The following is a 72089-nucleotide window of genomic DNA, read 5'->3' on the forward strand; positions in this document are numbered from 1 at the left end:
TGCATAAAACAAAACAAAAAAAAACAATAAGTATTTTGTTGTAAGTAGAAACAAAATAAAATAAATAAAGCAAGAAAGAAAACAAAAAAACAAAAAAAGTGTTTTCAAATTTGAAAAGTAATGGCACTAACAGAAAGTTTATAATTTTCCTAAAACTAAAAGCAAAAAGAATCAAAAAATAAAGCAAAAAACAAAAGAAAATAAATAATGCAGAAAACAAAACAAAAAACCGGAAAAAAATAAAAATAGCAACAATAAGTAAGGAAAACAAGAAAACAAAAAAAATGCCTCCTACTGGGCCCCCACGGCCTGAATACGACTTGAAACCCTACTATGGGCCAGGATTCAGGCCCGCAGTAGGCCCACAAGGCCCATCAGGCAAAGCAGTAGCAAGTAGGCCCGTAAGCCTGCAGTGGAGAGGAGGTCAAGAGGGGTGCGGCAGTGGGGCTTATAAACCACTGCGCGCCCCTCTCAACTAGCGAGGTGGGACTAAACTTTAGCCGCGACGCGGGCAGCACAGTGGCCTTTGGTCCTGGTTGGTGGCTCCAACCGGGACTAAAGAGGGTGCATTGGTACCGGTTCGTGCCCCAACCGGTACCAATGTCCACCCTTTAGTCCTGGTTGGTGCCTCCAACCGGAATTAAAGGCCGCCGCTTCCCGCCCTTTGGGCTGCTGAAAAGAGGCCTTTGGTCCCGGTTGGTGGCACCAACCGGGACTAAAGGGGGCATTAGTGCCGGTTGGAGCCACCAACCGAAACCAATGCTCTTGCTATATATACAGGACTTAGCAGTTTTCGCCAAAACTCATCTCTTTCTTCTGGCCCCGACGCCTCTGCTCCTCGTCGCCGTCGCCGCCGAGCCCTGCCCCGACGCCGTCAGGCTGGTCCAGCTCGCCATCGCCGCCGCCGAGCCACTGCCCCGACACCGTCGCCGCGCCCGCCGCCCCTGCCGGCCCCGACACCATCGTCGTCGCCGCGCGCGCCACCGGCCGTTCCCCGACCCCGTCGCCGTCGCCGCGCGCCACCGGCCGTTCCCCGACCCCGTCGTCGTCGCCGCGCGCACCGCCCCTTCCCCGACCCCGTCGCCGTCGCCGCGCGCGCCGCCCGTTTCCCAACCCCGTCGCCGTCGCCCCGACCACACGCCACCGCCTTCGGTCCGGCCACCGGCGCCCTTTCCTCTTTTTTTATATATGCAGAAGTTTATATATGCAAAAAATTATAGATATATGCAAGTATATATGTATTTTTTTTGCATTTTTTTGTGTATATGTGTTTTTATGTGTATATATGTGTACATGTTCATAGTATTTTTTTTCATAAGTGTATTTTTTTTGTTCATTGCATTTTTTTCATATATATAATGTATATATGTATGCGGTAGCTATATATATGATGAATGAATGTGGCTATATATGTATGTATGAATATAATGTTCATAGCATTTTTTTGTTTATATATGTTTTTTCATATATGTATTAATTTTATATTTAGGTTGTTAGTAGATATCGATTTTAGGTTAGTGCATTTTAGGTTAGTGTAGAGGAGAAAGTAAAATAAGGAAAAGGAAGAAAAGAGGAAGAAGGAAGGAAGAAGGAAGCAGGAAGAAGAAGAAGAAAAAGAATGAGAGGAAAAAGGAAAATAAGAAGAGGAAGAAAGGAGAAAAAGAAGAGAGGAAGAAGAGGAGAAATAAATAAGAAGAGAAAAAAAGAAAAAAAAGAAGAGGAGAAGAAGAAAAAATAGAAGAAAAAAATTCTATTTTTTCTTTTTCTCCTCTATTCCTTTCTTCTTCTCCTCTTTTTTTTCTTCTTTTTTTTCTTCTTCTTCTTCCTTCTTCCTTCTTCCTCTTTTCTTCCTTTTCCTTAATTATTTTCCTTTCTCGAGGGAGAAGAAGAAAAAGAAGAGTAGTAGAAGAAAGAAAGGAATAGAGGAGAAAGAAGAAACTTCAACACGAGGGGGTGGTACCGATACCCCCTCCCCAATAACATTATTTTCCCATGTATATGTATGTCGCGTCGTTGTCGATATAACTGAAGGAAATATTCCCTAGAGGCAATAATAAAGTTATTATTTATTTCCTCATATCATGATAAATGTTTATTATTCATGCTAGAATTGTATTAACCGGAAACATGATACACGTGTGAATACATAGACAAACATAAAGTCACTAGTATGCCTCTACTTGACTAGCTCATTAATCAAAGATGGTTATGTTTCCTAACCATAGAAATGTGTTGTCATTTGATTAATGGGATCACATCATTAGGAGAATGATGTGATTGACATGACCCATTCCGTTAGCCTAGCACTTGATCGTTTAGTATGTTGCTATTGCTTTCTTCATGACTTATACAAAGTTCCTGCAACTATGAGATTGTGCAACTCACGTTTACCGGAAGAAGACTTTGTGTGCTACCAAACGTCACAACGTAACTGGGTGATTATAAAGGTGCTCTACAGGTGTTTCCGAAGGTACATGTTGGGTTGGCATAATTCGAGATTAGGTTTTGTCACTCCGATTGTCGGAGAGGTATCTCTGGGCCCTCTCGGTAATACTCATCACCTAAGCCTTGCAAGCATTGTAACTAATGAGTTAGTTATAAGATGATGTGTTACAGAACGAGTAAAGAGACTTGCCGATAACGAGATTGAACTAGGTATTGGATAACGATGATCAAATCTCGGGCAAGTAACATACCGATGACAAAGGGAACAACGTATGTTGTTATGCGGTTTGACCGATAAAGATCTTCGTAGAATATGTAGGAATCAATATGGGCATCCAGGTTCCGCTATTGGTTATTGACCGAGAATAGTTCTATGTCATGTCTACATAGTTCTCGAACCCGTAGGGTCCGCACGCTTAACGTTACAATGACAGTTTTATTATGAGTTTACAAGTTTTGATGTACCGAAGTTTGTTCGGAGTCCCGGATGTGATCACGGACATGACGAGGAGTCTCGAAATGGTCGAGAAATAAAGATTGATATATTGGACGACTATATTCGGACACCGGAAGTGTTCCGGGTGATTTCGGAGAAAACCAGAGTGCCAGAGGGTTACCGGAACCCCCCCGGAGAGTTAATGGGCCACATGGGCCTTGGTGGGAAGAGAGAGGGGCGGCCAAGAAGGGCCGCACGCCCCCTCTCCTTCTGGTCCGAATTGGACTAGGAGGGGGGCGGCGCCCCCCTCTTTCCTTCCCCTCCTCTCCCCCTTCCTTTCCCCTCCTAGTAGGAGTAGGAAAGGGGGAGTCCTGCTCCTACTAGGAGGAGGACTCTTCCTCCTTGGTGCGCCCACAAGGGCCGGCCTGCCTCCCCCCTCCCTCCATTATATACGGGGGTAGGGGGGAACCCCAGGACACACAAGTTGATCTACGGATCGTTTCTTAGGCGTGTGCGGTGCCCCCCTCCACCATATTCCACCTCGGTCATATCGTCGCGGAGTTTAGGCGAAGCCCTGCGCCGGTAGAGCATCATCATCGTCACCACGCCGTCGTGCTGACGGAACTCATCCCCAAAGCTTTGCTGGATCGGAGCCCGGGGATCGTCATCGAGCTGAACGTGTGCTGAACTCGGAGGTGTCGTACGTTCGGTACTTGGATCGGTCGGATCGTGAAGACGTACGACTACATCAACCACGTTGTCATAACGCTTCCGCTTTCGGTCTACGAGGGTACGTAGACAACACTCTCCCCTCTCATTGCTATGCCATCACCATGATCTTGCGTGTGCGTAGGAATTTTTTTGAAATTACTACGTACCCCAACAGTGGTATCAGAGCCTGGTTTTATGCGTTGATGTTATATGCACGAGTAGAACACAAGTGAGTTGTGGGCGATACAAGTCATACTGCTTACCAGCATGTCATACTTTGGTTCGGCGGTATTGTGAGATGAAGCGGCCCGGACTGACATTACGCGTACGCTTACGCGGGACTGGTTTCACCGTTGCGAGCATTCGTGCTTAAAGGTGGCTGGCGGGTGCCTGTCTCTCTCACTTTAGCTGAATCGAGTGTGGCTACACCCGGTCCTTGCGAAGGTTAAAACAGCACCAACTTGACAAACTATTGTTGTGGTTTTTATGCGTAGGTAAGAACGGTTAATGCTAAAAGCCCGTAGCAGCCACGTAAAATTTGCAACAACAAAGTAGAGGACGTCTAACTTGTTTTTGCAGGACATGTTGTGATGTGATATGGTCAAGACGTGATGCTATATTTTATTGTATGAGATGATCATGTTTTGTAACCGAAGTTATCGGCAACTGGCAGGAGCCATATGGTTGTCGCTTTAATGTATGAAATGCAAACGCCCTGTAATTGCTTTACTTTATCACTAAGCGGTAGCGATAGTCGTAGAAGCAATAGTTGGCGAGACGACAACGATGCTATGATGAAGATCAAGGTGTCGCGCCGGTAATAATGGTGATCATGACGGTGCTTCGGAGATGGAGATCACAAGCACAAGATGATGATGGCCATATCATATCACTTATATTGATTGCATGTGATGTTTATCATTTATGCATCTTATCTTGCTTTGATTGATGGTAGCATTTTAAGATGATCTCTCACTAAAATTATCAAGAAGTGTTCTCCCTGAGTATGCACCATTGCCAAAGTTCGTCGTGCCCAGACACCACGTGATGATCGGGTGTGATAAGCTCTACGTCCATCTACAACGGGTGCAAGCAAGTTTTGCACACGCAGAATACTCAGGTTAAACTTGACGAGCCTAGCATATGCAGATATGGCCTTGGAATACGGAGACCGAAAGGTCGAGCGTGAATCATATAGTAGATATGATCAACATAGTGATGTTCACCATTGAAAACTACTCATCTCACGTGATGATCGGTTATGGTTTAGTTGATTTGGATCACGTGATCACTTAGATGACTAGAGAGATGTCTGTCTAAGTGGGAGTTCTTAAGTAATATGATTAATTGAACTTAAATTTATCATGAACTTAGTACCTGATAGTATTTTTCTTGTCTATGTTTGTTTGTAGAAGATGGCTCGTGCTGTTGTTCCGTTGAATTTTAATGCGTTCCTTGAGAAAGCAAAGTTGAAAGATGATGGTAGCAATTACACGGACTGGTTCCGTAACCTGAGGATTATCCTCATTGCTGCACAGAAAAGTTACGTCCTGGAAGCACCACTGGGTGCCAGGCCTGCTGCTGATGCAACTGACGACGTTAAGAATGTCTGGCAGAGCAAAGCTGATGACTACTCTATAGTTCAGTGTGCCATGCTTTACGGCTTAGAACCGGGTCTTCAACGACGTTTTGAACGTCATGGAGCATATGAGATGTTCCAAGAGTTGAAGTTAATATTTCAAGCAAATGCCCGGATTGAGAGATATGAAGTCTCCAATAAGTTCTACAGCTGCAAGATGGAGGAGAATAGTTCTGTCAGTGAACATATACTCAAAATGTCTGGGTATAATAATCACTTGATTCAACTGGGAGTTAATCTTCCGGATGATAGCGTCATTGACAGAATTCTCCAATCACTGCCACCAAGCTACAAGAGCTTTGTGATGAACTACAATATGCAAGGGATGAACAAGACTATTCCCGAGCTCTTCGCAATGCTAAAAGCTGCGGAGGTAGAAATCAAGAAGGAGCATCAAGTGTTGATAGTCAACAAGACCACTAGTTTCAAGAAAAAGGGCAAAGGGAAGAAGAAGGGGAACTTCAAGAAGAACAGCAAGCAAGTTGCTGCTCAAGAGAAGAAACCCAAGTCTGGACCTAAGCCTGAAACTGAGTGCTTCTACTGCAAGCAGACTGGTCACTGGAAGCGGAACTGCCCCAAGTATTTGGCGGATAAGAAGGATGGCAAAGTGAACAAAGGTATATGTGATATACATGTTATTGATGTGTACCTAACTAGAGCTCGTAGTAGCACCTGGGTATTTGATACTGGTTCTGTTGCTAATATTTGCAACTCGAAACAGGGACTACGGAATAAGCGAGCACTGGTCAAGGACGAGGTGACGATGCGCGTGGGAAACGGTTCCAAAGTCGATGTGATCGCAGTCGGCACGCTACCTCTACATCTACCTTCGGGATTAGTTTTAGACCTAAATAATTGTTATTTGGTGCCAGCGTTGAGCATGAACATTATATTTGGATCTTGTTTGATGCGAGACGGTTATTCATTTAAATCAGAGAATAATGGTTGTTCTATTTATATGAGTAATATCTTTTATGGTCATGCACCCTTGAAGAGTGGTCTATTTTTATTAAATCTCGATAGTAGTGATACACATATTCATAGTGTTGAAACCAAAATATGCAGAGTTAATAATGATAGTGCAACTTATCTGTGGCACCGCCGTTTGGGTCATATCGGTGTAAAGCGCACGAAGAAACTCCATACTGATGGACTTTTGGAATCACTTGATTATGAATCACTTGGTACTTGCGAACCGTGCCTTATGGGCAAGATGACTAAAACGCCGTTCTCCGGAACTATGGAGCGAGCAACTGATTTGTTGGAAATCATACATACTGATGTTTGTGGCCCAATGAATGTTGAGGCTCGCGGCGGGTATCGTTATTTTCTCACCTTCACAGATGATTTGAGCAGATATGGGTATATCTACTTGATGAAACACAAGTCTGAAACATTTGAAAAGTTCAAAGAATTTCAGAGTGAAGTGGAAAATCATCGTAACAAGAAAATAAAGTTTCTACGATCTGATCGTGGAGGAGAATATTTGAGTTATGAGTTTGGCCTACACTTGAAACAATGTGGAATAGTTTCGCAACTCACGCCACCTGGAACACCACAACGAAATGGTGTGTCCGAACGTCGTAATCGTACTTTACTTGATATGGTGCGATCTATGATGTCTCTTACTGATTTACCGCTATCATTTTGGGGTTATGCTTTAGAGACGGCCGCATTCACGTTAAATAGGGCACCATCAAAATCCGTTGAAATGACGCCTTATGAACTGTGGTTTGGCAAGAAACCAAAGTTGTCGTTTCTTAAAGTTTGGGGCTGCGATGCTTATGTGAAGAAACTTCAACCAGATAAGCTCGAACCTAATTCGGAGAAATGTGTCTTCATAGGATACCCAAAAGAGACTATTGGGTACACCTTCTATCACAGATCCGAAGGCAAGACATTCGTTTCTAAGAATGGATCCTTTCTAGAGAAGGAGTTTCTCTCGAAAGAAGTGAGTGGGAGGAAAGTAGAACTTGATGAGATAACTGTATCTACTCCCTTATTGGAAAGTAGTTCATCACGAGAACCAGTTCCTGTGACAACTACACCAATTAGTGAGGAAGCTAATGATAATGATCATGAAACTTCAGATCAAGTTTCTACTGAACCTCGTAGGTCTACCAGAGTAAGATCCGCACTAGAGTGGTACAGTAATCCTATTCTGGAAGTCATGTTACTTGACCATGATGAACCTACGAACTATGAGAAAGCGATGATGAGCCCGGATTCCGCAAAATGGCTAGAAGCCATGAAATCTGAGATGGGATCCATGTATGAAAACAAAGTATGGACTTTGGTTGACTTGCCCGATGATCGGCAAGCCATTGAGAATAAATGGATCTTTAAGAAGAAGACTGACGCTGATGGTAATATAACTGTCTATAAAGCTCGACTTGTTGCAAAAGGTTTTCGACAAGTTCAAGGGGTTGACTACGATGAGACTTTCTCACCTGTAGCGATGCTTAAGTCCGTCCAAATCATGTTAGCTATTGCTGCATTTCATGATTATGAAATTTGGCAAATGGATGTCAAGACTGCATTCTTGAATGGATTTCTAGAAGAAGAGTTGTATATGATGCAGCCGGAAGGTTTTGTTGATCCAAAAGGTGCTGACAAAGTGTGCAAGCTCCAGCGTTCCATTTATGGACTGGTGCAAGCATCTCGGAGTTGGAATAAACACTTTGATAGTGTGATCAAAGCATATGGTTTTATACAGACTTTTGGAGAAGCCTGTATTTACAAGAAAGTGAGTGGGAGCCCTGTAGCATTTCTAATTTTATATGTAGATGACATATTATTAATTGGAAATGATATAGAATTTCTGGATAGCATAAAAGGATACTTGAATAAAAGTTTTTCAATGAAAGACCTCGGTGAAGCTACTTACATATTGGGCATCAAGATCTATAGAGATAGATCAAGACGCTTAATAGGACTTTCACAAAGCACATACCTTGACAAAATTTTGAAAAAGTTCAAAATGGATCAGGCAAAGAAAGGATTCTTGCCCGTGCTACAAGTTGTGAAGTTGAGTCAAACTCAATGCCCGACCACAGCAGAAGATAGAGAGAAAATGAAAAATGTTCCCTATGCTTCAGCCATAGGCTCTATCATGTATGCAATGCTGTGTACCAGACCTGACGTATGCTTAGCAATAAGCTTGGCAGGAAGGTACCAAAGTAATCCAGGAGTGGATCACTGGACAGCGGTCAAGAACATCCTGAAATACCTGAAAAGGACTAAGGATATGTTTCTCGTATATGGAGGTGACAAAGAGCTAGTCGTAAACGGTTACGTCGATGCAAGCTTTGACACTGATCCGGACGATTCTAAATCGCAAACCGGATACGTGTTTTTATTAAACGGTGGAGCTGTAAGTTGGTGTAGTTCTAAACAAAGCGTCGTAGTGGGATCTACATGTGAAGCAGAGTACATAGCTGCTTCGGAAGCAGCAAATGAAGGAGTCTAGATGAAGGAGTTCATTTCCGATCTAGGTGTCATACCTAGTGCATCGGGACCAATGAAGATCTTCTGTGGCAATACTGGTGCAATTGCCTTGGCAAAGGAATCCAGATTTCACAAGAGGACCAAGCACATCAAGAGACGCTTCAATTCCATTCGGGACCAAGTCCAAGTGGAAGACATAGAGATTTGCAAGATACATACGGATCTGAATGTTGCAGACCCGTTGACTAAGCCTCTCTCACGAGCAAAACATGATCAGCACCAAGACTCCATGGGTGTTAGAATCATTACTATGTAATCTAGATTATTGACTCTAGTGCAAGTGGGAGACTGAAGGAAATATGCCCTAGAGGCAATAATAAAGTTATTATTTATTTCCTCATATCATGATAAATGTTTATTATTCATGCTAGAATTGTATTAACCGGAAACATGATACACGTGTGAATAAATAGACAAACATAAAGTCACTAGTATGCCTCTACTTGACTAGCTCATTAATCAAAGATGGTTATGTTTCCTAACCATAGACATGTGTTGTCATTTGATTAATGGGATCACATCATTAGGAGAATGATGTGATTGACATGACCCATTCCGTTAGCCTAGCACTTGATCGTTTAGTATGTTGCTATTGCTTTCTTCATGACTTATACAAAGTTCCTGCAACTATGAGATTGTGCAACTCACGTTTACCGGAAGAACACTTTGTGTGCTACCAAATGTCACAATGTAACTGGGTGATTATAAAGGTGCTCTACAGGTGTTTCCGAAGGTACATGTTGGGTTGGCATAATTCGAGATTAGGTTTTGTCACTCCGATTGTCGGAGAGGTATCTCTGGGCCCTCTCGGTAATACTCATCACCTAAGCCTTGCAATCATTGTAACTAATGAGTTAGTTATAAGATCATGTGTTACAGAACGAGTAAAGAGACTTGCCGATAACGAGATTGAACTAGGTATTGGATACCGACGATCAAATCTCGGGCAAGTAACATATCGATGACAAAGGGAACAACGTATGTTGTTATGCGGTTTGACCGATAAAGATCTTCGTAGAATATGTAGGAATCAATATGGGCATCCAGGTTCCGCTATTGGTTATTGACCGAGAATAGTTCTAGGTCATGTCTACATAGTTCTCGAACCCGTAGGGTCCGCAGGCTTAACGTTACGATGACAGTTTTATTATGAGTTTACAAGTTTTGATGTACCGAAGTTTGTTCGGAGTCCCGGATGTGATCACGGACATGACGAGGAGTCTCGAAATGGTCGAGACATAAAGATTGATATAGTGGACGACTATATTCGGACACCGGAAGTGTTCCGGGTGATTTCGGAGAAAACCAGAGTGCCGGAGGGTTACCGGAACCCCCCCCCCCCCCCAAAAAGAGTTAATGGGCCACATGGGCCTTGGTGGGAAGAGAGAGGGGCGGCCAGGAAGGGCCGCACGCCCCCTCTCCCTCTGGTCCGAATTAGACTAGGAGGGGGGGCGGCGCCCCCCTCTTTCCTTCCCCTCCTCTCCCCCTTCCTTTCCCCTCCTAGTAGGAGTAGGAAAGGGGGAGTCCTACTCCTACTAGGAGGAGGACTCTTCCTCCTTGGCGCGCCCACAAGGGCCGGCCGGCCTCCCCCCTCCCTCCTTTATATACGAGGGCAGGGGGGCACCCCAGGACACACAAGTTGATCTACGGATCGTTCCTTAGCCGTGTGCGGTGCCCCCCTCCACCATATCCCACCTCGGTCATATTGTCGCGGAGTTTAGGCGAAGCCCTGCGCCGGTAGAGCATCATCATCGTCACCACGCCGTCGTGCTGACGGAACTCATCCCCGAAGCTTTGCTGGATCGGAGCCCGGGGATCGTCATCGAGCTGAACGTGTGCTGAACTCGGTGGTGCCGTACGTTCGGTACTTGGATCGGTCGGATCGTGAAGACGTACGACTACATCAACCGCGTTGTCATAACGCTTCCGCTTTCGGTCTACGAGGGTACGTAGACAACACTCTCCCCTCTCGTTGCTATGCCATCACCATGATCTTGCGTGTGCGTAGGAATTTTTTTGAAATTACTACGTTCCCCAACAATAACCCCCTCTAGATAACTTCGACATGAGGGGCGGTCGATATATATACCCCCTCTCGACCGTGATAACTTATACAACGGCAGCACCCCCCGGCCCTCGTCCCTCTCGCTCGACCAAAACTCTCGAGGACACCCAAACCCTAGAGAGAAAACGATGTTGGTCTCCTACCCCCTCCCGTCACGCCCCTACCCGACAAATTGACTCTCTCGAGGCCACCCAAATTTACCAAGTTAAAAGAGCGTTGTCGTCAAGGCCACCCCAAACCCTTGAAGCATTGTGTCGAGGCGAACCCAAACCCTAGAGAAGCAGCGTCGAGGCCACTAACATGATTCCTTATTGTGATTAGCTAGCTAGTTCTACGTTTGCCACTAATATATATATATATATATATATATATATATATATATATATATATATCCATCTGTACCATGTTTGAATAATAATTGACATGTTGTAAATATTTGCAGAAACTATGGAACACTCCCGAGACGAAGAAACAGAAGCGATGTTGGGGGACATAATCGCAAATGGAAGTGATGATGTTGCGTCATTTCTCCTCGACACCGATGATCAGCTGGAAGGACTGGATGAAGAAGAGGGCTATGTTCATGATGGCTTCGGCCCATTAATGCCGGTACAAGAAGAGGACTATGTTCATGATGGCCCCGGTGACACAATGGAGGTACAAGAAGGAGACCGTGCTGACTGCTCCGGTGACCGAACCGAGTCCGTCCAGGTATATATATATTAGTTAAGTCCGTGCTGACTAGTTAATTGATGCTTCCATTGTTTTGGTATATGTTCACATATTAATAACTCTCGTCTTTCTTCCTTATAATTTCTAGCCCTCCGGATCGAGCAAAACTTCGGTAAGGAGACGAGGCCCGAAGAAAAAGTTGAGCTCGGATGAAAAGTTTGAGATCATAGAAATCGCGCCCGACGGCGAACCGATTGAACCCATCCAGACAAGGAAGGCATTTTCTGCTCAGTGCGGAGTTCTTGTTAGGGACAAGATCCCGATCAGCATCCAGCAATGGTATAAGCCTAAGGAGGAAGACCCTGAGGTGTCTTATGTCAATGATATGCAGAAAGAAGATCTTTGGACTGAGCTGAAGGGAAATTTCACCCTACCGCCAGAGGAGGATCCGGAGAATCTAGTTAAAGAGCAATTAATCAAGTCTTGTGCTCTTAAGAAGATGGCAACCCTAATGAGGAGGTGGAGGAAAGAGCTGAACCAGTTTGTCGAAAAAAAAGATACCAGAATTCATCGGCAAATATGAGAAGATCAAAGATCACTGGCCCGCATTTGTTGCCCACAAGACATCGGAAAAGAGTAAGAAGATGTCGGCGAGAAACAAGGAAAATGCTGCGAAGAAGAAGCTTCACCATTGCATGGGGTCAGGTGGCTACCTCAAAGCCCGACCTAAGTGGTCCAAGGCTGAGCATGATCTGCTTGAAAAAGGGATCGAACCAGAGACAATGTACTGGCCAGACCGTTGCCGGACTTGGTTCTTCGGGGCTGGTGGAACCTTGGACCCTGTAACAGGGAAGTGCCAGTGGACGGACGAGCAACTGGAAATACCAGTCAAGAACCTTCGACACTATATCGCTGCAGCACAGCGAGGGACGTTCCTTCCAAACAGGGAGAAGGACAAGCTCACAATGGCCCTTGGGAATCCTGAGCACCCTGGACGGACACGAGGCACGCCAGGCTCCATTCCGTGGAAGGTTGATTTTCCGGACGCAGGGGGTTACAAAACCCACGAGAGGAGGAAGAAACTGGAGCAGGACCAACTGCAGGCGCTGCTTGGAAGGGTAATGGGGCTAGAGGATCGAGAAGAGGAACAAGAAGCAGCAGATCGCAACAAACGACCTATCGAAGCTTCCCCCGAAGCTACCCCGCCATCTCAGCGGAGAAGCAGCATGGCTTCCACCGAGCTGCTTCAGCTGGAGCATGTCTTGACGGCTCCTGCCAGCTATCCCGTGGATGGTATCACGGAGTCTCAAAGTTGCCACATTATGGCGCGATGGATGAATTTGAAGGTCAAGGCGGCTGTTGGCCAAGTTTATCCTAGTGGACCCGGCACAACTTATCACTGCCAGCCGATTTCAGAAGGATATGCTAAGGTAATGGTGGATGAAATAACGGAGGGATTTGAGGACCTCCCGCTTGACAACCCTACCGGTGAAGGGGAGACTAGGCTGGGTTCTGCTCTGAAGACTCCATGCCTATGGCGGAAGGAGATCATCAACCTTCCAAACTGGACGCCTCCGCCTCCTCCTCCTCCTCCGGCGAGTCAGGGCACTCCACCTCCTCCACCGCCTCCTCCTCCGGCGAGTGACGATCAGGGCACGCGTGGCGGCACTCCGCCTCCTTCTCCGGCACATGGCGGCACTCCGCCTCCTTCTCCGCCTGCGCTGGCGCTCCCGAGCAGCCAGCAGCCTCCTCCTTCTCCGCCTCGCCAGCAAGGGCAGAAGAGACCCGCCGCCGCCCCGGCTGCTCCGGCGCGTCGTACTCCTTCTCCTTCGCCTCGTAAGCAAGCACGAAAGAAGACAGACGCCGCACCCGCTCCGTCTGCTCTGGCGTCTAACAGCACAACCAGAGGCGGGAGGCAATACAAATACGGTTCATCATCTCTCAAGCCTCTAGAGAAGTTACCGTACGAGAGGTCCGAGGAGGAAAACAATACGATTGTGCGGACCCACATGAAGGAGTTCTTTGAAGGGGTGAAAGCAAAGAGACATCCACCTCCGGAGGAGAAGGTAGATCCGGTGAAAGCAAAGCACACTATCGATGCCCTGAGGAAACCACCAAAGTCTCCGCCGAGAACCAACTATGAGCGCATTACTGAACAGACATATCTCCAAGCCAAGCGGTCGGGAACTACTGTCAGTGATAAAAGGTTAAAAGAACGAGCAAAGGGGAAAAAAATTGCCCAGCTCGGCGAACAAGCACAGCAATCGTGCCCCCCACTCAATGTGCCCAATGCTCCGGGGACGGTGCCCGGTTATGGCAATCTTGAAGATTACCTGCCTGACGATGCACTTCCTGATTTCATGGAGGTGGATGAACACAGATACGAGTACGGGAAGCCTCTCGTCAAAGATGAAAAATCTCTGACAACAATGATGCGAAGATTCCATAGTTGGTACATGAAAACTTGCAGAGAGTCTGAGGGGACGAACAATTTGTATCTGAACATTAAAGAGGAGCACGACCTCGTTTCAAATGATCTGTTGTGTGTTCCATTTGAGGAGTTCTTCGAGTTCTTCAATCAAAAGGCCCTCGATAAATTAATGTTCTTTTTCTACTGCCTGTAAGTACTATTTCTGTCATTAAGTCTCTATATATAGCTCGGCTCTTTCATTGCATGTATTTATAATTAATTATCCTCAATATATTATGCAGATTGAAGATCGTCGAGTGCAAAAAACAAGAAATTTATGATATTGGGTTCATTAACACAAATATCATAGATGTATTTCTGGTTGAAAACAACGTCAAAGAGGCCGAGGACAACTTGCTACAATCGTTGATCAAAAATCAAAACAAAGATACCATACTCTTTCCTTACAACGGCAAGTGAGTGTTACTGTCGTGTGCATATTCAGTTTCCCTTATTACTCGAGCGAGGTTATAGTAATGTAATTGATGAGTTATGCATGCGTGCGTAGGTATCACTATATTCTTCTGGAGATTAAGCTTGAGCGTGGACTAGTAACCGTCTTAGACTCGAGACGGAAAGATCCCGAAATCTATGCGGACATCACTGAAATGCTCAGCAAGTAAGTTCAATCGATCATTATCGCACCATATCGGCAACGTTTTGTTCATTTCTTGATATCTCAAGTAATAATAATTATTTTCTTTGTCTTGCAGGGTTTGGAAATAGTTCACCGCAGAAGCTCCGGGACTGCCGAAGGAGCTGCGATATACATACCCGAAAGCAAGTACTACTGGCTAGCTAGTTGCGCGCATCTCCCGTTGATTCTATAGCTATACTTTCATCAATGCCATTTATAATGCTTCATTATCAGTTTGATTGACCTCTATTTCTCGTAAAGTGCTTGTGGCAGGAGGAAGAGAATGATTTCTGTGGATACTACGTGTGCGAGTTCATCCACACCGCGACTTTGAAAAACAAGCGGGGCTATTCTAGAAGACAATATGAAGTGCGTAAGCAATAATATTCACAATTTCATTTTATTACACCATCATTTCTGTTGAGTTTTATTCATATATATGTATTAATTAACCCCCTTCTTCAAATTAGACGTGGCAAATGCGAGATGAACTCCTAGAACCAGACCGCATGAAAGCAATTCAAGAGGAATTGGCGGGATTCTTTCTTGAACACGTCATCAGTAAAGCCGGAGAATACCATGTGGAAATTGATTTCAAATGCTAGGGGTTTGTAATTAAGAGATCTTATACATATTGTACATGTATGTAGCCAGTAGCGTCGGATACATGATACGAAAACTTGTTGTTCGACCAATCTCTCGGAGAAGGAGAGGTCGATCGATCACTTCTCTCGGTATGCATGACGAACTTCTGTACTGAATGGTTCTCTCGATCACTTATGTATATATAGTACGTAGCGTCGACCAAGCACGACCATAAGAGAGGACACTTCTCTCTATTAATTAGCTAGCTAACACAATATATGAAACACCTAAATTAACCCCCCAAAACCCCCAACCCCCCTCCTTTCAAAAAAACAAAAACCCCAGCCGCTGGAATGCAGACGCGTGGATGCATTTTGGTCCCGGTTTGAGCCACCAACCGGGACCAAAGGCCTCCTGACTGGGCTCGGCGCACAGGGCCACGTGGAGGCACATTGGTCCCGGTTTGTGTTTGAACCGGGACTAATGGGTGGAGGTATTAGTAACGACCCATTAGTCCCGGTTCATGAACCGGGACTAAAGGCCCTTACGAACCGGGACTAATAGGTGTTTTTCTACTAGTGCCCATTCAAAAGAAAATGTGGGTCCGCCCTTAGCAGTTGTTTGGATAAAAAGTAATAGCAATGGGTTAAAGTAAAACTTGTTTTAAGTTGGTTTTTGGGATACCCAGCGTCTAAAAACTTGCACATGTGTTTTTAGTTGGTTTTTGGATAAAAAGGAGATAACTTAAACTCATTTTTCCAAAAACTAGTTTTTTGGGTTTTACAGAAATTAATTCTGGATATCCTCAAGATAGTTAGATAAAACAACAAAAATTAGTAGTTTGTTACGGTGCTAAACAAGATCAAGGAAAACTAGTTTCCGAAGTACTCTTCATCCAAACAACCCCTTAGGGTGAAGGTAGTGCATTGACGGTTTAAGGAGTATTGTTCTTTGAACTTTCATGTGAGAAGTGATGAAACAGGGTCGGAGTAGTATACATGCAATCAAATATTTTTAGTTTTTGAGAGATATTAATGAGAATGGAGAAAAACAAGCGGGAAATCAGCATGGACGTCTCCCCACAACAACGCCCGGCGACCAATCATGGGCGGCTGCAGTGGTAGCAACCCACCAATTCGTGGAGCTTTGGTTTCTGGCTAGGCATGCATGTTCTAAGTTCATATCACCGGAAAAGATAAAAGGAGTCACAAAGTTCATAGGAAAGAAAACGAAGAAATGAAAGCAGCTTTCTTAGCACAAACCCATAAACTAGAGCAGATTCGAAAGCACTGACCTGGAGGGAGCGGTCTTCTGGCCTGGATCGAGCGTAGACCTCTTCATTACCGGCTAGAGATGCATCCCGAGCAGGTATGTTTGGCCTGGAGTATATAGTTGTAATTAGTAGTACATTATTAGTACTCCCTCTATTCCAAAATATAAGTATATTTTTGACACTAATAGTGTCAAAATGTTCTTATATTATGGGACGAAGGGAGTAGGTAACTAAGTACTCCCTCCGTCTAGATGTGTAAGTCATCTTACGAAAATCAAATAATCCTCACCTGCAAAAAAAACCAAATAATCCCAAAACACGTAGGCGCGGTGCATTAACTTCTACCTCGTTTCTTGTTTCTTGTCATATCAACCAATAAGAGATGAGGGTGTGCATGCTTTTAATGACCTGAGACTATCAAACATGACATGCAGTGGTTAGTTCATTGCATGTAATACTATTAATTAGCAAATAAATATTAATGTCTCTCGTTTTTCCTTTTTCCTTGGTCACGGTGCACAGCCTAAGATGACTTACTCACCTAGACAGAGGGAGTAGCGAATATTCCACCTGGCAAAGCTTGGCTCCCTCCAGGGTTGGTACTCGATGGAGAAAATAGCCACTTGCTTAGGAGATAAGCATGTGATGCATTCAAGATTCAAACAATCAAAGACAACCACTCTTTTGGTCTCCCTCGGCGGCAGGTACTCGAGATATATATATTTTGTTGTTTGCGCGGTAGGAGCGCTTTCACATGTGTGTCCAGTCAATGGACGTGATTGTTTAGTTTGCATCACTGTCCAACAATATTATTTCTCGCTCCAATCCAGGATTGGATATTGACTTGCGACCTGTTCGAACAGAACTCAAACTGTACTACAACCGTTGCATTATTGGTCACAGTAAATAAGATCTTCTGAAGTTTTCACCAAAAGCACTGTCTCATGAAGGCGTGTACCTTGGCTGGGGCAGGTATTATTTGGTACTAACAGCTTAATTCGTTCAAGGTAGACGGTGTGGATTTCTTCATGGACTTGCCTGTAATTTTTTATTCGTATAAGAAAGTTTTGTAAGAGTTGGTTTTATTTAATATTCCCTCTGTTCCTAAATATAAACATTTTTAGGGATTTCAATATGGACTTTTGTGCATCAAAAAAAAGAGAAAGAACAAAGAGAGACAAAACACCTAACACGAGGCAATATATGCAGAAATTAAAGGCTTTTGGTTTCCTTTCGGCTTCCCTACTGAACAACACCTAGGGCGTGTTTGGTTGGGCCCAACTAGGCCGGCGCGGGAAGGAAACGAGCTGTTCGGTTGGCTGCATACACTGTTGGGTCTGCATAGCACGGAACTTAAAGCACCTCTGAGCCTGGCTCGCTGGAAACGCTTAGATTGGTAGTTTCTTGCGAGTCAGGTCGGAGCAAGCGAACGGGCCCTTGCACAAGTGGAGACGGGAGGGATGTGAGATGATTACGTGAGGTCTTCTTCAACCTACAGTAAGCTTCTCTCTAATCTACTCTCTTCCTTGTCCCTCTGATCTACATAATGGTGCTTCGATTCAAGGTAAGCTCTACAGGAAAAAGATGCACCTTGATGCTACGGTTCCATTCAAGCGGTCGGTTCGTAGTTTCGTCGGCCAGAAGTTCTTTATTTCGTGTTCCCGTTTGGAGCTATTCTGGACGAATTTTGTCAGATTCGTTGCGCACGATCGATCGTTTGAAATTTCATTTGACTAGCAGCCTAATCTCGCAGTTCCGCACAACATTATCTTGTAAGTTTTTGGTTTCGACGATCATAACTTCATCTCTCCTTGAACAGCAGTCTAGTGCACTCACGCCGCCATGTCGAGCTCCTCTGTCCTCTGTTCAGAGCCCTCCTATTCGTCCCTCTCGACGCCAACGCCCTTCCCCTTGATCTCCTTGCCCACGTCCTACTACACTAGAGTCATTTCCAACGTCGCTCATCTCGGCCTACCCTCTGTCGTCCTCCTGCTGCACTGACGCTGCAATGGTGCGCACACTGCTTTCTTGTGTCCTCTGCCTTCGTGCACACTGCAGATCGTTGCGCCGTCGACGGGGTCGATCTTCTTGGCCTCCTCTCGGCCTCCTCTCTCGTCCCACTACACTGGAGTCATTTTCGGCGTCGATCATCTCGGCCTCCTCTCTCGTCCTACTGCACGGACGATACCATGGCGCGAGCACTGCATTCTCCTCCTCTGTCCCCATTCTTTGCGCGAGCACCGCAACTAGTTTGCCGATGGTGTTACTCGTCGTGCCGCTGACGGGGTCGCTCGCCCACGACTCCATGCTCATCATGTCGTACACGGCGCCACGGCCACTATCCACCGCAGTCGCCATGGTCCGGCGCACACTGCATTTCTTATCTCCCTTCCTCTGCTAGCTCTTAACCTTGTGTGCTAAATCCAAGTGCTAGCTCTTAATCATACCCCATGCGGGCAACCAGACAGCGTGTAGTTGTATGCACCGAGACAATGCAGGCAACCAAACAACGTGCCAAAGTTGATCCCCTAATGCAGGAAGTCCATATGTAGGCAACCAAACAACTTGCACATGTCACATATGAGGCTGTTTTTTCAGAGCCAGGTTAAGTGGAGAAGGGTATGCAACGCAGGTACTGGAGCCGATGACAACCAAACACGCCCCTATTGGTTGATGCCGGCCAGGATCCATTCATAGACAATAAGACATCCCTTCCTAGCCCTGTTGCTTTTAGCATTTTATTCTGAAATATAACAACAAAAAAGCAGACTAAGATACACAAAAAGAAACAAAAAAGGAATTTAGTAATGCAAAACACATTAAAAGAGTTGTCACATAGAGATTCAAGAACCTCGACTTTCATATTAGCACTCTGGCAAAAATTTGAGAAATCCCTCTTGAGTGATTTTAGAGCCTATTGGGTAAGATGAAAACCAAAAAATAGAAACCATCATCCGGAAGATAAAAAATACTAAAAATAAACTGAAAACAAGATAAAGACATACATCCTTTAAAAAACCGACCAAAGCATCCTCTAATATCTTCCTCCTAGATACAGATTCCTTTTAGAGCGAAGAAACAGGAAAAGAGAAAGAAAAAAGGGTCTGTCTAAGGCACATCTAGATGTGACATATGTCCATTATGTTTGTGGTCTACTCCCTCCTTCCCAAAATATAAGGCGCGATTGACTTTTTACGGTCTTTGATGCACAACTTTGACCACAAATATATATCAAAGTATATGGATTGAACATGTATAAATGACATCGCTGTATTTGTCTTGCAAAGCAATTTTATTTCATATGTATGTATAATAATTTTATAGACATATAATACATAAAAAATATAGTCAAAGTTGTGCAACGAAGACCAGAAAAGTCAAATCGTGCCTTATATTTTGGGAAGGAGGGAGTATTTTTTTTGACCCAGTTTTTTTTTGTTGCTTGTTGCTGCCTTATTTGTGGGAGCTTAGATGTGACATCCTTAGAAAACATCTAGACGTGAATTCGACAAACTGAAAAAAATGAAAACAAATTAAATCGAGCATACATCATCGCTGGATGTGCTGCTCTCCTCCAGACTATCGCTGTTTGATAAATCATTGTCAGGATCGTAGTTGGCATCATAGCCAACACTGGAAGATCTATGACCTGCATGATCTGCACCCCTACATGTCTGGGGGAGGTGTAAAAACCGAAAAAAATATAGCCTTGAGATGTCCAGAATACACCCCCCCCCTCATATGACTTGTTAATTTGATCCCCTAGTGGGGATTATTCAAACTATAAAAAAAGAAAACACGAAAATACACACTAAGAAAAAATGTGAACAGAACCTACTACAGCCTGATAAAGTTATCTAATCTCCCAGACTGGATAATGTAATAATCAGGCGCTATATTTACACAGCAAACAAAAAGTTAAAACAGGAAACATAGTTAAACTGAACTTTTACAAAACACAGTTAACTTCAGTTTAACAATGATGTAGCCGACTAGCCGTTGACCGAAAAACTAAACAAAGGAGGCCCTTCGTCTTGGATAGGAGTTGATATTTCACAACTGGAGCACAACCTAATCGCCCATCTCATTGTACATGTCGAGTTCTTCACTTATGTGCAGGGACAAAAACAAAAAAAGGCCATACAAAAAAATAAATTCAGAGAAATTAGATCATGCGGCTCTAACTTTTTACTGTTCAATTGACCCTGAATGCAAAACATAGCGACACTAAACATCTGTTTAAACAAAATGTGAGAAAACAAAAGGATTTACTGAAAACCATCAAGCCTCCCCTAAACCATTTCCAGAACAAAAAAGATTTACTAAACCTGAATAATCTATGGGACATGCTTGAAAACTGAAATAATCTAGTATAACATCACACTTGGCTTAGAAATGACTACAAAAAACATGAGTTGAGGGTTACATGCCCTAGAGAGTCTTTTTTCCGAGCGGCGGTGGCGGCCTGACGGCGGCGGCGGCAGCTAGGTTAGGAGTGCGACGGCGGTGCTCGAAGTAGGCGAAGAACCCTGACAGCGTGACAAAGACTGGCGCGGACGGTGGCGTTCCCGCGCCAAGGGAGACGGCGGCGGTGGACCGTGGGCCGCGGCACTACGGCCTGAAGGGGCGACGCAATGGCGGCAGGAGGGTCGGGGCGACGGCGGGAAGACCTCGGGGCGGCGGCGGGAACCGCGGGCCGCAACGCTGCGGCCCGAAGGGGCGACGCAATGGTGGTTCGCGAGTCGGTGCAGCCGTTGGGATGGCCTCGGGGCGGCGGCGGGGACCGCGTATCGTGACACTACGGCCCAAAGGGGCGACGCAACGGCGACGCACTGGTCGATGCAGCCACGAGGAGAACCACAGGGCGGCGGCGCTGCGGCCCGACGGGGCGATGCAGCGGCAACCCAATGCCCGATCGGTGAAGAGGCGCGCTGAACTCGGGGACGATCTTCACGGGACCTGCGGAGGCGCGCGTAACCGACGGCCCAGGTCGGTCGCGCGGTATAGATGAGGCGGATCGCCGCGGCGAGCGGGTGATCAAGCCGATCGCGCGCGAGGTCGGGGACTCCGCTCGGTGGAGGCGTGGTGGTGGCGGAGTCCGAGATGAAGCCGGCGACGACGGACGGCGTGAGAAGTCGTGCGCCCGGCAGTGAGGCCCGAGCGACCAACGAAGCAACGGCGCCCGAGTTGAGGCAGCCGACAAGCCTAACGCAGTCGTCCCGACGCAGCCGAGGACGAGGCCGGCGAGGTAGACCATCGGGCCGCCGTGCAGACGCGGCGGAGGCGGGTGATGTGGATCGATGGGCGGGCCGGCGCGCGAGCGGCGACTATGATTGGCCGTCGCATGGCGCATGGCCGCCTGGTCGGGGAGATGCAGGTGTCCCGGTCAGAGCAGGGCGTTGACGGTCGGAGCAGGGCGACGGGCGGACCGACGAGTGGACGACGGCTGGCCCTGGCTGGCCGCCTCGGCGCGCGTGGCTGCCGGGTCGAAGGAGAGGCCGGCTGGTCGCACCAGGGTCTAAGTAGAGGCGCTCGGTGTCGACGGCGGCGGCGGGCGACGCAAACCGATCAAGCATAGATCGGAAAACAAAAAAGAAAACGCCGATCGAAACGGCCGGCGAGAGAGCGAAAAAATCCGGAGCAAGGGCTCGGAAAAAAGACTCTCTAGGGCAGCCGGTCAACGCGACCGGCGGACGAACCCTAGATACGGGCGGCGCGGCCCCCGGCGGCGGTCATGGAGGCCGACATCCCCGGGGGCGGCGCGCAGGTGCGGAAGCGGCGGCGGCTAGGGTTTAGGATCGACTTGCGATAGATACCATGTTAGAAAGGAGAGAGAGATTTGATGGAATAGTTTGTTGTATTGCTTGAGCCTCTCGTGGGCATATATATATAGGAGTACATGATCTAGTTGGAGTACAAGGCAAGCCAGAATATTTCCTACTCTAACCTATGTTTCCTAATACAATCACGTTACTCAACAGGTTACATGCCGCCCCCCTGCTTGTATAAACACATAGATTAGACGCACGTTGGATACAAAAAAGTGCTGACTAAATGGACTCAAAAAATGAAAGTACAGAGTAACAAGGGTTAGATCCCATTGCATATAACTAGTTTCAGACCATCTACTGCCTTGTCAATTAGTGCATATCAACTACTTTCAGATGATCCACTAAACATTCTGCAGGAAAGCACTCAACTCTCAGGAATATCACGACCATTACTAATTCAAACTAAGCCAGCAAAATCAAGCTGACAAATGATACTCTACAGTTTCTTCACTGTTGGATATTTGCCCTCAGGATTGGTCACATCAAATCACATTGATTCAGTTACCTCCCCCCTGGTGGCGAGCGCGACGGGGCAGCTCCACCGAGCTCCTCTCCAGGCGAGCACCTCTCCCTACAAGCTGTCCTTCCCTGGGGGGGACACACCGCGCGCCATCTCCGCTGCTAATCACCGGTGAGGAGCCCCCCGTTTTCCCTCCGCCGTCTCCGCCCCGCCTCGACCAAACCACACCGATCTACACCTCAGATAGAACAAAAAGCGGCCGTCCCGCAAAACTAAGTAGAAAAATTCAAAAACACATTTTTTTCACATGATAATACATGTGTCATTCATATCATAAATATCAAAGTACCAAATCATGATAAAGTCCGACATGACAAAACCAAATAGAAGCTGAACATCTCATCTATGAGCTTGACACCAACTTTCGTCACCTGCCTCCGGCACCACCATAGCAGCTACCGACGAAAAAAATGACGGATCACTTCCTCACCCGAGCTCGACGCACCTTCATCGCTGATATGCAGCTTTGTGGACCTCCAGTGTGGCTCATCAAAAGTAAAGGCCATTGCCGTTGAACGAGTCAGACCGGGGCAACACCTACCATCCATCAACCACGAACTCAGCACACATTCCGTCTTCCAAATGTCATCAATGCAGACCACAATGTACATCTGCTTCTGGACTATCTCCCAAGCTCCGTGCCGACAAGGACACATGTCCACCACAAAGATGTCGTCGCCATGATATCACTTCTTGAACCGGCTGGTTTCCAAATCCATTGCTGACCATAGATACGATCGTCTCACCAGAAAAGAATCTGGAGCTTCTTTATTCAGCATTGCCGTCGCCGCCACCAAAGGCAAGACATCGAACAATCCAAAAAATCTAAGCTACTAGGACCTACTCCCTCTGTTCCAAAATAGATGACCCAACTTTGTACTAAAGTTAGTACAAAGTTGGGTCATCTATTTTGAAACGGAGGGAGTAGAACCTAAAGCTAAAACGATCCGTACGCGCGGGAAAACCCATGACGCGTCATGGAGCTATACCCGTCGCGGAACCGTAACCAAGGAGGACAAACGAGGCGCTAAGATTCGTGTGGATCGAACGGACTGAAAAACAGCCTGAGACGAATTCATTTTCAGACGACTGAAAAAATAGTAAAACTGAATACTCATACTAACTGAATTTTACATGAAAAATGTTGGTACTGCTGAAAGCAAGAATATCAGCATTTATTCCTGCAAACAAATTGTGTAACTTCCGATAAAACTGAGCACAAGGCACGAATTCGGTATGGACCCTGGAGTTAAAGGAAAAAGTCATGAGGCAAGACATTCCTCGTTCCTTTGAAGCGTCACCACTCTCTCATCAGACAAACAAGCAGCGGGCAGAAGTGCTTGTACATTAGCCAAGCCTTCTGATCTTCATCGCAGTTGAGCTTAACAGATGTGACATTTCAATTTCATTCCAAGAGGAACAACAGACCTCTCAAGACCATCATGCTAGCATCTCAAGGCACTGATCATACATGACTTGCAAAAGCATTGTTAATTAAACACTCATAGATAAAAGATGCATTCTATCATTGTTCATCTGCACAAGGCTTTCTTCCTTGTGACCCTCCACAAAGCACATTATGGCATCGTCACCAAAGGCATATATTTACACATAACATTAGCCTCTGCTTAATTAACCCTCGGGCGAGCCGAGGGCTTCCACAGAGATACTGTACAGCCAGCCATGGCACACAAGGCAGACAAATAGGAGTAGTTGCTGCTTTATTATTTTGTTACTACGGTTGATCTGATGGTTTTAGGAAATTAATTGGGGCACTCCAGCTGCTTCATTTTCCCCTCCGTCGACTGGGTCGAACTGGCACCGGTAGAAGCTGCAAGCGAAGAATCTGAAGCAACCAAACTGACTAACCAAAATATGTTATTATCCTCCAAAAGCACGGGAGTACAAAACTTCTAGTGCAATGAAAACAATTAACACCCCAACAAAGCAAGTTCACAACAATAACATCACGAGCGTTGTGCTACAAAAGCCACAAAATCCTGCTCCAGCCGGATGCAATAGACCCATGGCACACGCACAACCATGCCATATATGAGAATGTACTAGTACAAGCATACAACAGATAATAGAGTTTCACAAAGGAAGTACAACACACAATAATCGCAGTCTTACACCAGATTAACAAGCGCAGAGTCATCACAAACGCAACGTCTTGATTACATAAATCGTAGAGGACATGCGTCGACCGAGTGTAGCTCCTACCTCGATCACCTTTAGGCCATCTTGCTCTCCTTCATCTAGGGTATTGCAGTAGCAGCAGGCCGCTCCAGGATGCCAGCATGCATAAGCAGCACCCAGACGTGCGTCACAAACTCGCCACCTTCAGCAAGAAGTTCAATGTGACCAGCCACATTATCAGATGGGGCGATATACACCAGCATCTCTGCCCAGAAATCCGCCAATAGATCCCAACGGACCACCTGATCCTCCATGTCCTCCAACAACTTTCCTAGCCTGACACCCTTGCTCAATAGTTGTGCGGATGTTGCCTCTGTTGCAGTTGCATCAGCTACATTTGATGGAACTTCATCAACGACATTTGGCAGTCCTCTAAGCTTTTCATACGTCTTGAGGGAGTCCTGGATTAGGGGGTGTCCGGATGGCCGGACTATGACCTTTGGCCGGACTCCCGGACTATGAAGATACAAGATTGAAGACTTCGTCCCGTGTCCGGATAGGGACTTTCCTTGTCGTGGAAGGCAAACTTGGCGATACGATATGAAGATCTCCTCCCATTGTAACCGACTCTGTGTAACCCTAGCCCTCTCCGGTGTCTATATAAACCGGAGAGTTTTAGTCCATAGGACAAACAACAATCATACCATAGGCTAGCTTCTAGGGTTTAGCCTCTCCGATCTCGTGGTAGATCAACTCTTGTACTACCCATATCATCAATATTAATCAAGCAGGAGTAGGGTTTTACCTCCACCGAGAGGGCTCGAGCCTGGGTAAAAACATCGTGTCCCTTGTCTCCTGTTACCATCCGCCTAGACGCACAGTTCGGGACCCCCTACCCGAGATCCGCCGGTTTTTACACCGACATTGGTGCTTTCATTGAGAGTTCCTCTGTGTCGTCACCGTTAGGCCCGATGGCTTCTTCAATCGTCAACCACGACGCAGTCCAGGGTGAGACTTTTCTCCCCGGACAGATCTTCGTATTCGGCGGCTTCGCACTGCGGGCCAACTCGCTTGGCCATCTGGAGCAGATCGGAAGCTACGCCCCTGGCCATCAGTTCAGGTTTGGAAGCTTAAACTACACGGCCGACATCCGCGGGGACTTGATCTTCGATGGATTCGAGCCACGGCCGAGCGTGCCGCACTGTCTCGATGGGCATGATCTAGCTCTGCCGCCGGACAGCGCCCAGAGCGCCGCTCAGGTGTCCGCTCCGACCATTAACTCGGAGCCGACTGCGCTAGTCAGGGACGGACGGTTGGACGCTGCCCCAGGAGCCGCAATCTCTACGGAGATAAAGCCGAATATCAGCCTAGTCCTTTGCAAGGCCCGTGACTCCAACGTGCCGGACTCCATTCCGGACTCCGAATATTCTGCACCTCTCATGATCGAACCCGATTGGGCTCCGATCATGGAGTTCACAGCCGCAGACGTCTTTCAGCACTCGCCCTTTGGCGATATCCTAGACTCACTAAAGTCTCTCTCTTTGTCAGGAGAGCCCTGGCCGGACTATGGTCAGCAGGGATGGGATGCGGATGACGAAGAAATTCGAAACCCACCCACCACCCACTTTATAGCCACTGTCGATGATATAACCGACATGCTCGACCTCGACTCCGAAGACATTGACGGTATGGACGCCGATGGAGGAGATGACCAAGAACCAGCACCTATAGGGCACTGGAAAGCCACCTCATCATACGATGTATACATGGTGGACACACCTAAAAGAAATGATAACGAGGATCAAAAGGGCGCAACCAGGGATCGCTCCCTCGAAAAACAATCAAAGCGGCGACGTAAGCGCCACGCCAAGCCCCACCTCGACAAAGACCCAGCCACAGAGCAGGACGAATCAACGGAAGACGAACATGCCATCGAGCAACCGTCCAAACAGGGCGGACAATCCGAACAACCAATCTTCGGAAAAGATAATAGTCCGGACGACCTCACGCCGGACAAATTGCTGGAACATCAGAACTTCCACCAAAGGCTCATTGCCACTGCACGTAGCCTGAAAAAGCAGAAGCGGAGGTTAAAAACAGCGGAAGATGCACTCAGAATCAGATGGGGCAAAGTACTCAATACCGCACACAAGTACGGCAACAGTCGTCACACAAAGAGCTATCCGAAACGGAAACTACTACCGAAATTTGACGAAGAGGCCATAAAACCCCCACAGTCAAAAAATAAGGAAGCCACCAGGTCGGATAGACGACCCCACGATCGGTCTCAAGCGACAAAGGGCGCCGCACTCAATACGGCGCGCGATCCGCCTAAGGATTCGCATCAAAAAACTGGCCCAACTAGATCCATATACAGGCCAAGAAAGCAAGCTCCAGCGAGCAATGCAACGCAAAAAATATCCGAACATCGCGGCACACCTACATACAGGGGCGCCGCACATCCCCTATGTTTTACCGATGAGGTGCTGGATCACGAATTCCCAGCGGGATTCAAGCCCGTGAACATAGTAGCATACGACGGAACAACAGACCCCGGAGTCTGGATCGAGGACTATATCCTTCACATACACATGGCCAGAGGAGATGACCTTCACGCCATAAAATACTTACCCCTTAAACTCAAAGGGCCAGCCCGGCATTGGCTTAAAAGCCTTCTCGGAAACACCATAGGAAGTTGGGAAGCGCTCAAGGACGCTTTCCGGGCAAATTTTCAAGGGACCTATGTCCGAACTCCGGATGCGGATGATCTCAGTCATATAACTCAGCAGCCTGGAGAGTCAGCCCGGAAACTCTGGAACAGATTCCTTACTAAAAAGAATCAGATAGTCGACTGTCCGGACGCCGAGGCCCTAGCAGCTTTCAAACATAGCGTCCGAGACGAATGGCTCGCCAGACAACTCGGCCAAGAAAAGACAAGAACAATGGCCGCATTAACAAGCCTCATGACCCGGTTTTGCGCAGGAGAGGATAGCTGGTTGGCAAGAAGCAGCACCAGCGACCCGAGTACATCCGAACTCAGAGTTGGAAACAGGAAACCGCGCCGTAACAAAGAACATCGCCGGATCAAGGATAATAGCCCAATGAGCACGGCGGTCAACGCCGGATTCAAAAGCTCTCGGCAAACCCAGAAAAAACCACCACCCAAACATGACAGGGACGAGCTGTCTAACCTCAGAAAAATCCTGGACAAAATATGTCAAATCCACAGTACCCCCGGGAGACCTGCAAACCATACCCACAAAGATTGTTGGGTCTTCAAACAGTCTGGTAAACTCAACGCCGAACACAAGGGGCTCGACACACCTAGTGAGGATGACGACGCCCCCCACAAGCAGAACACCGGAGAACAAAAGAAGTTCCCACAAGAAGTCAAAGCAGTAAATTCACTTCAGATGACAAAAGGGAAAAATAAAACGGCACCCACGAAGACATACGCCAAACGACCAGCCCCAGAGGAGCACCGCCACTGGTTGTTACAACCAATCACCTTTGATTGTCATGATTACTCCAGAGGGGTCCGGAACGCAGGCTGGACTGCCTTGGTCTTAAATCCGGTTATTGACGGACTGCAATTTACAAGAGTCCTTATGGACGGCGGCAGTGACTTAAACCTGTTGTATCAGGACACAATTCGCAAACTAGGGGTAAACCCAGCTATAATCCGCCATGGCAACACTTCCTTTCAAGGAGTCACGCCAGGCCCAGATACCCAGAGCATGGGTTCCCTTTCGTTAGAAGTCATGTTCGGCTCACCCGACAACTTCCGAAGCGAAAAGCTAACCTTCCACATCGCCCCATTCGTGAGTCGCTATCAAGCGCTACTGGGATGTGAAGCTTTCGCCCGCTTTAACGCAATACCGCATTACGCATCCCTTACACTTAAAATGCCCGGCCCACGAGGCATCATCTCATTACAGGGGAATATCAATTGACCCCCAAAGTACGGGTTATGGTGCGGCAGCCTGGACAGCCGCACTCTAGTTCAGACCTACTATCCCGGACACGGCTCGACGAGTCCGGCGTCAACTTACATGGGCTTAATAGCCGCATAACCCTGTACAAGGGACTCCGCGTATTCACGCCAGGTGACAATACGGCTCACTTATTGCTCCAACTATATTTTGTTTATTCTAATATAGATTTCTCGCATGTTTTGTTACTAAAGTTCCTCTTTCTCGCAGACGAACACCGTGCTACGCCCGTCCAGGATACGGCACAATGGAGACACAGGCGCAGACGTGCAGTAGGGACCCGTTTCAAGGATTCTTTTCAGATTAAGACCCTACGTAAACCTTTTTTACTGTCTCTTGTTGCCAACATCCCCCGGTTTTCGCTATAACCGAGGAGGAGGCTGGCGTCTTGGCATGTGGCCATGCCAGAATTTTGCGCGTACCTGGACACCAGGGGCTTTTTTACCAAGGGCTCTGTTTCGGCCCGTCTTCATAAAAGACCGAATACCTTAGGGAGTGTTCGGCGTCGCGAGTTTGGCCTTATATGCATCAGCTCCGAATCATGTCTTTGGTCAAATGTTGGGTTTGCTCGGCTCCTGTGTTTTGCTGCCTTACGTTCCGCTCTATCGGCTAAGGCGGCACCAGGAGAACTACTGCGATTGTGCCCCGGTTCGGCCAGGCGAGCACCTCAGTAGAGAAAGCCGAAAACTGACTGTCATGGTATAGCGAGAGACTGGTCAACCACTCGATGACTCTCGGAATCTTTAGGATTCCTCCGCATTAATGAAGGACCGCTTTCCGGTCAGGCACACACGCGCCTCGAATTCGGGCGAGCGCGGTGCTCCTAGGGGCTATTAAGTAGCCCCACTGTCAAACTCCAATGGCTAAGTGAAAGTGATAAAGCATTATAGTCTGGTTGCCTAGTTCGCCATGCTATCACCTCCTTTGTAGGACCAAGACGTTGGATTAAGTGTGAAAAAGCGCCTTTTTGCGAACACCCCCGCATTTTATGCGTGGGGGCTGAAGCCAACGACTGCCATCTTTCAGGTTATGTACACATATACATTAAAAACGGCCGCACAGGAGGTATTATAATTCTTGCAAGCACAAGTATAAAAAGCTTTTATATTCTATCAAAATATTCCTTTTACAATAGCACATGCTATTCGAACACTACATCCTTCGAGCACTGCGCTTCTATTAAATGAGCGTCCGGAAGAACTTCCTCAAAGAAGTGCTTGGCAGGTACTCGGCTTTCGTCCGAATCTCTGGATGCAACAATACTGGCATTCATATCCGCCCAGTATGTTTTGACACGAGCAAGAACCATTTGTGCATCCCCTATGCACGCCGACCTCTTCATCGCATCAACATGCGGCACAGAACCAAGGAACTGCTGCACCAATTCAAAATAACTCTTCGGCTCTGGCTCCCCCGGCCACAAACGACTCGCAACATACTTCATGGCGAGTCCGGATAACCTGTTCAGCTCCGCAAAGGCAGCCAAACGGTCGGATACCGAAAGTGGGCGTTCTGGATTATGGAACTGTGACCAAAAAAGTTCTTCCAATTTATGGTCACCTCGGCCTCGGAAGTGCTTGGTTGCGTCCGCCCCACTCGCTGCCACATCCAGATAAGTGTTTTCCGCACTCCACTGCCGGTCTAACGGAGCATACCTAGGATCCCCGAACTTCATCCGCAGCATATAAGGCTTTCCAGCCGTGATATCTCCGGCCTGACGCAGCTCCTCCTTCATAGCTCTCATGGAAGAGCGAGCATCCTTGGTCTCGGCAGTGATCTTCTCAAGGTCCTCCTGCGCCGTCCTTCCTTCTTGTTCAAGAAATTTACAGCAATCGGTAGCATCCATCAATTTTATGGCCATCTCGGCTATTACCTTCTTACTCTGGCAGTGAGCAGCCTGTTCGGCTTTCAGCTTTTCAGCCGCCTTAACGGCAGCCGCATCACTTTTCCTTGCTTGCTCCTTGGCTCAGGCAAGTTCCGCCCGCAGGTTCTCCACGGCAGTAGCACCATCTGCAATAAGCACATATATTGTAAGGCACGAACATCGAACTCCTCTTATCAGATATCTGTGGAGCATACCTTGTGTCTCGTCTAGCCGCTTATTTACAAGCGTGATATCGGCATCCGCCACGTCAAGTTGCCGCTTTAGCTCGGCAGATTCATCAGTCCGGCTAGCCACCGAATGCCTCGCCACCTTCACAAAAAGGTGATATTTTATACCTGGGGTTTTGATCCTCTGTGCGCCATCATTCTTGACGACACACAGAGTCTCAGGGGCTACTATTTATACAGGGCGCATTTTATGCGGCTCTACCAAAAGGTACACCTTTTCACGTACCTCAAAGCCTGTCAGTAAACTCTTGGTGGCCTCGTACAACCCGCTTTCCGCGGATGAAATCCTTCCTATCACCGTGTTCATCAACATACGGTGTTCTTCTGAGACGGACGCTCGCCCAAGCAGATCCTTCAGCCTCTCCGACCGCGCACCAGAGGGCACCGGACTAGCCCGACGACCTTTTTGAAGATCCGGACTTGGAGAAACCCGCCGGGACGACACCTCGGGGTCGCCTGCCTCGTAAGTGGGTGCAGCTAGGGGAGGCGTTTCGCTCTCCATCATTTCCGGATGAAGATCCCCCGAAGACGAGCTCTGCTGAGAAGGGTTGAGGTCCGAACTGCAAGGTAATATTTTGGTTATCTTCCTCAGAAATAAAACAGGGATACCACTAATTTTTGAATCCCTCTCTTTACTTACGGCTCGGAGGAAAACTGATCCCCTTGAGGGCGCAATGCGGCCGGGGCAGTCTCCGACGCCGGATCCTCTAACAAAGATCTCTTCCCCCGTTTCGAGGCTATCCCCTCCGGGTCTTCAGAGGCATTCCTTTTCTTTCCCAGGTTGGGGGGATTCTCGATTCCTTCCTTCCTGACAGTCTCCTTCGTGGAGGCGGTAGCTCCTTGACGCCCCTCTTCACCCTCTGCCGAAAGCGTAATCTCCAGCATCCTGGTTAACACAAGATCCGGCGCGGTCTCGGACAGGGGGGCTGGACACCTGATAATCTTTGCCTTCGCTATCCACTCCTGTTCAAAGGTTAGCTCTATTAAAGGGCAACTTTATGATGAAAATACGGATGGTGTGTCCAAATACGGGGCTACTTACCTTAGCATCCGGGCGATTGCAGCTCAGGCCTGCGTCCTCGGACAAGTCCGGACACCTTGCTTGTGGTCCGAAGAACAATTTGTACATCTCCACGGGCGTCGCACCCATAAAGTGTTGGAGGACTCGCGGTCCCTCCGGATTAAATCCCCACAGGCGAAGAGGGCGACGTTTGCAGGGCAGCGTGCGGTGAATCAGCATAACTTGCGCCACCATGGTCAAGTTAATATCTCTTTCTGGGAGATCTCGAATGCGGTCCTACAGAAGGGGCACGTCTTTGGACGGCCCCCATATAAGCCCTTCATTGACCCATGATGCTCGCCGTGGTGGGGGACCCGAGCGAAAAGCAGGTGGCGCCACCCATGTGGTGCCCCTGGGGGCTGTGATGTAAAACCAGTCCCGTTGCCATAAGCCGAACTCTTCTTGGAAAGTGCTCTCGGGCCATGGAGCGCCGGCTATCTTGCTTATGATAGCTCCTCCGCACTCAGCGTGCTGCCCCTCGATCATCTTCGGCTCCACCTTGAAGGTTCTAAGCCACAATCCGAAGTGAGGGGTGTGTTGGAAATATGCCCTAGAGGCAATAATAAAAGCATTATTATTATATTTCCTTGTTCATGATAATTGTCTTTATTCATGCTATAATTGTGTTATTCGGAAATCGTCATACATGTGTGAATAACAGACACCAACATGTCCCTAGTGAGCCTCTAGTTGACTAGCTCGTTGATCAACAGATAGTCATGGTTTCATGACTATGGACACTGGATGTCATTGATAACGAGATCACATCATTGGGAGAATGATGTGATGGACAAGACCCAATCTTAAACATAGCACAAGATCGTATAGTTCGTTTGCTAGAGTTTTCCAATGTCAAAGTATCTTTTCCTTAGACCATGAGATCGTGTAACTTACGGATACCGTAGGAGTGCTTTGGGTATGCCAAACGTCACAACGTAACTGGGTGACTATAAAGGTAGACTACGGGCATCTCCGAAAGTGTCTGTTGGGTGACATGGATCAAGACTGGGATTTGTCACTCCGTATGACGGAGAGGTATCACTGGGCCCACTCGGTAATGCATCATCATAATGAGCTCAGAGTGACCAAGTGTCTGGTCACGGGATCATGCATTACGGTACGAGTAAAGTGACTTGCCGGTAACGAGATTGAACGAGGTATTGGGATACCGACGATCGAATCTCGGGCAAGTAACATATCGATAGACAAAGGGAATAGCGTACGGGATTGATTAAATCCTCGACATCGTGGTTCATCCGATGAGATCATCGTGGAGCATGTGGGAGCCAACATGGGTATCCAGATCCCGCTATTGGTTATTGACCGGAGAGTCGTCTCGGTCATGTCTGCTTGTCTCCCGAACCCGTAGGGTCTACACACTTAAGGTTCAGTGACGCTAGGGTTATGAAGATATGTATATGCAGAAACCCGAATGTTGTTCGGAGTCCCGGATGAGATCCCGGACGTCACGAGGAGTTCCGGAATGGTCCGGAGGTAAAGAATTATATATAGGAAGTGCTATTTCGGGCATCGGGACAAGTTTCGGGGTTATCGGTATTGTACCGGGACCACCGGAAGGGTCCCGGGGGTCCACCGGGTGGGGCCACCTGTCCCGGGGGGCCACATGGGCTGTAGGGGGTGCGCCTTGGCCTAGATGGGCCAAGGGCAGCAGCCCCTATAGGCCCATGCGCCTAGGGTTTCCCCCTAGGAGGAGTCCTAGTGGTGGAAGGCACCCCTAGGTGCCTTGGGGGGGAGGGAAACCTCCCCTTGGCCGCCGGCCCTAGGAGATTGGATCTCCTAGGCTGCGCACCACCCCCCCTTGGCACCCCTATATATAGTGGGGGAGAGGAGGGACTTTATACACCAGCCCCTGGCGCCTCCACCTCCCCCCGTTACGTCTCTCCCTTGTAGTCTCGGCGAAGCCCTGCTGCTGTGACGCCCTGCATCCACCACCACGCCGTCGTGCTGCTGGATCTTCATCAACCTCTCCTTCCCCCTTGCTGGATCAAGAAGGAGGAGACGTCTCCCGTCCCGTACGTGTGTTGAACGCGGAGGTGCCGTCCGTTCGGCGCTGGTCATCGGTGATTTGGATCACGTCGAGTACGACTACATCATCACCGTTCTTTTGAACGCTTCCGTGCGCGATCTACAAAGGTATGTAGATGCATCTAATCACTCGTTGCTAGATGAACTCCTAGATGATCTTGGTGAAATGAGTAGGAAAATTTTTGTTTTCTGCAACGTTCCCCAACAGTGGCATCATGAGCTAGGTCTATGCGTAGTTCTTCTTGCGCGAGTAGAACACAATTTGTTGTGGGCGTAGATTTGTCAACTTTCTTGCTGTTACTAGTCCTTTCTTGCTTCAGCGGTATTGTGGGATGAAGCGGCCCGGACCAACCTTACACGTACGCTTACGTGAGACCGGTTCCACCGACTAACATGCACTAGTTGCATAAGGTGGCTGGCGGGTGTCTGTCTCTCCTACTTTAGTTGGAGCGGAATCGATGAACAGGGTCCTTATGAAGGGTAAATAGAAGTTGACAAATCACGTTGTGGCTTTAACGTAGGTAAGAAAACGTTCTTGCTAGAACCCTAATTCAGCCACGTAAAACTTGCAACAACAATTAGAGGACGTCTAACTTGTTTTTGCAGCAAGTGGTTTGTGATATGATATGGCCAAAGTTGTGATGAATGATGAATGATCTATATGTGATGTATGAGATGTTCATGCTATTGTAATAGGAATCACGACTTGCATGTCGATGAGTATGACAACCGGCAGGAGCCATAGGAGTTGTCTTTATTCTTTTATATGACCTGCGTGTCATCAAGAAACGCCATGTAAATTACTTTACTTTATTGCTAAACGCGTTAGCCATAGTAGTAGAAGTAATAGTTGGCGAGCAACTTCATGGAGACACGATGATGGAGATCATGGTGTCAAGCCGGTGACAAGATGATCATGGAGCCCCAAGATGGAGATCAAAGGAGCTATGTGATATTGGCCATATCATGTCACGTTTATTATTTGATTGCATGTGATGTTTATCATGTTTTGCATCTTGTTTACTTAGAACGACGGTAGTAAATAAGATGATCCCTCACAATAAATTCAAGAAGTGTTCCCCCTAACTGTGCACCGTTGCGACAGTTCGCTGTTTCAAAACACCACGTGATGATCGGGTGTTTTATTCAGACATTCACATACAACGGGTGTAAGACAGATTTACACATGCAAACACTTAGGTTGACTTGACGAGCCTAGCATGTACAGACATGGCCTCGGAACACAGAAGACCGAAAGGTCGAGCATGAGTCGTATAGAAGATACGATCAACATGAAGATGTTCACCGATGTTGACTAGTCTGTCTCACGTGATGATCGGACACGGTCTAGTTTAACTCAGATCATGTAATACTTAGATGACTAGAGGGATGTCTAATATAAGTGGGAGTTCACTAATAATTTGATTAGTTGAACTTAATTATCATGAACTTAGTCTAAAATCTTTGCAATATGTCTTGTAGATCAAATGGCCAACGTAGTCCTCAACTTCAACGCGTTCCTAGAGAAAACTAAGCTGAAAGACGATGGCAGCAACTATACGGACTGGGTCCGGAACCTGAGGATCATCCTCATAGCTGCCAAGAAAGATTATGTCCTACAAGCACCGCTTGGTGACGCACCCGTTCTCCCTGCAGAACAAGATGTTATGAACGCTTGGCAGGCACGTTTCGATGACTACTCCCTCGTTCAGTGCGGCATGCTTTACAGCCTAGAGCCGGGGCTCCAAAAGCGTTTTGAGAGACATGGAGCATATGAGATGTTCGAAGAGCTGAAAATGGTTTTCCAAGCTCATGCCCGGGTCGAGAGATATGAAGTCTCCGACAAATTCTTCAGCTGTAAGATGGAGGAAAACAGTTCTGTCAGTGAGCACATACTCACTATGTCTGGGTTGCATAACCGCTTGACTCAGCTGGGAGTTAATCTCCCGGATGATGCGGTCATTGACAGAATCCTCCAGTCGCTTCCACCAAGCTACAAGAGCTTTGTGATGAACTTCAATATGCAGGGGATGGAAAAGACCATTCCTGAAGTATTTGCTATGCTGAAATCAGCGGAGGTAGAAGTCAGGAAGGAACATCAAGTGTTGATGGTCAATAAAACCACTAAGTTCAAGAAAGGCAAGGGTAAAAAGAACTTCAAGAAGGACGGCAAGGAGGTTGCCGCGCCCGGCAAGCAAGCTGCCGGGAAGAAGCCAAAGAATGGACCCAAGCCCGAGACTGAGTGCTTTTATTGCAAGGGAAGCGGTCACTGGAAGCGGAACTGCCCTAAGTACTTAGCGGATAAGAAGGCCGGCAAAACCAAAGGTATATGTGATATACATGTAATTGATGTGTACCTTACTAGTGCCCGTAGTGGCTCCTGGGTATTTGATACCGGTGCAGTTGCTCACATTTGTAACTCAAAGCAGGGGCTGCGGAATAAGCGGAAACTGGCAAAGGACGAGGTGACGATGCATGTCGGGAATGGTTCCAAGGTCAATGTGATCACCGTCGGCACGCTACCTCTGCATCTCCCTTCGGGATTAGTTTTAAACCTTAATAATTGTTATTTAGTGCCAGCTTGGAGCATGAACATTGTATCGGGATCTCGTTTAATTCGAGATGGCTACTCTTTTAAATCTGAGAATAATGGTTGTTCCATTTTTATGAGAGATATGTTTTATGGTCATGCTCCTATGGTGAATGGTTTATTCTTTATGAATCTCGAACGTGATGCTACACATGTTCATAATGTGAGTACCAAAAGAAGTAAGGTTGATAATGATAGTCCCACATACTTGTGGCACTGCCGCCTTGGTCACATAGGTGTCAAACGCATGAAGAAGCTCCATGCTGATGGACTTTTAGAGTCTCTTGATTATGAATCATTTGACACGTGCGAACCATGCCTTATGGGTAAAATGACCAAGACTCCGTTCTCAGGAACAATGGAGCGAGCAACCGACTTATTGGAAATCATACATACTGATGTGTGCGGTCCGATGAGTGTTGAGGCTCGCGGTGGCTATCGTTATGTTCTCACCCTCACTGATGATTTAAGTAGGTATGGGTATATCTACTTAATGAAACACAAGTCTGAAACCTTTGAAAAGTTCAAGGAATTTCAGAGTGAGGTTGAAAATCAACGTGACAGGAAAATCAAGTTTCTACGATCAGATCGTGGAGGAGAATACTTGAGTCACGAGTTTGGGGCACACTTAAGAAAATGTGGAATAGTTTCACAACTCACGCCGCCTGGAACACCTCAGCGTAATGGTGTGTCCGAACGTCGTAATCGCACTCTGTTAGATATGGTGCGATCTATGATGTCTCTTACCGATTTACCGCTTTCTTTTTGGGGCTATGCTTTAGAGACTGCCGCATTCACTTTAAATAGGGCTCCGTCGAAATCCGTTGAGATGACACCGTATGAATTATGGTTTGGGAAGAAACCTAAGCTGTCGTTTCTAAAAGTTTGGGGATGCGATGCTTATGTCAAGAAACTTCAACCTGAAAAGCTCAAACCCAAGTCGGAAAAATGCGTCTTCATAGGATACCCAAAAGAAACTATTGGGTACACCTTCTACCTCAGATCCGAAGGCAAGATCTTTGTTGCCAAGAATGGGTCCTTTCTGGAGAAAGAGTTTCTCTCGAAAGAAGTAAGTGGGAGGAAAGTAGAGCTTGATGAAGTATTACCTCTTGAACCGGAAAATGGCGCAACTCAAGAAAATGTTCCTGAGGTGCCTACACCGACTGGAGAGGAAGTTAATGACAATGATCGAGATACTTCTGATCAAGCCCCTACTGAAATTCGAAGGTCCACAAGGACACGTTCCGCACCAGAGTGGTACGGCAACCCTGTCTTGGAAATCATGATGTTAGACAATGGTGAACCTTCGAACTATGAAGAAGCGATGGCGGGCCCGGATTCCGACAAATGGCTAGAAGCCATGAAATCCGAGATAGGATCCATGTATGAAAACAAAGTATGGACTTTGACTGACTTGCCCGTTGAGCGGCGAGCCATAGAAAATAAATGGATCTTTAAGAAGAAGACAGACGCGGATGGTAATGTGACCATCTATAAAGCTCGGCTTGTCGCTAAGGGTTATCGACAAGTTCAAGGGGTTGACTACGATGAGACTTTCTCACCGGTAGCGAAGCTGAAGTCCGTCCGAATCATGTTAGCAATTGCCGCATTCTATGATTACGAAATATGGCAAATGGACGTCAAAACGGCATTCCTTAATGGTTTCCTTAAGGAAGAATTGTATATGATGCAGCCGGAAGGTTTTGTCGATCCTAAGAATGCTGACAAAGTGTGCAAGCTCCAACGCTCGATTTATGGGCTGGTGCAAGCATCTCGGAGTTGGAACATTCGCTTTGATGAGATGATCAAAGCGTTTGGGTTTACACAGACTTATGGAGAAGCCTGCGTTTACAAGAAAGTGAGTGGGAGCTCTGTAGCATTTCTCATATTATATGTAGATGACATACTGTTGATGGGAAATGATATAGAACTCTTGGACAGCATCAAGGCCTACTTGAATAAAAGTTTTTCAATGAAGGACCTTGGAGAAGCTGCTTATATATTAGGCATCAAAATCTATAGAGATAGATCGAGACGCCTCATAGGTCTTTCACAAAGCACATACCTTGATAAGATATTGAAGAAGTTCAATATGGATCAATCCAAGAAGGGGTTCTTGCCTGTGTTACAAGGTGTGAAATTGAGCTCAGCTCAATGTCCGACCACGGCAGAAGATATAGAAGAGATGAGCGTCATCCCCTATGCCTCAGCCATAGGTTCTATTATGTATGCCATGCTGTGTACCAGACCTGATGTTAACCTTGCCGTCAGTTTGGTAGGAAGGTACCAAAGTAATCCCGGCAAGGAACACTGGACAGCGGTCAAGAATATCCTGAAGTACCTGAAAAGGACTAAGGAAATGTTTCTCGTTTATGGAGGTGACGAAGAGCTCGTCGTAAAGGGTTACGTCGACGCTAGCTTCGACACAGATCTGGATGACTCTAAGTCACAAACCGGATACGTGTATATTTTGAATGGTGGGGCAGTAAGCTGGTGCAGTTGCAAGCAAAGCGTCGTGGCGGGATCTACATGTGAAGCGGAGTACATGGCAGCCTCGGAGGCAGCACATGAAGCAATATGGGTGAAGGAGTTCATCACCGACCTAGGAGTCATACCCAATGCGTCGGGGCCGATCAAGCTCTTCTGTGACAACACTGGAGCTATTGCACTTGCCAAGGAGCCCAGGTTTCACAAGAAGACAAGGCACATCAAGCGTCGCTTCAACTCCATTCGTGAAAATGTTCAAGATGGAGACATAGAGATTTGTAAAGTACATACGGACCTGAATGTAGCAGATCCGTTGACTAAACCTCTCCCTAGAGCAAAACATGATCAACACCAGAATTCCATGGGTGTTCGATTCATCACAATGTAACTAGATTATTGACTCTAGTGCAAGTGGGAGACTGTTGGAAATATGCCCTAGAGGCAATAATAAAAGCATTATTATTATATTTCCTTGTTCATGATAATTGTCTTTATTCATGCTATAATTGTGTTATTCGGAAATCGTAATACATGTGTGAATAACAGACACCAACATGTCCCTAGTGAGCCTCTAGTTGACTAGCTCGTTGATCAACAGATAGTCATGGTTTCCTGACTATGGACACTGGATGTCATTGATAACGAGATCACATCATTGGGAGAATGATGTGATGGACAAGACCCAATCTTAAACATAGCACAAGATCGTATAGTTCGTTTGCTAGAGTTTTCCAATGTCAAAGTATCTTTTCCTTAGACCATGAGATCGTGTAACTCCCGGATACCGTAGGAGTGCTTTGGGTATGCCAAACGTCACAACGTAACTGGGTGACTATAAAGGTAGACTACGGGCATCTCCGAAAGTGTCTGTTGGGTGACATGGATCAAGACTGGGATTTGTCACTCCGTATGACGGAGAGGTATCACTGGGCCCACTCGGTAATGCATCATCATAATGAGCTCAGAGTGACCAAGTGTCTGGTCACGGGATCATGCATTACGGTACGAGTAAAGTGACTTGCCGGTAACGAGATTGAACGAGGTATTGGGATACCGACGATCGAATCTCGGGCAAGTAACATATCGATAGACAAAGGGAATAGCGTACGGGATTGATTAAATCCTCGACATCGTGGTTCATCCGATGAGATCATCGTGGAGCATGTGGGAGCCAACATGGGTATCCAGATCCCGCTGTTGGTTATTGACCGGAGAGTCGTCTCGGTCATGTCTGCTTGTCTCCCGAACCCGTAGGGTCTACACACTTAAGGTTCGGTGACGCTAGGGTTATGAAGATATGTATATGCAGAAACCCGAATGTTGTTCGGAGTCCCGGATAAGATCCCGGACGTCACGACGAGTTCCGGAATGGTCCGGAGGTAAAGAATTATATATAGGAAGTGCTATTTCGGGCATCGGGACAAGTTTCGGGGTTATCGGTATTGTACCGGGACCACCGGAAGGGTCCCGGGGGTCCACCGGGTGGGGCCACCTGTCCCGGGGGGGCACATGGTCTGTAGGGGGTGCGCCTTGGCCTAGATGGGCCAAGGGCACCAGCCCCTATAGGCCCATGCGCCTAGGGTTTCCCCCTAGGAGGAGTCCTAGTGGTGGAAGGCACCCCTAGGTGCCTTGGGGGGGAGGGAAACCTCCCCTTGTCCGCCGGCCCTAGGAGATTGGATCTCCTAGGCTGCGCACCACCCCCCCTTGGCACCCCTATATATAGTGGGGGAGAGGAGGGACTTTATACACCAGCCCCTGGCGCCTCCACCTCCCCCCGTTAGGTCTCTCCCTTGTAGTCTCGGCGAAGCCCTGCTGCTGTGACGCCCTGCATCCACCACCACGCCGTCGTGCTGCTGGATCTTCATCAACCTCTCCTTCCCCCTTGCTGGATCAAGAAGGAGGAGACGTCTCCCGTCCCGTACGTGTGTTGAACGCGGAGGTGCCGTCCGTTCGGCGCTGGTCATCGGTGATTTGGATCACGTCGAGTACGACTACATCATCACCGTTCTTTTGAACGCTTCCGTGCGCGATCTACAAAGGTATGTAGATGCATCTAATCACTCGTTGCTAGATGAACTCCTAGATGATCTTGGTGAAACGAGTAGGAAAATTTTTGTTTTCTGCAACGTTCCCCAACAGGGTGATATGGAGGAGGATTCACACACAACAATGAATGATGAAATTTGGAGGATGGACTCCGGAGCTAGGTCGTGGAATTCCAGCCCGTAATAGAACATCAGCCCTCTCACAAAGGGATCAATCGGGAAGCCTAGCCCCCGAAGGAAGTGAGATATGAACACCACGCTCTCACCGGGCTGGGGAGAAGGAATCTCCTGCCCTTGAGCAGGCAGCCTATGCGAGATTTTGCCGGTTAGATACCTGGCATCTCTCAGCTTTCGCACGTCTTCTTCCGTAACGGAGGAAGGCACCCACCGGCCTTGAAGGACGGAACCGGACATCGTCGAAGGTCCGAAGCACCTGAAACTAGAAGCTTTGAGTGTTAGAACTCGAGGCGAGGGGCGGATTCGATTGGATTGAAAGAAAAGGGAGTCGAGCCTTGGTCTCTTTATAAAGGAGTTGAATACCAAGAGCCCTCCCCGTAACCATTTGGGACTCGCTTTCAATTAGAGAGTCATATCAAAAGGCACGGTTGGGTTACCCACACCCGTATTGATGAGAATCCCGGAATAAGGGGACACGATCTCTGCTTCGACAAGACGTGTCAAGGAAACCGCCTCGCTAAACGCGCTGAGGTGGAACAGTAAAACGATTCAAATAAAGGCTTGACTGTGGCGTGATGTCACGTTGCGGAATACGTCAGCAGATTAGATTTGTGCGGAAATTATTCTCTCTACGGTGGTATGTGGAAGGGTACTAAAAAATAAATAATACCCGAATGGAAACCTTTTGGACACCGTATTTGCGTCTGATGCTTCCCCAATGTGGCGTGGTATCGAGTTTGGACTCGAACTTTTAAAGAAAGGGCTGATCTGGCGCATAGGGAACGGCAAGAAAGTTCAGATCACGAGGGACCAGTGGCTACCAAGGAAAGTTGCCCTCAAAACAGCTAGCTTCATCCGCGGAACTAGGCTAAGATGGGTGAGCCAGCTGATGAACTCAGAAGCAAATGAGTGGAACACAAACCTGATTAGGCAGCTCTTCCACCCTTTTGATGCAGAAGAGATATGTAGAATTCGCATCCCCAGAGGCGAGTGCGAGGACTGTGTGGCATGGCACTATGAGAAGTCCGGGTTGTTCACTGTCAAAAGCGCATATAAACTGGTCGACTCCCTGAAACGCAACGGGCAGGAGTTAGCCTCAAGTTCTAATAGTGACCCTGGGGAGAGAAGTATCTGGGATGTGATATGGAAGACATCCCAGAGAGAATAAAAAATTTTGGGTGGAGGGTGGCCACCAAGGCCCTTGCTACTAAACACAATGCTCTGAGAAGAACGCTGGCCAAGGAGGATAAGTGTGATATTTGTGGGATGGAAACAGAAGATGAATTCCACGCGGTGATTGCATGCACTAGAAGTGAGATCCACTATGAGGGAGGCCTGGACTCTTCCGAAAGAATGCGAGTTCAGGTGAACCGGTAGTGATTGGCTGCAAATGCTCCTGGCCCCGCAGGCCGAGGATACCCGGAGAAGTAATACTGATCCTTTGGAAATCCTGGCACCTAAGGAATAATGTTATTCATGGGGATGGTAGAGATACAGTTTCGGGAGCCGTCAACCACCTACTTAGGTTGGAGAAAGACCTGCTGGAGGCCTCGCATGCAGACTCACCCCCAGGCGAGAAGCAGCCTTCCACCTTGCTGGCCGGCAATGCACACAGATCGGCTGTCACAACAGCAACAAAGTGGAAAGCTCCTCCTGAGGGTACAGTAAAATTGAATTGTGATGCCGCGTTCTCAGCAGAGTCTGGGAATGCCTGGGGAGGTGCTGTGGCGAGAGATCACCTGGGGGTTGTCTGCTTATCGGCTGGGAGGCAGCTACCCCAATGCAAGGCGGTAGAAGAAGCCGAAGCCGGCGCGGCGCTGATGGGCCTGACGGAACTGTCGAATATATTCAGAGGCCCAGTAATCATTGAAGTGGACTGCTCTTGCGTAGGACAGGAAATCTCAGCCAGAAGTACTTGCAGATCACTGTGGTACTCTCTGTTGATGGATATTAATCGTCAGAAGACACTCTTTGCCAAGGTGGAGGTTAGTGTTGTCAGAAGAGGGCAGAATTCCTTGGCGCATGGGATTGCAGCTGCAACTAAGGTGTCATGAGATCACTTGCTGTTAGATGATGTCCATCCTAGTGTCAGGCACACCATGATCTCTGAATGTACCACTACCAATGCATAAGTTATGCTTTGGTTCTCAAATAAAAAAAAGGCCAGATACAAAAAATTAATTCAGAGAGAAATTAGATCATGCGGCTCTAATTTTTTACTGTTCAATTGACCCTGAATGCAAAACATAGCGATACTAAACATCTGTTAAACAAAATGTCAGAAAACAAAAGGATTTACTGAAAACCATCAAGCCTCCCCTAAACCATTTCCAGAATGAAAAAAGATTTACTAAACCTGAATAATCTATGGGACATGCTTGAAAACTGAAATAATCTAGTATAACATCACACTTGGCTTTGAAATGACTACAGAAAACAAGAGTTGAGGGTTACATGCCGCCCCCCTGCTTGTATAAACACATAGATTAGACGCACGTTGGATACAAAAAAGTGCTGACTAAATGGACTCAAAAAATGAAAGTACAGAGTAACAAGGGTTGTCTGGAAACAAGTCCCATTGCATATAACTAGTTTCAGACCATCTACTGCCTTGTTAATTAGTGCATATCACTACTTTCAGATGGCTGGCCCTGGCGGGCCGCCTCGCCGCGCGTGGCTGCCGGGTCGGAGGAGAGGCCGGCTGGTCGCGCCAGGGTCTTAGTAGAGGCGCTCGGTGTCGACGGCGGCGGCGGGCGACGCAAACCGATCAAGCATAGATAGGAAAACAGAAAAGAAAACGCCGATCGAAACGGCCGGCGAGAGAGCGAAAAAATCCGGAGCAAGGGCTCGGAAAAAAGACTCTCTAGGGCAGCTGGTCAACGCGACCGGCGGACGAACCCTAGGTACGGGCGGCGCGGCCCCCGGCGGCGGTCATGGAGGTCGACATCCCCGGGGGCGGCGCGCAGGTGCGGAAGCGGCGGCAGCTAGGGTTTAGGATCGACTTGCGATAGATACCATGTTAGAAGGGAGAGAGAGATTTGATGGAATAGTTTGTTGTATTGCTTGAGCCTCTCGTGGGCATATATATAGGAGTACATGATCTAGTTGGAGTACAAGGCAAGTCAGAATATTTCTTAGTCTAACCTATGTTTCCTAATACAATCACGTTACTCAACAGGTTACATGCCGCCCCCTGCTTGTATAAACACATAGATTAGACGCACGTTGGATACAAAAAAGTGCTGACTAAATGGACTCAAAAAATGAAAGTACAGAGTAACAAGGGTTAGATCCCATTGCATATAACTAGTTTCAGACCATCTACTGCCTTGTTAATTAGTGCATATCAACTACTTTCAGATGATCCACTAAACATTCTGCAGGAAAGCACTCAACTCTCAGGAATATCACGACCATTACTAATTCAAACTAAGCCAGCAAAATCAAGCTGACAAATGATACTCTACAGTTTCTTCACTGTTGGATATTTGCCCTCAGGATTGGTCACATCAAATCACATTGATTCAGTTACCTCCCCCTGGTGGCGAGCGCGACGGGGCAGCTCCGCCGAGCTCCTCTCCAGGCGAGCACCTCTCCCTACAAGCTGTCCTTCCCTGGGGGGGACACACTGCGCGCCATCTCCGCTGCTAATCACCAGTGAGGAGCCCCCCGTTTTCCCTCCGCCGTCTCCGGCCCGCCTCGACCAAACCACGCCGATCTCCACCTCAGATAGAACAAAAAGCGGCCGTCCCACAAAACTAAGTAGAAAAATTCAAAAACACATTTTTTTCACATGATAATACATGTATCATTCATATCATAAATATCAAAGTACCAAATCATGATAAAGTCCGACATGACAAAACCAAATAGAAGCTGAACATCTCATCTCTGAGCTTGACACCAACTTTCGTCACCTGCCTCCGGCACCACCATAGCAGCTACCGACGAAAAAAATGACAGATCACTTCCTCACCCGAGCTCGACGCATCTTCATCGCTGATATGCAGCTTTGTGGACCTCCAGTGTGGCTCATCAAAAGTAAAGGCCATTGCCGTTGAACGAATCAGACCGGGGCAACACCTACCATCCATCAACCACGAACTCAGCACACATTCCGTCTTCCAAATGTCATCAATGCAGACCACAATGTACATCTGCTCCTGGACTATCTCCCAAGCTCCGTGCCGACAAGGACACATGTCCACCACAAAGATGTCGTCGCCACGATATCACTGCTTGAACCGGCTGGTTTCCAAATCCATTGCTGACCATAGATACGATCGTCTCGCCAGAAAAGAATCTGGAGTTTCTTTATTCAGCATCGCCGTCGCCGCCACCAAAGACAAGACATCGAACAATCCAAAAAATCTAAGCTACTAGGACCTACTCCCTCCGTTCCAAAATAGATAACCCAACTTTGTACTAAAGTTAGTACAAAGTTGGGTCATCTATTTTGAAACGGAGGGAGTAGAACCTAAAGCTAAAACGATCCGTACGCGCGGGAAAACACATGACGCGTCATGGAGCTATACCCCGTCGCGGAACCGTAACCAAGGAGGACAAACGAGGCGCTAAGATTCGTGTGGATCGAACGGACTGAAAAACAGCCTGAGACGAATTCATTTTCAGACGACTGAAAAAATAGTAAAACTGAATACTCATACTAACTGAATTTTACATAAAAAATGTTGGTACTGCTGAAAGCAAGAATATCAGCATTTATTCCTGCAAACAAATTGTGTAACTTTCGATAAAACTGAGCACAAGGCACGAATTCGGTATGGACCCTGGAGTTAAAGGAAAAAGTCATGAGGCAAGACATTCCTCGTTCCTTTGAAGCGTCACCACTCTCTCATCAGACAAACAAGCAGCGGGCAGAAGTGCTTGTACATTAGCCAAGCCTTCTGATCTTCATCGCAGTTGAGCTTAACAGATGTGACATTTCAATTTCATTCCAAGAGGAATAACAGACCTCTCAAGACCATAATGCTAGCATCTCAAGGCACTGATCATACATGACTTGCAAAAGCATTGTTAATTAAACACTCATAGATAAAAGATGCATTCTATCATTGTTCATCTGCACAAGGCTTTCTTCCTTGTGACCCTTCACAAAACACATTATGGCATCGTCACCAAAGGCATATATTTACACATAACATTAGCCTCTGCTTAATTAACCCTCGGGCGAGCCGAGGGCTTCCACAGAGATACTGTACAGCCAGCCATGGCACACAAGGCAGACAAATAGGAGTAGTTGCTGCTTTATTATTTTGTTACTACGGTTGATCTGATGGTTTTAGGAAATTAATTGGGGCACTCCAGCTGCTTCATTTTCGCCTCCGTCGACTGGGTCGAACTGGCACCGGTAGGAGCTGCAAGCCAAGAATCTGAAGCAACCAAACTGACTAACCAAAATATATTATTATCCTCCAAAAGCACGGGAGTACAAAACTTCTAGTGCAATGAAAACAATTAACACCCCAACAAAGCAAGTTCACAACAATAACATCACGAGCGCTGTGCTACAAAAGCCACAAAATCCTGCTCCAGCCGGATGCAATAGACCCATGGCACACGCACAACCATGCCATATATGAGAATGTACTAGTACAAGCATACAACAGATAATAGAGTTTCACAAAGGAAGTACAACACACAATAATCGCAGTCTTACACCAGATTAACAAGCGCAGAGTCATCACAAACGCAACGTCTTGATTACATAAATCATAGAGGACATACGTCGACCGAGTGTAGCTCCTACCTCGATCACCTTTAGGCCATCTTGCTCTCCTTCATCTAGGGTATTGCAGTAGCAGCAGGCCGCTCCAGGATGCCAGCATGCATAAGCAGCGCCCAGACGTGCGTCACAAACTCGCCACCTTCAGCAAGAAGTTCAATGTGACCAGCCACATTATCAGATGGGGCGATATACACCAGCATCTCTGCCCAGAAATCCGCCAATAGATCCCAACGGATCACCTGATCCTCCATGTCCTCCAACAACTTTCCTAGCCTGACACCCTTGCTCAATAGTTGTGCGGATGTTGCCTCTGTTGCATCAGCTACATTTGATGGAACTTCATCAACGACATTTGGCAGTCCTCTAAGCTTTTCATACCTCTCCCTCGGCGATACGAGTCCTTGAAGTGTTTCTTTTGCTTCTTTCTCCAGCTCATCGAGCGTACACTCTGACTCTATCGGACGGCCTGGAAGCAACTTCGGGGCACAAGCTACCAAGTATGCGACATACTTGGACAAGCTAGTGGCAACACCTCGGTTTGGATGCACATCATTTTCATTGGGGCCTGCGATTGTTTCTGAGATCTCGCAGTAGCTAGTCGCGACATGCCATACTAGTATACTGTTGGTGAGTGTAAATCCATCATCAGTCTGACATGCCCAGCAGAGCCTATCATGCATGTCGTGTCTCATCAATTCTGATGCCCCATTTGATAGATGCCCATTGATTGAGTTCCTGATAACCCGTGCGACTGCCTTCTTCACCTCCATTGTCAACTCTACAGGATTGCCAGTCTTTCTACTCTGAAAGCGTTGCTTCAGCCGATCCCAAGAACTGGAACTGAAGGAATCAAGGACTGAGTACTGGCCAATGGTGTTGCGCCAATAGTGAAGCCAACGGTGAGGTCTCCCTAGAAGCAAAAGAACCTTCTTTATTCGTTCGTTTTTTTGCCAGGATGGATTTGTTGCATACGTACAAACCAATGATACTTTTGACCAGTCAGAGGCAAAATATGAACATATCTGCAACAGCTCGAATAGTGACAGTGCAACCAAGGCTGCTACGGTTACCACAACGTCACGTCTGCTGGTTTCGACCAAAAGATCATCCAAAATAGAAACTTGCTTGTTGGAAACAGTAATAGCCCATGTACCCACAGCAATACAGACAACTGTGATGGCAAATGAGGTAGCACAATAGAACTTCTTATTTCCATACATAATGGAAGCATACTTGGTGAAGAAGAAGTCATATATAAAAGCAAGCTCTGCTTCAATCACTTGGAATGCTCTTTCATATTCTTGTTCCGTTTGCAGCAGCCCATCAAGAACAAGATCACGAGACTTGTCAAGCTTAGACTCGGGACAACTGTAGCCAAAGTATCGCCGAACCACAAGATGGAACAGAGCAAATGAGAGACAGAGATCTTTGAGACGACGTATACGAGGACTGTTGGAAGATGACAAGGCACCAATGTTGTTGGACCAGATCTGCTCCAGTGTTATTGGACTATCTCCGGTTGCATTGTGTATGAGAACAGGGTACCTATATCCCTGCATGGTACGGGGATTGTAGCATGCGCTGGGTTGGTGCTCACGCTTCATGTAGTCGGCCAGCCACTTGATGCCATTCTCTGACGATGGTTTGCTTGCTAAGCTTGCCGCCTCCCACTGTCCATTGACTCTCCCTGCCAATGCCATTGTAAAAATAAGGGTCGTGATTGTACCAATGCGCGGAAGAACGTCCATAGCGGCATCGTCAACGCTGGCTAAAGCCATGCCCATGTAGAACATGAACAAGAGAATGTCACAAAAGATCTTCATTGTGCTGTTCTCGCCAAACTTCTGGACTGATATTGCGTTGGTACCCCCAAAAGAAAGCATGGCCAGAAACATCGTCCACACTAGAAAAAGTTCGTTCTTGATTAGCTGCTGCTGCATCAATCCAAGTGTGTAGGAGAGAAGTGGAAAGGACACTAAGATCACTCCCTCGACTCCATATCTGATAATTATGCTCTTACAATGACGCCGCATGGGCGCTCCAATGGCAAGGACAATCATAAACACAGCTGCCACCATCACGAAACCTTCCACCCGGTCTGCCTTGTTCCTGGGTTCTAGATTACTGTTGATCCAACTCTCTGTGTAGTTTCTGCATGCTTGTTCTTCCATGGCTCTATTCATTTCCCTCTGCATACGATTATTCAGGTAGAGAGGGTCAAATTAATATAGCAATACGGACAAACATACCTCTATATACTACTTACTTTCCTTACCTTCTGAGTCAACTTCACTTCAGTTTACTTATCAAACTTCTCCTCAAAATATAAGCTAAATTACGGGCAGGATTGAAAAAACATTTATTTACACAATCACATTAATATGGGCAGGTAAATCACAAGTTAACGTACTAGAATATTTATATCGCCTTCCAACGCAGGGGCATTGTCCTAGTACACTGCTAATATAGCATGCATGGGTCAGGGATTTTTTCTTTCACAGTCGACCACAAACTGGACAAAAACATGGTGTACGTCGGGGTAAGGTAGGGTGCTCAAACACTCATGGATACTGAATGAGAGCTAAAATGTCCTCTAGTAACCGCGCGGGCCCTAGAGCGTATCGAGGCACTATCAAATCATGCACCTATCATTCTTGATTCTAATTCTAAAAGTCCATCTGCTCGCCACCTTTTAAAGTTTGAATTGGGATCGATGGTTGCACCGGGAAGGCTTTGCAGACATAGTTAAAGAATGTATGGGAGAGGCCCGCCGTTGGTCGTACACCGTACCTATTCAAAGATGATACTTTAAAATAAGGGCTACAAGGCAATACGTCTCTGAGTGGGCGAAGTACACCAATGGGATGTAAAGAAGAAAAGCAATGCCTGTCCACCACCATGATGACCTTGAGACTCACATCTTATCTCGACAAGATATTGAATTGAAAAATCAATTTAATGAGAAGATTGCATGTGTTTTGGGAGAAAAGGAAATCAAATATTACCAAAGATCTAAAGCCGACTTCACATTGAAGGGAGACAGTAATACATGATACTTTCAATTAGTTGCCAATGTTCGACACGGGAAGAAGTGCATTTTTAGTCATCAACAAGGTGAGGAGTGGATCGAAGGTCAGGAATAGCTCAAAAGATATATCACCAATTACTACAAATCTCTTTTCAGGGCGCCAGACGAAGGAAATTTCACCCTTGATGAAACCTGAACAGATGATATTCCACGAGTCATGGCAGAAGAAAATGATACCCTCATGGCACCTTTCTCTGAAGCGGAGGTGAGAGATGCGATGTTCCAAATGGAACATAACAAAATCTAGGCCCTGATGGCTTCCGATGTTGACAGAACATTAAATACCATGGTATACCTAAAAGTCATTTGTATGAGCCCATCAGAGGTATTTTTACGTGGCAAAAGGTTAGGCTAAATGAAAAGATATATTGTGGTAGAAATATCTCGTACATAAGGTATAAACAACCGAATATGCAGAACGAAAGCAACTGCAGAAGATTCCCGAGAAGTTCCTTGACGTCAGCCATGACGCATTCGGGGGATGAACCCCCAAGCAGACGAGACACGCGTCATCCAAGAGGGATGTCCTCGCGGAGCACTCCACCGACTAGGCATTAACTGCCCGGCCAATCTACTTTGCGTAGCCCAGCGCAGGGCTACGGGTAGGGCCATCATCACGACGACCCGAGGGGCGAGTGACAAGATCGAACGTTGGCGTGGCCTAAAGCAGGAGGAGAGCGGTATGGCGCGTCACATCAGAGGAAATAGTCGAGCATCTGACACATTCCAATGTCAGCTCATCTATTGCAGCATGACAGGAGCAAATGGACTGCTCCAACTGACCATAATTTGTATATCGTTTTGTATATTTTCATAGACCAAATGTGGTACCCACAAGCCTATATAAGGGGAGGGCCACGGTTGAATGAGGGACAGGCAAACATACATCAACAACACCACCTACAACCACGAGCAAGACCAAAGCATAGTAGCTAGGAGGAGGAAGAGAGTTAGGAGTGTTCGGGCACTCTAGCTAGTTCCCTGACCACCACTGGTCTCACACCGACCACCACCTTTGTAACACTCAAGCACCTGTACTCCCCATTTTTTTATCAATACCAATAGGACGTATGGTTTTACACTAACATGACAGCCTGGACCTGTAAAAAAATCACTTGTGTCCTTGTTTTCTTGCATGCCTTTCATAGTGGATCGACAATGTGTTTAGTCCCTGGCCGAACTCACATACAAGGTATCCTTGATCCCTGGTGTTTGGAGAACACAGTCCGACATATTTCTTCAAGACTGACCTATTGGAGTTATTCAATTGTCTTCGTGTCGGCTAACTTGACATTTTCCATCTTAATTTTAGCGAGATCATTTCTATGACGTAAACTAAGGAGGCTAGGCGAATCCATCAATATAGAACCATATGTCTCCTTAATGTCAACTTCAAAATTTTCACCAAAGTAGCTAGTAATTGGTCAATGCGGTTGCTGACAATGTTTTTCCGACCATCTCAAATATCTTTCATGCAAGGAAGGAATATACTCGAGGGAATAGTAATCCTACATGAGACCGTTCACAAGATGCACCAGAAAAAAAATGAGTGGAGTAGTTTTGAAGATTGACTTTGAAAAGGCCTATGACAAGGTCAAATGGTCATTCCTTTAACAACCCTGAGAATGAAAGGATTGTCCGATAAATTGCGGCAGTGGATCCAAAATTTTGTTACTTGAGGTTGAGTGGCTATAAAAGGGACGTAGGCCATTACTATCAGATGAAAAGATGATTACATTAGGGTGACCTCATCACCAAACAAAGAATTGCCTAAACGTGTTCTAGCAATTTCTTACCCAAATAAGTTTTCACAAAATATGTTTTAAATGTGTTTTTGGTAAATTAAAATGCGAGATCTTTTAATGACCCATGTTTAAAAATGAAAGGAGGGCCCACAAAAAGTATGGAGGAATTTCTGTACATAGTCAATCTAATAGTTTTTCTGCACTTTTGATTTATTATTGGATGATGTGATCAGAGCTGTCCTACAAACATCATACTAAAAAAGTTAGTGTGATGGTTGGCTAATCCATAGCCCAAGCACCTATCTATTTAATACTTTCGAGTACTGCGCAACAGCTTTCGCCCCCTGTTGTTTTGGCCCGCCCTACCCCAACGTTAGACACGGTTCATCTTTCTAAGACCACTCTCCCAAAACCTTCGCTATAACTGTTGGGATTTTTTACCTTAGACCACTCTCTCCTTTAATTCAACCTTGACGCGATGTTGTGTCACGCAGGTCGATTTTCTGAAGGGCACATCAGTAATCACTTCCGTTGCAACGCACGGACATGTGTGCTAGTAAGTTTTAAAGAATGGTGGGCGGATGAAACTGCAAACATGCCAATTCTGTTTTGCTAATTCTAAGCGACCTGCGGTTTTTTGCGCTTATTATAATTAATTTTGACATAAGAAGGAACTCACTAAGTAAACATAAATTAAGAACGAGGTACATTACCGTAGCGTGCTTCCTCTCCGTCCTGTGGGCTGCAGCGCGCCTGCGGTGAGGGCGAATTGACGAAGCAGTGGCAAGGAAACACGCAGGCCAGCTACATATATTGCCAGGTGTTGTGAGGGTGTCGACGATCTCCAAGTCATCGCCCTTGTCGACCAGTACCGCCGCTTCAACGCGCACCACACGTAATAACGGACAAGTGGACACAGAGGCATCCTTCGCAGCTTCATCCGTGCCAATATCTTATCACTCGCCTCTTTCTCGTCAGAGCCCGGAACCTGAACGGTGCCGGTGGATGTCAGATTGATGATGGATCCGTTCTGGGACGGGCCGCAGACGTCCACCACGATGCGGTTATGGTGCCCAGACTGATGAGCCATGCTGGGCGCCGGAGAATGCGACTCTGTCTCGCTGACGTCCACCGCCGCGAGGGATGCCGCCGCCTCCAGCGCCCGGTGTCGTGCACGGCGGGCACACCGTGCCATGGCCTCGTCGGACGAGGCCCATGGTGGTGTGTCTCGATGCTCGGCGCGCCAATGTACGGGTTGCGCGTCCGTCAGCGCGTTTGGACGCCAGACGAACCGCGCGGCCTCTGGCGAGGCAGCTACGGCGGGCCCAGCGCCGGATCCATGCGCCATTTGGCCGGACGCAATGGATTCCCGATGGAATGAATTCGAGCGCAGCCGTGCTTGGGCCTTCTCCCGGGTGCGGCGAAGCGCAAGCCAGACGGCCATCTCCTCCTCGGGGCCGCGTGGGATGAACTCGGTGTCAATGGATCTGGAGTGAAGAATTTGGATCCACTGCCCGCCATGTCGGAGATGGCCGGAAGTCGTCGGAGACGAGTTTGGGTGACAAAGGGAAGTGAAGTGAAGTGGCTAGGTTTGAGGGAGGCCGTCTGGGTCAAAAAATCGTGACCGGGCAATGACTAGGCGGCCCGTCCGAACGTATGAGACGGGTTTGAGGCGCCCAGCTGAAGATGCTGACCGAGATGGATAACATAGAAAGAGCGTAGCTCCTCGCCTTTCGAGCTTCATATTCCGCTAACAATAGATGTATGCAAGCTAACAATTTTCTTACTCCGCCAACAATAGATAGGCCCTTTTTTCTAGTTCGCCCATGGCCCCCTCGAAGAATACGACCGCCCTGCTTTTTTTTTCCTTTGACTTTGCATGCTGCTGGGAGCTCCTATACAGCGCTGGAGTGCGGATTCGCGCCGCTGGCGCCTGCAGGGACGCGAACTGGGCCAGCCCAGGAAACGGAGCGAGGCACAGCGATGTTGTTAGATCGCAAAAATGTCCGGAAATGTGGTAAAGCCAGGATTTGAACTCTAACTACATGTGCAGTCAAATTCGAACATAGCAACTAAGCTGATCTATCCACGCTGTTTATTCTGAGGACAAATAGTCCTTATTATATACCCAACCTATATTATTTTACGATAAAATGAAAAGAAAAAAGAAAAATGAATGCACAATATAAAAAACGTGAATTTCAAGAAAGTTCATTAAATTGAAAAGGTTCGTACAAACTGAAAAAAAATGTGAATTTGAGAAATTTACACGAATTTGGAAAAAGTTCACAAAAATTAGGATAAAGTTCATGAAATTTTGAAAAAAGTTCACAAATTTGGAAAAAGTTCATCGATTTTGAATAAAAATGTTCATAAAATTGGAAAAAACAGTTCACTGATTTGAAAAAAGTTCGTTAGCTTAGAAAAGATCATCAAAAATTGAAAAAGTTCATCAAAATTGAAATAGAAGTTCATCGATTTTGAAAAAGGTTCGTCCAAATTGAAAAATGGTCCACCAAATTTGAAAAAGTTCATAGGATTTCAAAATAGTTCATCAAATTTGAAAAATGTTCATCAAATTCAAAAGGATGCAGGGGGAACCTGTTCATACAAAAACACAAAACTAAAAAATGAAAAGGAAAATGAAAAAAAAAAGAAAAAAGAAAGAATAAAAGAAAAGAAAGGTTTTAACTTACCAAAACCTACTGTGAGGCGGGGTGGTAACGCAAACATGGAACGACGAGTGAGGTCCCAGGTTCGGAACCTGCTCTATCGCTGCAGGCACCAGTTTGCGAAAATGCATATGAACGGAATAGGAAACGCCGCTGAGCTTTGCTACACGTACAGATAATTACGGGCTGTGATTAATTACATGCTGACATGGCAAAGGGGGATTGGGAGGAAGGAGAGTGAGGCGGGCCACCTCGGTGGGAAATCGGGGGGGGGAGAGGTTTAAGGAAAGTTTCGTAACAATCTTGTAACGGGCCCGTACGTCTAGGATTATTGCACTGACACATGAGAGTTGTGACAGCAGACATCAGCAAGTCGGACATGTAAAAACACTGGAACTTTCGGCTGAAATGATCTTGTATTTTATTTATTTATATCTTTTAATTAATCTATCTATTAACTTTTATTTACTAATAAAGGAAGGTGATATTCTTAGTCTGTCATGCTATTTTTTTAGTAAACCCTTGGATGCTTCTAGTAATCAAACAGGAGTTCAGTTTTAAGGTACATTTTTGCTTTTGCGGAAAATCCTTGATAATTCTGGTAATCAACCTGCAAGCCAGTTTTAAGTCAGATTTTCGCTTTTGCAAAACCCCTATGATATTTGGGTTAATCAACCCTCAGTACTTATCAAATGCTTTTAAAAAATATTCATATCTTTTAAACTTTAACTTCAAATTTAACATGTTATATATGTGGGATTTGATTAAAAAATATGTAGAATTTGAATATGATGTTATTTTACTTGTTAACTGTTCTAAAAATGCTATTTAGGATGCAACCTTAATCACCAATGCATGATCCGTCTTTTTTTCATACCGGTGTTGACCTCAGGAAACAAGCATTGAGCATGAAAGAAACCATATATACTGTGCATGCATATCTCGCCAAGACCCCACGGGAAAAATAAGAAGATTTGTCATATTGTACCGCGAGATATACGCCTTAGGATTGACAACATTCAAACGCATTGTGATTGTGTGAGCACTGAGGCACCGTCGTGGAGGGTGGGAAGGATGATATGTGGCAGCAAAGATAGGATGCCATGTGTACCTATTGGGGTCTTGAGTCATGGTTATTAGGTTAGGGTAGTGTGGTATTTTTTTTCTTCTGTTGCAACCTTAATTAGTAATTTTTAAATAAATATTAATAAATAAGTATTAAAAATTATGATTTCTTTTAGTTGTAGTTTGTTAGTGTAGCAAGTGTGGTTGACAATTTTCATGTGAAAGATATAGTAGCGCTTCATCGGTGGAAAAACAAAATTAAGTATAACATTCGGTGTTCAACTCGTTATTTTTGCATATGTCAAAATGCTTAACCTTTTTCCCATCAAAATTTGCAGGTAACATTTGGGTGTTACAATGCCCACATCTATTTTTTTTTTAAAATCGACAAAAAATATTTTTGGTTCACAGGAGCATATGCTCCCGAGAGTAGAATTGGATTTCCGAAATATCACACGCTAGATCTCCCAAGATAATCTGCTATATCGTGCAGCAAAAGAGAAAATATCACCTGCCAAACTTCCCAAGATAATCTGCTTTATTGTGCACGATCGAGTGGGTTTGTGTGCACGTTCAGCAGCAGAATTAGCTCCGGCATGCATGAATGGATTGAGGTGAGATCTTACCGGTGACCACTGAAGAGCGTGCGTCCTGGTGCGGCTGCAGGAGAGGGACGTTCGTCTGGACTCCGGAGGGTGGAGGCTGGCTGCTGATCTCCGGCTCTGGTTTGGAACACGAAGGAAGCTGGAGTAGCAGTCTAGCAGAATGAAGGTGGAGGGGAAGGCCTCTCTCTTTGTGCCCTACACTAAACTACTACACTGCGCAGGTCAATAATTGGAACCGAAACTCTGTTTCAGCATTGCCACTGTTCTAGCGTGGCCCAGCATTCGACTCGTTTGTAAACAACAAGAAATTAAGGTATCAACCTACTGTTACGATAAGGTCCGTTGTCCCACACGGGTCTACCTACTGTTAATCAGCTCGGCTCCTAGCTCCACACTGATATTTATAAGAAATAATGTTATCAACCTACTGTTACGATAAGATCCCTTGTAACAGGCACCTAGGCACCATGCAGGTAAGGCCCATACGATTGATCACTTTCCAAATATTGTTGCATACCATACGTGCCATAATAATGCATGTTATTATAATACCTTGCAATTTATTTCCATCTATAAAATGGCATCCTAGTTTCCTTATAAATATGTATGCATTATAATACCTTGTCTATGCTCTCTTGCTTTCGCCTTGTACTCGTAACCGGAATACAACGTGCGCACACATATGCTACACCCATCTTTATATTTTGGCTACTAAAAATGTAAAGATACTGCCATGCATGTAGTAAGATTTTTGTCCTAGGTATCATATACCTAACACTAAGAATTTGTGTACATATAATAGTACGTATATAACAGAAACATATAAATGATATACCCAAGGTACGATAGAGAGAAATGACACCTAAGAAATATATGTCCGAAAAATATATACCCCTCAATGATAATTAAAGTATGACAATGATAAATATATTTTTAAGTGCAAACTCAAGTCCCAGTAAAAAATATATATGAGCAAAAAGAAGTATATACCCATAAGTACATACTCAAGTCCTCGTAAAATATTTTTAAGTGTATATACCCATAAATGTACGTACCACAACGTGAAACTCATGTGTATATACCCATACATGTATGTACCCTAACGCGAAATTTATGTGATATACCCAAATGTAAAATTTATTTGTACATACCCAACGTGAAATATATGTGTACATATCCCGACGTAAAATTTATACGTAAATACATGACAGAGATGTATCCGAGGTATGATACTCGATAAATTATTCTACCATGAATTATGATATGTTGTTCATTGTCTTTGTTTCGGCGGCGATGATGACATCGCTGAAATAAAGATTCTTCGGATCCTTCCTTGACATGGCCATCGGTCCTATGACTGGGGATGGATTTGGAAACCAGTCTGTTGAAGTAAGGATGGCGTGGCGGCGGCGGCATCCTCATGGTGGACCTGTGTCCTCGGGCTCCGCCGTTGCCACGACGTTTGCTACAGCGTCGGCGCGGAGCTTGGGAGGTAGTCCAGGAGCGGATGCAGACTGTGGTCTGCATTGACGACATCTGGAAGACGAAACATGTGTTGGGTTCGTGGTTCGTGAATGGCAGATATGGTTTCCTTCTGCGACGTCTTAGTCGTGGTGGGGTGCCAGATCTGGAGTTCGATGGCGTGTCCGGGGTGTTGCCCCCGTCTGATTCGTTCAACGGTAAGGGCTTCACTTTTGGTGAGCCACCTTGGAGGTCCGCAAAGCTGTATATCAGCGATGGAGCCGCGTCGAGCTCGGGTGAGGAGGTGATCCATCATTCTTTTCTTCGGTGGCTGCTGTCGTGGTGCCGGAGGCAGGTGATGGGCGTTGGTATCAAGCTCAGATATGTTCTGCTATCTTTTCAATTTTGTCATGTCGGTCCTTGCGTGATTTATACTTTAATCTTTATGATATGAATGAGACATGTATTACCATGAAAAAAATATTAATAGGCCAATAATTATTAAGTATTTCTCACATACCTTACTACACGTTCATGCTTTGAAATTAGGAAGATTTAATGCATTGATGACTATCCATTAATTTAAACTATAAATGGTTGCTCCAATCTATATTACTTGTCGCGGCTTTACTCTACTACAACTTTCTACCAAAGCTGAACTAAAGTTACGACAAGTATATGGAATGGAGGGATTACTATTTTTTGCAACTAAACAATAATTTTACCTCAAAATTGATCCTTATACTATGAAAATTTATGTACGCTCACTTGGGGATTAAGCCATTGACTTTCGCGGTAAGGAATGCCGAAAGCAAGAAGTGTCACAAACATGGGGCAAGTGGCCCAAGGTACCCTGGCTGCTGGGCTGATGCGTGGCAGGGACGCGTTGAAGGTGTGTTGCGAGTTATGAGAAGAACATTACGGCATCATAGTCAAAGAACTCGGGAATGCAAAACTCGTAGGAGCGGTACATTTGCAAGTCTTGCGCTCTTCATTGCAGTTCAGCACAAGAGATGTGTAATTTCAGTTTTATTTGAAGAGCAACGACAAGACCTTGGCAGAAAGACTTTCATGCCAAGGACATTGGTAAAATTCAACTAGCAAAAGCATTGTTAATCGAACACTCATAGGTAAAAGATGCATTCTATCATTGTTCATCTGCACAAGGCTTTCTTCCTTGTGACCCTCCACAGAGCACATTATGGCATCGTCACCCAAAGGCATATATTTACACATAACATTAGCCTCTGCTTAATTAACCCTCGCTCAGGCGAGCCGAGAGCTTCCACAGAGATACTGTACAGCCAGCCATGGCACACAAGGCACACAAATAGTTGCTGCTGCTTTATTATTTTGCTACTACGGTTGATCTGATGGTTTTAGGAAATTGTGGCACTCCAGCTGCTGCATTTCTCCTCCATTGACCGGGTCGAACTGGCACCGGTAGAAACTGCAAGCCAAAAGAAGAAGAAAAAAATCTATTGTTGGAAATCTGATGTTTTATTTCAGGATTAATAAAGTTCAATTTCATGTATGCACCTTCCGTCCATGCCAACAACTGCCACAGTATTCTTCTCATGGCCAAATGCGACAATGTATTGCTCACCCTCGTGGAGCCTGAATTGAGCAACAGACCACTCCGAGTGGAAATATTTAGGTAGCACACCTGCCATCAATGAAATAGACATGCTTAATACTAGATGGATAACTGAAAAGTCTATTCAGCACTTCAATCTCAAGATCCAGGTCAACTTTATGCAAACCCACTCGCACCTAAACATGCACTAAGACCCAAAAAACATTTAATTTGTGCATGCTCTAAACCATCAAAATACAGCGCATAACCAATGCAAGACACCAACAAGTGCAGACCAATCATGTAGTGCTCAGTTCCAAGCTTCGAGTAAATGAATGTATCAACAGATATGTATAGCGGTAACTTGGAAAAAGATAAGGAGTACGGGGCAAAAATATCATGAGAACTAGAACCTACAGAACATTCATGTATACTAACTACACTGTAAACCAATCAAACATTATACGCAGTGTCAAACATGCAGGCTACACCCAAAGAGAAACAGCTAACCAAAACGTTTTTTAGTACCCTTTATTTAAGTAAAAAATGCTAAAAACAAATGTGACAAGCTAAAAAGCATGTTGTAATGGGGAAACTCAGCCACAAAAAGTGAATTTCATTATTGAACGTCAACAGTTCTTTAGTCTTACTTGCAATAGAAAGAAAGGGCACACATAGTATCCAGCAGTAAATATGGTTGATACAGCATTTGCTCCAAATTAATTCATAACAGGAGCAGCTCACTATTTAGGTTAACTAAAGCTTAGTTCTTGGTTTGTAAGTTATGAAGATGATTTTTTTAAGCGAATTAAATGTAATGACACTAAAAACACAAGAAGCTGAGAATAATTTCATTATTGCAACCAAGAAGATGTATGCAACTCAAGATATCTGAATGATTAGGAATTTACCTTTAATAAAAGAAAATGATGGACTCATATGGGGAACATCAGCGTCTGGAGCTGGCAGAGGCTTATCATTTGTGGTCAAACCAACATTTATCTTTAAATTGAACACATGAATTGTTCCTTTATCACTAGATACAGCCAAATACTGTAAATTATTTGAGAAAGCCAAGCTATATATCTCTGCTCTGTCAGCACCTCTCCTTACCTGCAACAGAACAAAACAGACAATAATTAAATGCTATATCCCCAGCAGCAAAAGGTAAGGTCATGTGAGAGACTCCATGCATCATAAGCTTCCCACTGATTAGGAGTTAGCAGATTATAACTTCATATGTGGTTACCAACTCAGTATCCTTCGTCAGCATAATTTGGCAGTAATTTCAGAGTTCCATAGCCACAGGCAACTTTGATAAGTCAAATATTTTTAGATCAAAATGCGGGCAATCCCGGTGGTTCTTTTTATCTGACTGATCTTGCTACTTGCTTCAATTATTTGATCAATTTGGTGCTTGCAATACATGATTGCAACACCGGTACTTAAATGATACTCCCTCCGTTCCTAAATATGTCTTCTTAGAGATTTCAATAAGAACTACATACGGATGTATATAGACCTATTTAGATTCACTCATTTTGCTCCGTATGTAGTTCATATTGGAATCTCTAAAACGACTTATATTTAGGAATGGAGGGAGTATATTACAAACAAGCAATGAAATCCAACAACCCAAGTCACCGAAAAATGCTCTGAAATCTTTACAAAGCAACGATTAATAGAAACAACAAGAAATGGCTTTAACATGAGGCCTGGTGTGTTTACAAGGCAACTTCATGATGATGCGAAGAAAAACAAAAAAATGGATATTGGGGTGGACGGGGGGTGATGGTGCTTTATTTTTTTTCTCGAATAAAGAAAAGAACATTTCCGATCATAAAACAATCCTATATGACAATAAGTTGCATACTACATTTTTTAATTAATCTATTGCCAACAGAATATACTAAGTTAACAGCCCTTCAAAGATACACAAGAATGTACAGATCTTCACACCACCAAATAATGGGTACGGTTTCTCCGGTTGATGTGGTATCTGTACTACAGACCCTCCAACCTAAACAATGCTAACTGACCAAGGTTTCTAAGGAGAATTATGACAAATTGACTACAGAGCATCCAATGACGAGAGTGTACAGATCTCCACACCACCAAATAATTGGTATGGTTTCTCCAGTTGATGTGGAATCTGTACTACAGACCCTCCAACCTAAACAATGCTAACTGTCCAAGGTTTCTGAGGAGAATTATGACAAATTGACTACAGAGCATCCAATGACGAGAATGTTTGTTGTGACTAAGATTTCCAAGGGCATTATGAGAGACGATCATCTTCAGACCAGGGAATTCACTTATTAGGCATCTTCCAGTTTTCAATATTAATCATGACAAATGAGTATAAGCAAAGCAAACCAAATGGTGTACGAAAGTGACATGTTACAGAGTACTGACCATGATGGACCACCAAAGAAGGATCACAATGTAACACTTCCAATGATGTTAACTTACTTATTAAACATTACCTTCAATGAGAATTTCAAGAATTCATCATACATCAGTGCTAACATTTGATAACAAGTGTCAGCAGCGATGTATGAGATGTATTTACTTTACTAAGCAGATGGTTGGCATCATACTGCCAGGTAAATGTTACACCCATAATTATAGGACAAATACCGTTTCTGGTGCCAGTTCACAAATGATAGTTGAATCGGCATGGCATAAAACTGGAAAGCACAATAAGGAATAAAGATCATCACTCTTGAACTAGTATAGTATCAAGAGTTACTTTCCTTCTTTTAAGATGATACTCATTTATTATAAAGTCCCTGATGGGTCGATCAATCAGGTCCAGGTTATTTAAAATATAGAAAAATCCACCAAAAATTCTATTTATCCCACATTTAATTTTATTCAAATAAAAAAACGGCCCTGGATTTTAAAGAACAAAGGAAACAAAAACATCAATAAGGACTGATTGCTAACCAAGCAAGAGTAATAAAGATCATGAAAACAACCAAACTAACCATCCAAAATTTATGGTCCTACTAAGGCAACTGAGTACTAAACTTCTCCTCTGTCACATCAAATGGAGTGTAGAAAACATAACGACACATGGTTTGTACTACTATCTTCATCACTGTAAGTTTGAGTGCACAAAAAATGTGAAACTTACAAAGCTTCAATTTGGATGCTCATTGAAATCCTTCTAAACTGAAAGCTATAAATTTCATAAACTCTGTTTGGGGAGTTTCCTTGTGGAAGATATCAACTTTCAACTATTGCAGTTGCCAAACAAAATGCAGCATGCAGCATTAGCAGAATAGGTAGCATTTTATTGTTCAGTTGAAAAAACAACCAATGTTACAACATGTATTCCTCTAAGAACGAAAAGTAAAGTTAAGCCTGTGATTGTTGTTCTACCAACCTAAGTCACATGGTACTAATGGCATCGGTGCAAAGCCAAACCTTTTTATAGCATAGTTGCAGCGCACTAGCACAATTAATCACTGACTAGTCCTACAGCTCTTACAATAATAATCGTCCAGAAAATTCTCAAAGTAACAGGGTGAACCGAACATCTGATTGCATCAGTCAAATATAATACTCCCCATCATTTATCAACTTATATTCTGTGCTAAACACCGACGCATCATGGTTCAATTTGGACAACTATATTCTACGGTAAACACCAATGCGGCGATTCCATCATGGATTACAAAGCTTCAATCTGGATGCTCATTCAAATCCTTCTAACCTGAGAGTTGTAATTTTGTAAACTCTGTTTGGGGGGCTCCCTTATGTAAGATATCAGTACAAGTAATAGTAATCGCTAAATGTGGTTTCAAACTTCCCATGATCGTAGTTGCCAAACAAAATGCAGCATCAAGCATCAGCAAAATTGATAGTAATTTCTGTCCAGTTGAAAAACTAAAACCTAACCAATGCTTCTTGACATGTATTATTCCTTAAGAGGACTAGAGGAGCATAAAGCTAAGCCTGCAATCATTGTTCTAGCAACCTACTCCCTCCGTTCCTAAATGTAAGTCTTTGTAGAGATTTCTCTATGGACCACATACGGATGTATCTAGATACATTTTAGAGTATAGATTCACTCATTTTGCTTCGTATGTGATCCATAGTGGAATCTCTCCAAAGACTTATATTTAGGAACGGAGGGAGTAAGTTGCATGGTACTAGGGGCATCAGTGCAAAACTAAAACCACGACGAGTAAATCGGAACGGAGGGAGTACAACTTATAGATTATCATCCACTGGTACTAGGGGTTTTCATTTTAGTGTCAACCCAACATTTGAATGCATCAGTCAAATATATTACTCCCCATCATGTATCACTTGAATGAATGTATGCTGAGAAAACTTACTTCCTGGAGAAGGTTGCCCTCTGCAGCATTAAAGATCCTGACAAGCGTCCCCTTGGTGCTTGCGGTGGCAATGAGCCTCCCATCCTGTGACAACGCGAAGCACGCAACACGGGAGGCGTGCGCATTGATAAACTTAGTCTTCCTGGCACCATAGTGCTCGACCCTGATCTGCCCCTTCTGCGCACCGGGGCAGACCAGCACAATGGACCCGGGCTGCTGCGACACAGAGCACAGGCCCTTGGGGTTGGGCGCGGTCTCAATCTGTTGTACCAGCTTGAGGTCGGCGAAGTTGTAGACGAAGATCTTGTTCTCGAGGACGACGACGATGCGGTCGCGGCGGAGGCGGACGCCGCGCACGGGGGACTTGAAGGAGAGCTCCCCGATGCAGCGGCTCTGGTGGTCGTCCCAGATCATGACCTTGTTGGGCGGGTAGTGCGGCGCGTCCCCGCCCCCGACGAGCGCCAGTATGTTGCAGCGGAAGAGCATCTCGACGACGCCGATGCCGCCCCCGCCACCACTCGCGGCGGCGGGGGGCTGGTGGATGGCCTGGGCGGCCTCTTCCCCGGGCGCGGCGGGAGGGGAGGGGCCGAGGTCGCGGCGGAAGATCTCGCGGAAGGGGTCGCAGTTGTAGATGCGGAAGCCCGTCTTGGTCCCCGCCGCGAAGCAGCCGTAGTCCTGGTTGTAGGAGATGTGGAGCAGGTCCGTGGCCGCCGGGAACGGCCGCTCGGTCTTGCCCCCCGTTGCGGTGGCGGCATCGGTGGCAGCGGCGGCGGAGGAGACGGAGGAGACCGAGGAGCTGTCGTCGGCGTCCTCCTCCTCTGCGCCGGACGGGGTGGGCTCGATCGCGTCGGTGGGGAGCGGCGGCGGCTCCGGGCCCTCGTCCTGGTCCGGCTCGGGCTCCTCGGGCGCGTCTTCCTCCGGATCCTGCGCGGCCGCCGGCGGCTCCCGCGCGTCCGGGTCCCGGACCTTGGGCTTCCACACCTTGGTCTCCCGCCGGGGTTTGGGCTCGGGCGGCGGCGGGTCGTCGAGGGGCGGGCTAGGGTTTGGTAGGGCGGGCGTGGCCATGGGAGCGGATTGGAGGGGAGGGGGACAGGGTCTGGGGACGGAGAGAGGAGAGGAGAGTCGGGGCTGCACGATAACTCTGGTCCGGTCCAAGGAGGTTGCGGCCGCGGGGGTACGAAGGAATAGTTACACAACTAGGAAGGACTAGGCGGAAGCAGCCTCGGTTACTGGCAAGTGGGGCCCGCTGTGCCGTCTGGGCCTGGGCTTGAGCAGCGTGGCTTGTGCAGTGACGGTACCGGCGGGTTGTCGGGGTGGATGGATGGCGTGGAGGGGGAGGCAAGGCAGCGCGTGCCTTTCGTGCCGTCCGGGCCATAGTGTCTCGCACGTACGTACGTACTCGGTGATGTTCGCGACATGTACGTCACGAAAGCATGAGGAACTATATTTATCAAAAAAATAATTCTACAACACATCCGACATTAAGGTTATGGTATCTGACAGATAGGGAACAAACACAATGATGACTTACCATCAAATCTCATTTATATTTCAGAACATGTTTTTCCTACCAATGTGTGCATGATCTCTCTCCCAATTCCCCCTTCCCTCCCTCCCTCGATCTCTCCCCCTCTCTCGCTCACTCTCTCCCGATCTCAGGTGTGCTGCCTTCTCAAGAAGGTTCCAATGCTCTAGTAGCGGTCTAATGAGCTGGTCGTCATTATTCGGTGGTGACAACAACGATGAGGAGGAACACCGCAAGATGTTGCTGATGTTCTTAATCTCTTCCATGTGGTCATTGTCACTACTGCATGGGGGGTTGTTCATCAAGAGGGCTTCAACCAAGAACCATAATTTGATTGACTACCCACAAAAAATAGAACTATTCTTTACAACTTTCTGAAAAGCTAAATATAATTCAAAAATAATTATGAAGAGAGGTTAGTAAATAAAAATACAAGTCATGACTAAAATATTGAAGTGAGAAAATTATTATTTTTTACCTCGTAACAGATACTGTGGCATACTATCTTTCAATATTCCTTATTTAGTGCCAATGTAAATTCCATACATTAAATGTCTAGATCATCTGAAATGGCCATGAAATTACAAAGTGGGAAGGTGGAACAACATTTACACAAGTATAGCATGCAAAATCAGCCACTTATGTGTATAGTCTACAGCTTCATCAGGGCAAGTAAAAAAAATTAGTTCGGCCTACAAGTTGTACATAGAAAACTGAAGTTAAACCAATGGACAATTGGAATGGATGGTGCCTACAATCGCTGTGACAACAGGCTCACCAGCAAGGTTGCACTTGTAAATCATCATTTTCTGTGCAAGGAATATCTTCTCAATTGAAATCTCCATTCCAAAATCACCTCTGGCCATGGAGTAACTGGTTTCCCACAAAGTGTCATCAAAGTTTACAATGCCCTCTTGGTTTCAACCTACCAATTCATGAAAGAATAACAACATAGCCGACATGGTCACGGGCAAGCACATATGTTTATAGGCACAGTAGATTTAGTCAACACAGCAGTTGAACAAAGCTAAGTAATATGAACAATTTTACAAGTACCAAGAAATAAAACTTACCACAGGAGATGCAAGAAATAAAATTAGGCAAAACTTGTTCAACAAATTATGCTAAGGCTTTTGTGAACCAAGTGTGTTCATTAAGGAAAGCACATAGAAGAGAACTAATTATGTATTTTTTGGTTTTGCACAGGGTGGTGGGAAGTGGGCGAAAAAAAACCTACGAAAAAAACGGACGAAAATGGTGGGACGAAAATTGACCGGTGGAGACTATCAACTGCTCCATTAGGAGTAGAGATCAGCAAACGAACACAGACAAGCACAATACTTTCACCAAAAGATCGGATGTTCAAACGACCACCAAAGTTCACATAAACCATGGACAACTTGAAACTACGTCTAAAACTTGAAATTAAATTGAAGAAAAGCGGATCTTCGCCACTTCCGGGCAGGCCCCTTCCCCTTCTGGTCGTCGGCGGCTAGTGGAGGATTGTCCAAGTCATCAGACGAGGAGCACGCTGTCGTCGTCGTCGTCGGAGGAGGATGAGACGATGATGAGGCCCTTGAGGCGCTAGACGGCCCGGTCCTGATGCCGCTTGAGCTTCGCCAGCCAAGCCGCCTCCGTCGCCTTCTCCCTGGCCTCACGCTCGGACTGCTTAGCTAGTCGAAGAGCCTTCACATTCTTCCAGCGGAGCCGCCGAGCGTCTGTCTCCGCCGTCATAAGCGACGGGCAGTAGACCCACACGAGGAGACGCTCGTCCTCATCAGGCTCCGCGGGTAACCCGCGGTGGCGGCGGACAGAGCTCTCCGCCGGTCCCTCCCCCTTGTCCGTTGCCTCCTGCGGCAGGCAGCGCGCGCCTCTGACTCCGGTGTGCGTGTTCGGGCCGGCGGGGCAGGCACAAGCATCCACCGCTGCAGGTGGCGGGGCCAAGGGATGACGTGGGGGAGGCACGGACTGCACAGCCCGCGCGGAGCCAAGCGCGGGCCGTGAGGAGCCAGCGCCGGCTTCCTCGCTGCGGTGGCGGGGGAGAGGCGAGGCCCATCCAAAACTGCCACCTGTGTCCACCTTGGACCTCTCGAGGGCAATGTGGAGGCCAAGGTCCTCATCGAAGGAGGAGGAGCGGTTGCCGGTGCTCGACATGGTGTAAGCGGAGTGATCGGAGTTGGTCGAATCGAAGGAATTGGAGTGAAGAAGAAGAGACGGATCTAGAGTGGAGTGAGCTAGGGTTTTCGGATTGGGGATATTTGTGGGGACGGAGTGGGGTCGGGGTGGGCCGGGCCGATGTGACGCGCGCCCGGGCACCCTCATATTCGCCCCATATATTGGGCTGGATATGAGGGACGCCGGACAGCCAGGCCGTTTGATGGCCGTTTGAGGCGCCCGACCAGGTCAGAAAAACGTGGCGGTCAGTGATTGGGCGGGGCGTCCGAGCGTTTGTGACCGATTTGTGGTGCCCGACTGTAGATGTTCTTAGTCCCTGTGCCCGTTGACCACTAAAATTAGTCACATTTACACACTTCAATTCTTACACCAAATTTTTCGACGATCATCGAATTAAAAGCGTCAATTCAGATATTATTTTCCATTGTACCAGAAAATAGTATAGTCTTGATTTTAACATTGTAGATACTTATTTTATGCAGATCCACCCCACCAATTCTGGATCCCTAAATATTAGCGACCCACTACCCTCGGTCTGACCTTACTATATACCAATCTATTATTAGAAACCCACTACCCTCGGTCTCACCTTGATATATACCAATCTATTATTAGCGACCAACTACCCTCGGTCTCACCTTGATATATACCAATCTACTTGTCTAGTGGTCTTCTTACCATGGCCCTTCACCTACACCATGATTCACATGTCGAGACATAAGAGAGAGAGAAGGAACCAGTGGCACTTAACATCTAGGATTTAGACACGTGTAGCATGTTTGGAATAGTAGGCATACGGGAATATGTTTATTCACGCCGTGCCACGACTGGTGTAACTGGCCTAATTACGGCCATCGTGGCAAGAACTATATTTAGGCTAAAGGAACAGCGTAGAGGACAAACTGATTCAGAAAGAGACTAGGAGTTGCACGTCAACGAAAAGCAAATGTGTGCCTTGGGATGTTGTTTGCTCTGAAGCTCTTCCCTACCTCGGAAGGGGCACTTCTTCATTGTATTTTTTCGTGGAACTGTGGCTGTTGCTTGGGGTCTTTTTGGTCCTTTTATCTTTCTAGCTATACTTACTGACAAAGCTAAATGTCAATGAGCAACAAAATAAAAGCCCATGTCAATTAAGCTTGAGAATACCCTCGCAAAAAAAAAATTATGCATGAGAATAAAAATGACAAATTCGGCATGAATGATGTCACAACAAGAAGGCAAAAACCGCACTATTCACATATGTATTTGTCTTTTTTGTTTTTTCTATGTGTATTTTGAAGTTGAATTTGAATTTTTTTTAGGGTTGTAGACACATGTCTTGTGAACATCCACAAAATTCGGTATTTTTTAAAGATGAAAATTTTGATTTTCAAATGTGGGAGCGCGGGAACATGTCATATTCTCCTTTCTTAGTGTTCTTGTTACCTACGATTATAATGATACCCACATTGCCACCGCACGTCGTTTGGATCTTCTCTCCCAAGAAAGAAAGAGGTGGTGGCCGGCATATATGGTTGGAACATGGCTTGCCCGATGCCAAAGAGAATTGTGTGGGTCGGGCACCACCTCTCATGCCCATGTTGTTGCACTTGTTATGCCTGCACGTTGTGGAGAGTATCATACACTAGTATCATGCATATGATACTACGTAGTGCATAGCATCATAGTTAATATTTAGGAGTAGATAATTTTATTTATTATCATGCATGACACATAATAACACATCATTTATTATGATACGGTATTAAGATGTGATACTAGACATTTCCTTTCTTCATTTAATTATATGCCACCTTAGCAAAATTGCCTGGTTGACATGCTTGATACTTAGGGGGTGTTTGGTTCAGGGACTTTTTAGTCCCAGGGACTAGAAAAAGCCCCTAAAAAGTCCCTAGAAAACAAACGGGAGGGACTTTTTCTACAGGGACTAGAAAAAGACTCTATTGGAGAGTCTTTTTTGATCAGTCCCTAGGACTAGAAAAAGTCCTAGGACTTCTCGACCAAACACCCCCTTACTATGATACACCGGTTACGGGAGGCCGAAGTCATTCAATCATTCACATTGCTTCATAAATATAAGATGGTATGATCTTGATTTGGACCAACTACCACGCCAACCTCTGATCTCGTTCCATAATATTATGGCTGCACTGCCTTCAGTCTCAACTCGATATATACCAATTTATTTGTCTCGTGGTCTTCTTCCTAGGCCATTCACCTATAGCACCTCATACATGTGAAGACTAAAGAGGAACAGCAAATAGTGAGACTTAGGATTTACGAGTTAGACGCGTGTTTGGAATAGTAGGCATACAGGAATATGTTCATTCGTACTCTGTTTAAGCTGGCGTGACTGACCTATCTACGGCCACCATGGTAGTCAGTATGACTAGGAACAGAGTTTGAACTAGAGGGGGAGGCAAGGCAACGTGTACCTTTAGTGGCGTCCAAGCTATAGTGTGTCTTGCATAGGATCCATCGTGCTGGTACACGACTACCATACTACAGAACTACAGAGTATACTACTACATGGTAATGTTTGTGACAAATACATCATGGAACACCTGAGAAAACGAATCTTGGTGCAAGAGCATCGTGTCGCAGTCAGCAAGCGTGAAAGTATAAGAACAACTTGGATAAGAACGTATGAAAGAATGTCCACTGGATAGTACTGACCCGGCTGGAGCAAACCACCACGGTGTGGATCCACTTCGGCGTCGTCTCTCTACGTGCTTGGACATGCATGTCTCGGGCAAAGACAGCGAACAAGCCCCACCGCCGCCCTATGCTATGTTATGCTGCTAGGCTGCCGATAGTTTACCGGCCGGCCCACGTCGACGCCGGATAATGGCACGGGTCAGGCACCACCTCTCAATTCTCATGTCCATGTTGTTGCGCTTGCTATATACATCCATACAAGTCCTTCATTTTTCATATATTAAGGTTTGAGATTGCTAACTGGGCCTGCCACCCGGTTACAAGTCCTTCATTCGTCCACATCGTTTCGGTCAGTCATGCATGTGACCGCCTTACGCTAGATGCTCCAACCACTAAAATGAATCACATTTACGCTTCAGTTCTTATCCTCAAAGACACGACGATCATCGAGTTAAAGTGTGAAGTTAGATATTGTTTTACGTCATACCATCGGCAGATAGTATGATCTTGATTTACGCTTTACAATATTTATTTTATACAGATCCACCACACCAACCTCCAATCTTGATCCCTGAATATTAGGTACCCACTACCTTCGGTCTCACCTTGATATATATACCCATATGGTCTTCGTTCTGTGGCCCTTCACCTACATCATCTTTCACATGTCAAGACAAGACTTGAGAGGAAGAGGAAGAAGCAGTGACACTTAGGATGTACGAGTTAGACACCTGTAGCATGTTTGGAATAGTAGGCATACGGGAATATGTTCATTGACAGTGTGTAAAACCTGGCATAACTGACCTAATTACCGCCATCACTGTAGGCACTATAGCTAGACAGAGGGTTCGGAGTCGAGGTCAGATTATTTCAGCAAGAGATAGATGCATGTAGACGAAAAGAACATGCCTGCCTTGGGATGGTGTTTGCTGTGGAGGGCTTCCCTAGCAATCTCAGAGGGGTGCTTCTTTGTTGTATTTTTTCGTGTAACAGTTCTTGTTGTTTGGATTTTTTGGGGGGCCTTTTATCGTCCTAGCTACTTACCGACAAAGCTAAATGTCATTGCGGAAACAAAATAAAGCATGTGTGAATTAAGCTTGAGAATAAAAAAAATAATTTTAGCATGAATGGTGTCATGAAAAGATAAAGGCAAAAACCACATTGTTCACATTTGTATTTTCTTTTTGTTTTTCTATGTGTATTTTGATTTTGATTTTGATTTTTTAGGATTTGTAGATATATGTCTTGTGAATATCCACAACAAAATTTGGTATTTCTTGATAGATGGAAATTCGATTTTTTAAATGTGGGAGCACGGGAGCATGTGATATTTTTCTCCATTATAGGTGTTCCTACATGATGAACAAATATAACGAGACCCACATCATTGCGCGGTGCTTAATTGCATCCAATTGCCCTCCCGTTGTGAATCTTCTCTTCCAAGAAAGAAAGAGGTGGTGGCCGGCATATATGGTCGGAATATGGCTTGCCGATCGACGACAAAGAGAATTGTGTGGGTCGGGCACCACCTCCCATGCCCATGTTATTGCGCTTGTTATTTCTGCTTGTAGTGGAGAGTGTCATACATTAGTGTCATGCATATGATACTATCTCCGTAGTGTATAGCATCATATTGAAGTATTTTAGAATATGGTATCAAATCCTCTATTTCTTCATTTAATTATATGCCACCTTACGAAAATTGTCTAGCTGGCATACATGACATTTGCTATGATACCCACCATTGGGGGGGGGGGGTCTAAGTCATTCAATCATTCACATCGCTTCTGCTTCAGCCATGCACATGACCGCTTTACACATGATGCAACTACCACTAAAATTCCAGATGAATTGCGTGTGACGGGTGCAATTGTGACTTATGAAGCCAGCCGATTAAGTATGTTTGGCAACATGACAATCAAGCGTGTGAGAAGTAAATGGTGTGTTAGATAAAACAAGATCAGACGAGACACAAGAAACAT

The 72089-nt window shown here is 46.1% G+C and overlaps 2 protein-coding genes across 3 annotated transcripts; both read right to left on the reverse strand.

Moving 5' to 3' along the window:
• Nucleotides 1-24818: 24818 nt before the first annotated feature.
• LOC123072195 (uncharacterized) lies at nucleotides 24819-56626 on the reverse strand. 2 transcript variants are annotated; one of them, XM_044495761.1, is made up of 3 exons: nucleotides 56385-56626; nucleotides 47550-49377; nucleotides 24819-25360 (listed from the first exon to the last, which is right to left on the reverse strand). In XM_044495761.1, exons 2-3 carry the CDS (start codon nucleotides 49369-49371, stop codon nucleotides 25050-25052), a joined length of 2133 nt encoding a protein of 710 aa, XP_044351696.1. In that variant the 5' UTR covers nucleotides 49372-49377; nucleotides 56385-56626; the 3' UTR covers nucleotides 24819-25049. The 2 variants fall into 2 exon arrangements, with proteins under 2 accessions (XP_044351696.1, XP_044351697.1); XM_044495762.1 differs by lacking the exon at nucleotides 24819-25360 and having other exon boundaries at nucleotides 47006-49377.
• Nucleotides 56627-58916: 2290 nt separating this feature from the next.
• On the reverse strand, nucleotides 58917-64895 carry LOC123072197 (autophagy-related protein 18a). The gene is made up of 4 exons (XM_044495763.1): nucleotides 63750-64895; nucleotides 60312-60513; nucleotides 59364-59490; nucleotides 58917-59274 (listed from the first exon to the last, which is right to left on the reverse strand). The coding sequence occupies exons 1-4, from the start codon at nucleotides 64812-64814 to the stop codon at nucleotides 59184-59186; spliced, it is 1485 nt and encodes a 494-aa protein (XP_044351698.1). The 5' UTR covers nucleotides 64815-64895; the 3' UTR covers nucleotides 58917-59183.
• Nucleotides 64896-72089: the final 7194 nt, after the last annotated feature.

Source organism: Triticum aestivum, chromosome 3B (genome assembly GCF_018294505.1).
Source record: "Triticum aestivum cultivar Chinese Spring chromosome 3B, IWGSC CS RefSeq v2.1, whole genome shotgun sequence".
NCBI classification, from domain to species: Eukaryota; Viridiplantae; Streptophyta; class Magnoliopsida; order Poales; family Poaceae; genus Triticum; species Triticum aestivum.

Bases quoted from the DNA above. Each gene is read 5' to 3' on its own strand.
- LOC123072195 (XM_044495761.1), bottom strand. From the start codon at position 49,371: ATGAATAGAGCCATGGAAGAACAAGCATGCAGAAACTACACAGAGAGT. The intron at 25,361-47,549 runs GACTGCCAAATG...AAAAGCTTAGAG, and splicing joins GAGGTATGAAAAGCTTAGAG to GACTGCCAAATGTCGTTGAT.
- LOC123072197 (XM_044495763.1), bottom strand. From the start codon at position 64,814: ATGGCCACGCCCGCCCTACCAAACCCTAGCCCGCCCCTCGACGACCCG. The intron at 60,514-63,749 runs GTAAGTTTTCTC...GTTCTGTTGCAG, and splicing joins AGGGCAACCTTCTCCAGGAA to GTAAGGAGAGGTGCTGACAG. The intron at 59,275-59,363 runs GTGCATACATGA...TTTGGCTTGCAG, and splicing joins GTTGTTGGCATGGACGGAAG to TTTCTACCGGTGCCAGTTCG.